This window comes from Genypterus blacodes, unplaced genomic scaffold (assembly GCF_046128005.1).
Source record: "Genypterus blacodes isolate CSIRO-AG114 ecotype Tasmania unplaced genomic scaffold, CSIRO-AGI_Gbla_v1 ptg000241l_1, whole genome shotgun sequence".
In the NCBI taxonomy this organism is placed as follows: Eukaryota; Metazoa; Chordata; class Actinopteri; order Ophidiiformes; family Ophidiidae; genus Genypterus; species Genypterus blacodes.
The window spans coordinates 5,167-71,525 of NW_027467039.1; the positions used below are offsets into that span (position 1 = coordinate 5,167).

A 66,359-nucleotide genomic window follows, 5' to 3' on the forward strand; every position below is an offset into this window, starting at 1 on the left:
ATAAGGTCTGAACGCACAGCACATGGAGCACAACTATTTAAGAGACTGTCGCAGATTGCATCAGCATCTTATTCAACTGCTCCGACCGCCCGAGTGCAAATAATCAAACCGTTTGTTTGTTTGAGCCGCAGCAACGGGAGAGATTATTGGCATTTAAGCAGTCGAACCTTTCATCCTGTGGTTACACGCTGAAGTAGAAAGCCTGGTGTTTGTTTACGCCTCCTCGTGAGACTTCATCTGAGGCGATAGCAACAAAGTTTACACGATGAGCGTTCACGCCACCAAACACACGACAGTGACGCTCATTTTGCCCCAGAATCTTTCAGTTGGAGACGTCAGAAAGAAGTGATCACAGCAGGGAAACAGCAGGGTCGCTCCTCTAACACACACGCTAAAAGATCTCCACTTATATTATCACTGTGTGCAAAAATACAAGAAGAAGAAGTGTTATTGTTGTTATTAGTATTAGCATTAGTAGTAGTGGTACTTGTAATAGTAGTCGTGGTAAATTGAGACTCTCTTCAGGCCCTTAAGGGGTTAATGGCAGCAGGTAAACCCCAGAGCGACGCAGCAGCTCCACAGCTCTGGACTCTGCTTTGATTCTGCTGCATGCAGACGGTTCTGAAGTTATTTATTGTTCCTGGGCCGTGGGCTGTTTGTGCTGCGGTCCAAACCCGCCTTGGCTCCGTCTGCAGCGACGTAACTTCACACCGGAGGCAAGCGGCCCAGAACCATCAGAGCAGACTGCTCACTCCGCTGCTCTATTTTTATCCTCCTGGCAAAAAAAACCCTTAATTCTTTGCATTGGAGCCAATATTTTTAATTGAGTTTTAAACTTTATTTGGTGCACATGTCTCCATTTGATCTCTTTATGATTGAATTATGATGAAATCTGCGATGTGGACATTTGATCTCAAGCTTTTAAATGAAGAATTCAGTGTAGATGAAGGAGAAACGCTGCCTGAAGCTGCTTCCTGCTCGTTCCCACTGCAGTCATTGATCCCTGCCTTTATAAGATACAAACTCCTGTGTGTGCCTGAGCTTTCTTATACTCTTCATCACTTCTCAAGCTCCTTTTGTTCCCTCGTCTATCCTCCATCTGCGTCTCAGAGTCATTAGCCTGTGTGCAGTCATGTGATCTCCAGGAAGTCCTGTTGTAGTCATACATCATTTAGGCTGAAGGCTAAAGGTGACCACGCCTCCTTCATCACCGCCTCCTTCTGTGCACTCTGGACGGACCGGCCCGACAACATGCTACATTATGCATCGCCATGGAGACATCATTTGTCAGACGGATTTCTATTCATCTTCTTTTTATTGATCAATTAATAATGTTTGTCTCTCGTTTAACGACGGCAGCAGACTTCTCCGCTGCTCCTCCTCGTTCAGTCAGACGCACGCCTGGGTCATGAAAGCTGCCAGTTTGTGTGTGTGTGTGTGTGGACGCCGTTTGGTGTCTCTAATAAAGGAAAGGGGATGAAGATATCTGCTTTAATTCCCTTGAAAGGATCTCAGCTCATTAGATGCGCTGTAGAAAGTCACTAAGTGGAATGTGGTGACCTTTGTATGAGAGGCAAGGTTCCAAACGTTTGGACAGTGTGCGTTGTCTCCATTTATAAGTCAAGTTAACTCTGGCGCTTCTTTTTTGGGGGGGGTTTGACCCTCAGACTCAGACTGGAGCTTCAGGCTGCCAAGAGAAAAGGTCAATCTGTTAAAACTCTGATTTGTTCCAAGTGTAATGAAACAAGTTGAGGTATATATTGTTTACATCTATCTTGTGCTCACAGCAGCATTTGGCACTGAACAGTACTGGAGAAGTGTGTGTTCCTTTTCTTTCACCTTCTCTGCAGTGAAGCCACAAACACACCGCGAGCTTCCTCTTCCCCTTTGCGGCGACTTTCCCATCGGTCCAATATCGCCTCCTGACCTCGCATGGTTAAGTTTAGTTCTGCTTCCCCTGGCAGGCTAATGTCTCTCAGCTGATATCTGGGGACTTTTTTCAGATGCTTTAGAATAAGTGCTGGAAGGGGGATTCTGTTTTTCAGTCGCATAGCTGAAGATAATATGGCAGATTGAGTCTAAGGGTGGGAGCCAAGCAGCAGTCAGGCTGCTCACCATCCTGCCAGCAGCCTAATATTAGCTGAGCACACGGACGTCTTTAGTGGCAGTCAGAATACTGGCTGGGCTCACTTTGTCCCTTCCCGAGCCTCATCCTGATGGCTTCACTGCTGACTGCTGTGTGGTTGGAGCGTCTGCAGAGAGGGGATCAGCTGTGGAGCTTTGAGTGAAACCAGGAGGGCCAATATGAAGACGAAGCATTATTTAACCTGTGTGAAGTTATACATCACATAATACATGAAGTTGCTGAGGAAACTGGAGCCAAGGATCATCTGAGTGATGCAGTTTGCAGTGTGTGTGCTGTGCTGCCCTCACCTGGTGCTGCAGATGAATCATTCCCTCAGGATCTAAAAGACTCTGCAGGGAAACAGGGTTATTATTATAAAGTTACATTTCTTACATTTCTCCTTCTATCAACATGTTTTGTCCCATTATTATTTTTATTATTATTATTATCTGAATCTTCTCTATGGTAACTCTCTCTCTCTCTCTCTCTCTCTCTCTCTCTCTCTCTCTCTCTCTCTCTCTCTCTCTCTCTCTCTCTCTCTCACTCTCACACACACACACCATCATTCCTCCCCTCCTGCGTCGGTGCCAAGCTGACTTCCCTTTCCTCTGCCTTACTTCCTATCCGTCTCATTTCTGTTCTGGCCTCTGGCAGGCTCTAACTCCTTCCTGTGTTTCACATGGATGTGATCACACCCCGCTGAAGAGTCCGGACCCAACTCCACTAAATATAGCACCTGAGTAATGAGACTAAGGGGCTAATGTGATGTTACAGATGTGATGGTTCAGAGCTGGAGAGGCAGCGGCTGATAAGGAACTGGGTTGGGGAATTTTATGGGATTTAGCCGGATTATTCTTGTTATGTGGAAACAACAACAATGCCCAGAACGGATCAGAACCGTTTATAAATAACCCTCCAATTTGTCACAGTGCCTTTAAATCACTCTCAAGATCAAGATCACCATGGCGATGGATCAGATTCTTAACCGTACATCCAGATGTGTCCTTCAGAACAGTCTGGGTCCCTCTGGAGATTCACCGAGCAACCACAGCCTGCAGCCTAATGAGATTGATGTTGAGCTGCTTCACACTCACTCGAGGTAAGTGCAACTCCCTGTTTCACCAGAAGGGGGCAGCCGCCATCCCTACATCAGAAGAGAGGCCGCTGTGTAACACCGTGTTGAGTTTACACGCGAGTGGCCACACAGCAGCAGTGTAAGTAAATATAAGGGCTAAGCTGTTTACATGCACCTTGTTGTGTTTGAAGCTTTGTCACCATGAATAAACATCTCATGAAACAACACATATCACAATGAGGAACCAGCAGCCAGCCAGCCTGCCGACGAGCTGCTGCTGCTGCTGCTGCTGCTGCTGCTGCTGCGGCTGCTGCTGCTGAGGCTGCTGCTGCGCGGCTGCTGTGACCTCCATGTTGAAGTGAGACACTAATCTGAACCTGGTTTCTCATAAATTATGGATGGATGAAAGAGTCGGTAAGGGAATATGTTCAGTGTTTGCTTTGAGCTCCTTTGACCTCCATTTCTAAACTCCACACAGCACGTTCAGTCAGAGAAGAGCTACGCCTCTGCGCTGTTTGGGTTAGAACGGCAGCAGCATCTTTTCATGCCCGCTGTACAAGTCAGCATCTGTGTGTGTGTGTGTGTGTGTGTGTGTGTGTGTGTGTGTGTGTGTGTGTGTGTGTGTGTGTGTGTGTGTGCAAAATACACACTTGCACATGCTTGTTCATTCTGTGTGCAGAGCATGGAATAGCCATTTGTTTCTATCAACGTCTGTGTGTGTGTGTGTGTGTGTGTGTGTGTGTGTGTTGCATCGGTCATGGGAATAATTACTGTCAAGACCCACTGGGTTAGAATCACAGCAGGGTTAGTTTGTTGTCCCAGCAAATGGATTGCCATGGGAAAACAAAGACGATCTCACACACACACACACACACACACACACACACACACACACACACACACACACACACACACACAGAGGGATAATTCGGGCGAGGGGGTCCTTGGCATTAGAGCAGACTGTTGAACCAAAGCGCCCATGATTCAGTCATCACACTTATTTGGACAGCCATCTTGCAGGGACACAGCAGACGGGCGGAGACGTCTGTGCATGGACACACACACACACACACACACACACACACACACACACACACCCGAGAGCTTCGAGAGGAGAAAAGCAGAACAAATAAAGTCAAACTCCACGGGCCGCCAGAGACGCAGGGCTGACTGATGACTGTTTTCTTTCTGCTAATCCTTAAATCTCCTGTAATCTGGATGAGATGCAGAGAGAACACGTTGCCTGATTTAGGACGGCAGGGTCTATGTTGGGACCTGAAGGGATTGCTGGATGATCAGGCAGCATAAGTGGCCAGAGGCAGAGATGGAGGGAGGGGGCAGGAGGGAGCAGGAGGCACTTTAGGAAAGATAAAGTTTACTAGTTTCTGCAACAGGAAGAGTGGAGGTCCAGTGCATCCGGATGTTTTGACTGAGAAGCAAAGAGAAGCAGGCGAACCCCCGTCTGGACCGACACACACACACACAGCAGGGTGAGACTTTGGCACGGGCGAGACTCGGACTGTTTATCTGATTTCTTCTTCTTCTTCTCTAGCTTGGCACCAATGGTTGCAGGTAACCATGAGTAGATCTTGTATTGAATATAGATTATAGGTGTGTAAGCGTTTCTTAGCGACTTGTGTGTGAGACGGATTAGACAGCACAACAGATGCTGACTGTCTCTGTCCGGCCTCCTGTTGCTCCCGGCACCATATGGCCTGTCTCAACCCACAACCCTCCTACTATACGTCCATTCACTGTTACAGGCTGATACAGGGGAATCATCTCTACTCTCTCTAATCGACTGAGCCCTTGAGCAATGTTAGCTAGTTAGTTGAGATGAGTTGATGTTTATATCCGTGCTGACTTGACTTCATTTCTTCCAAGATGCGGTTGGGATGCAGCCGACGTGTCTCCGAGCTGTGAGTCGTAGCAGAAGGAGGTCCCATGGCGGCTGTAGACCATGACCCCAACCTGGGCTCCGGCCCCCATGAGGACTCAGAGATCCTCCTCAACGATTCTGAGTCGGGCAGCTTGCTCTCTGACGACTCGGTGCTTCCTGATTATGAGAGGAGCGAGGAGTACAAGGAGCCGGCTAAATCCCTGTACGAGGCCTGTGTGAGGAACGACCCCACCTCCCTGCGGCGGATCCTGGACCGGGGAGTCGCCAAGGAAGAAGCCAACGAGCTCAACGTCAATGGCAAGGTGAGATGTGTGTCACGTTCACCTGTACAGACGTGGAAAAGTGACGTGCTGTGACGTATCTGATCTTCTGAAAGTCTTTGTTTCTACGTTGTTCCTCCTCAGAATGGCTTGATGTTGGCTGTCAGCAAAGGCTTTGTAGACATCGTCACCACGCTGCACGTATGTCCGCTACTAGACATCAATCACCAGGACAACGATGGCAACACGGCCCTCATGATCGCCGCTCAGGCCGGTAGGTTGGCTCACAGCTACACAGCTACACACCTAACCCCATCAAGCCTTTAATATTAACCCTTCCTTCTCCCAAATACAGGTTTCAACTACATTCTGAGCTACATCCTGAACTACTATCCTGGCGTGGACACGGAGGTCAGGGATCCACGAGGCTTTACAGCCCTCATCAAGGCCGGACTGCAGGGCAGAGAGCACTGTGTGTCTGCACTACTCCTGCATGGTGAGAGGCAACACACACACACACACACACATGCGCACAGGTTTAAATAGCCTAAACTACAACATCTGATCTGTGAGATAATCTGCTCTTCCTCTGGACTTTAGGGATTATCTGTGTGTAAACTTCACTGGGACACAATTAGAGCGGCTCCATAAATATGCCACTCAACTTCCACCCACTTATGTCAGACACACTTTGACAACATTTGTCCCTGATCTGCTTTTATTTACTGGATCAATCTGAAGCACGTGTGGGCTGTAAATGTAAATGTTCCTTATTCTATTTGTTTTACAGTCTTGATTATTGAATAAGTGCCTTGTCACAGCGTTTCCAGCGGACACAGTGAATGTTTCTAACCAAAGACAGCATTAGAACAGAGCGTCTCTTTCCTCTGCCTCGCCTGATTTACTTTATTGTTTGACTCTAACTGTCCATAAAGGTTCTCACTCATCCGTCTCATTGGACGGTTAGCAACAGTAGTTACAGGCAACTGGAATCTGTGTAGAGTCTTGAGGGAACCATCTCCTCCTGTCCCATGGTTCCCTCTCTGCTTTGTGTCTCCGTAATATAACATCCAAACAATACAAACCTGTTCCGTTATCCTCTTTCCGTGTGCAGGTGCAGATGTAAATGCGATGGATCTGGTTCAAGGGAGAGGTTTAAAGGATTGGGTGCTGAGGACAGGAGGGTACGGGACTCTGCAGACCCTGCGGCGGTTGGAATCTCGTCCCGTTGCCGAGCAGTTCTGTGAACGCTACATTCCTGAGTGGCCTGAGCTGAAGCATCTGGTGATGAAGGCCACGGCCCCAAAATCTGCCTGTCAGAAGCTGAGAGAAAAGTTTTCTTTCCGATTGCCCCATGACCCTGAGGACAATGGGGTGTTGGACCACATGGTGCGGATCACCACCAGTGTTCACAGCCCCCTGATAGCCACCGCCTGCCGCCCGCTCTGCCCCACAAGCCCCCCAGAGATCGGCAAGCGGCGCTTTGCTCTTCCAGAACTCTTGGCCAGGCACAGCAGCAAGGAGCTGGAGGAGAGTTCGGTGTCACACAGTAACGGATCCATCACCTCATCTTCTCCTTCTGCTCTGTCTGTGACCTCCGTCTCTCTCGCCCCCTGCTGCCAGCGCAGGGAGAGCTCGGCCTCGGGTAGCAGGAGGAGCTTACTGCCTCGCAGCGTGTCGCAGAGGAACAGCATCTTCCCCTCAGGATGTATTCCAAAGATTGAAGTGACCAAATCTACAGAGCCCACTCCAAAGAAAGAGAAGACGAAGAAGAAGAAGAAGAAGCAAAATGGCTACCTGGAGCCTCCCATCTGGAAGTACAAGGAGGCCAGACTGGAGAAGAAGAAAGAGAAGAAGGAACTGGAAAAGGAGAAGGAGAAAGTGAAGGCGGGCAAAGGTCAACCTTCATCAAGCAAAAAATGAGACGGTGCTGTTCTAAGAGGAATCTGCCGTGCTTGAAGGAGGTATGGAAGGGAGCCGACGGCAGCTCAGACACTTTGGTTTGGGACGAACACCTGAAACTGGAACTTCTTGAATTTCATTTTGTCTCTCTCTCTGATGGACAGAGCTCATTGTGGCCACACCTTTGGGCCGATGTGATGACATAATGTAGATACTTATCATTTAGTTATGATCCATTTGGTTGAACGAGTAGACAAACCCGTACTTTACATGCCTTTTTATCTTTATAATATATATATATATTTGAATTTCTAACCTCAGAACATTGTGAATGTGACACATGAAGGGAAACACAAACACCTTCTTCTTCTACAAATTGTTTCCAGTCCACCATTTGTTTATAAGGATCAAATGAAGTAACTCAGGGATGTTTAATGGTTAATCTTTAAATGAAGCTTCAGTCTATAGGGAAGAAGACAGGACACACATTTAAACATATATGAATAGGAAACATTTTGTTTATTACTTATATTCTGCCACTAAAACCCTTAATTTGGCAATAAAGGACAGAATGTAAATGTAATGTTTCCAGTTTCCCTCTTTATACCTCCAACCTTCTGAGCATAAACTCAAATTAACTGGAAGATAACCAAACCACTGTAATGATTGTGTGTGTGGTTGTGTACAGGCTTGGTCGCCTCATAGTGATTGATGGTTAAACAACTTTTACATGACCATATTCCTCTTTCAAGTAGTGTGAGAAAAGTTTTATTTATAATGCAAATCATACATTCTCAGAGGAACTACCAGCTTCTGCCGCCTTGTTGGTGAATTTAAAACCCAGAACATTCTCACGGTGTGTTTTCAGTGTTTTAGCCTCACTTCCTCTTCACAGGGGGGGAACTTGATTCAGAGTCAGCTGTCAGATGAATTCCTCAATAGAGGTCAATAAAGGAACACAGCAGCCTCAGACAGTGAACGCATCGTATGCATATGAAGCCCAGCGGGACAGATTTGACAGATTTGTCAGATTTGACAGATTTGACAGATTGTGTTTGTGAGAATGAGGTAATGTCTCAGCCGTCACACTGTGAAGACACACACCTACCACGCTTCCTCATCTGAAATTAGGACTCGGTCAGATTAGTGCAACAAGAGGCAAACTCACTAATCCAGGCTTTGCTTTGGAATCATGAAGACACAAACACACACAACTAATAAAGAGAAAACACAGAGGGAAACTCTTTGAAGCCCCGATTACCCTGAAAGAAAAATAACAGACAGATAAAATGGAAAAGAACAACAAATTGCTCTCTTTTCTACAAGACAGCTGATGTGAGCGCTCCCAGCTGTGTGTGTGTGTGTGTGTGTGTGTGTGTGTGCAGCCACAGGCCAAGAGAGGAGAGATTACAGAGCCTGAGAACAAGGAGGCGGATTTATATTACAGACATGAAGACCTCTCACTCACACACACACACACACACACACACACACACACACACACACACACACTGGATTCTCTGTCTTGATGTTTCTTGTTTCTCTTACCAGGACAACTTTGTGCAGTTTCTGGTCCCTAAACGCATCATGAGTCCATTCTATCACGCGTGTTGTTTGAATGAGTTTCAGTCTGAACTTGTTACACTCAGGAGGATCGGCAGGGCTAATTGATAGGTGGGCTAAATGTAATTACGTCATACGGAGGGGCTTTGAAGCGCACATTCCTGACACCATTCCACAGGGGAAAGAGGAAAATGAGGGTTTAGCAGGGAACAGGAAAACCGCTATGAGAACACATTCCTGCCAGAGCAGCCTGTGCGTGCGGGACAATAAGGGGTGGGACAAGAACTCACAACTATTTACAAATCTGTAATCTCGCCTTTAGATCGGGAACATGGACCGCGACGCGAGCCGTGGATACTTCACGGAACACGGCGGAGACGCGAGGTGAGGGCGAGGGAGGGGGGGGGTGTTTCTAAAGAAGCGGAAGAATCCTGGTCCGGGTCCAAACCGACTGAGGGAGGGTTTGACGGTTTATCAGCGCAGATTTGCACCGAGATGAGATAGAACCCCTCCGCCCGGGACTAGACCGCTGGATCGCGTACGGGTTTAGGCGCTTTGACGCGATTCTAGAAGGACTCGGTTGGATTTTGAGGGTTTAAAGTTTGATGTCGTAACAGTCAAAACTGTTACGACGAACTTTTCCACAGATCGGCATCGACGCAGGAGAAAGGAGGAGGAGGAGGAGGAGGATGTGAACTCTTCTTCTCTGGGATGAAACATCTGTAAACGGAGCGACGTGAACCAACCGAGCAGCTTTCACCGTCCGGGAATGGAGCCGTTCATGTTCTTCTTGTAGTTTTAAGCGTTTGTTGACTTTGATCTTCCCTGTTTTGCTGTAAGAAGACGAAGAAGAGGAAGAAGAAGAAGAAACAGTGTGATATGGGATACGTGCGGCGCGCGCATCTGTCAACTTAACGAGGCGAGCGGGAATCAGGTAATGGCGTCAAAGTCACTCCTTCTCTTTATGACACAGAAACATCAGGCTGCTGTGGGGTAAGGGCTGCTTTAACAATGACTGACTGAACTTTGGACCTTTAACATCCCGCTACACACACACACACACACCCACACACGCACACACACTGGTTCCAGATGTGGATCAACAGGTGTGTGTGTGTGCGGTGTCTCCACCTGAACAGAACGTTATAGTTTATTCATGTTTATGATGTAACGTTTCATAAAGCTACATTTAACCCTTTAGACGCTGCTTTTGTCTTCACACACAGCAGCCATGTTCCATTTAAGTGCATAGAAGAAGAAAGGTCATGTAATCAGCTGTTACTTCTTAACTTTGATCAAAAACAGAGGTTGAATTTCGACCCATTATGTGTTTCTCCTGCTTACTGGTTCTACTCTCTCTCTCTCACACACACACACAAACACACACACACACACACATACATACTCAGACAGTCCCTTTGCCTCCTTGTGTGTCATGATGGAGGTCACATGGCCTCTCTGTGCCCCTGTGTGTCCCTTAACTCTCCCCCTCCCCCAGGTGGGTCTGCTACCCGACCAGCCGCCCCCTCGCCCCGCACAGTTCCACCTCCTCAGAAGCCAAAAAACCCAAATTGTGTGCGAGCCTGAAGTTACTTTCTTTGTCAGGCCGAGGCGGTGAAGCGTCTGGCTGCGGCCCTGCTGTGTGTGTGTGTGTGTGTACGTGTGTCAGCATGCAGGCGGTAAGTCCAGCATAAACCTCAGCTAAGCCCGGCTTTGTCTGCGCACTGACGATACGATCAGTCATTCCAGTTTCTGTCTTTAACCCCAGACAGTCACAACAATCAGTGGATTACAGAATCAAGGCGCTCGCTGCAGAAAAAGAGGGAATGTGAGACACACACACACACACATGGTGGAGTCATTCACAGCAGCTCCACTGGAGAGTCAGAGTGATAGGAGTGTGTTTCTGTGCTGAGGCCCAGTGGAGGGGCGGCAGGAGGCCAAACATGCCCCCGAACATCCAGCACGGCCCGTACACTCACCCAGATGGAATGAGAGATCTGCCTCCCCGAGTCGAAGCTGGGCAGATGAGAGGAAGAGATGACAATGGATCTCTCCCCCCCCCCCTCCTCTTGGGTCAGAAGGGTGCAGCGTTAAACAGAATGGAGACAAACAGGAGAGAGGAAGTGAACTGGAGTCTGCGATGGGGGGAGCAGATTACAGCTCTCTGTCTGTGTCAGGACCGTGCGGGGGCGACGGTTTGTGCTCCTCTGCTGAGATGAAGGTAATTCTGTAGGGTGGAGTCGTGTTTATGTTGTTCCCGCCGCTCGACCCACACACGTTAACCACCGCTGACATGGAGGCCACACAACATAGGAAATGCTCTCTGCTGAAACACGGGCTTGTGGTTGTGAGCGAGTTGGAGCTCAGAGCTGAGGGTTTGAACCCCAGGACAGTGAAAGTTTGAGAACCACGTGTTTAAAACAAAAAAGCAAAAACAGAAATGACGCCAGACGGAGCTCAGATTAAGTTTCCAGCGTTGATTTGTCACCTTGATTAACGCAGGAAACACCTCAGAGAGCACGTTATCAGCTCTACAGGCTCTGCAGCGGTGGAAGAAGGAGTCACGGCTTACAAACAGATCCTCTCCTCAGATTTCACCAGCAGAACAATCAGGTATAAGAATCAAAGGAGATCTACTCAAAGCGTTGTGTCGTCGTTTTGGAGGATTTTTCACGTTTTTTATTGAAGAGAGAAAGGGAAGAAGTGAGGAAACAAGCACACGTGGAAGGAAAGAAGAGAGCCGCCGTGACATATTTATGTTCGAGCCTCCCCTGGTGCCTCTCGGGTGACGTCTCACATACCTTGTGACAATGAAACGACACCGCCGTTTCCTGTTATTTGTTCTTTTATACATCTGGCCGCACGTATAAACGCAAATGGAGGATTTCCGTCATTTTGTGCTGACTTGTTAGTTCCTCAGCCAGATGTGCGGGTTTGAATGGGTCAGACGACGTGGTTGTGAAAGAGGTGCGGGGGCGGAGGAAGATCTCTGTAAGCGCACACACACACACAACCTCCAGCTTCAATCATATGGGGATGCTTTTTTAGCTTTGTTTGCTTTGTTTCTGTTGCTTTTTAATCGATTCAGGAGGCAGATTGGGTTACGAGCATCTTGCAGTGTTTCTCTCTCTCTCTCTTGGTGTGTGTGTGTGTGTGTGTGTGTGTGTGTCCTTTAATTACCCCTAATTTGTGCTTCACTATTTTCAAGCAGCAGAGAGGAAGATAAACCCGCCCCTGCTCTCAATCTGTCGGCTCAGAATGGAACAGGAATGAGAGAGGCTCCGTCTGAAACAAGTTCATTCTGCCGGCTGAGTCTCTGTGGCCTTCTTGGAAAACACGTTTGACACACTTGGCATCTAAAATGTGTTGTTAGGTGACGTTTGGAGACATTCTAGCCTCTTTCTTACTGCATCTCTGTGCCAGCCAGGCCTAGAAACCTTCTCACAGTCCTATTTGGAATTGTGGAACATGTGAGGTCATGGTAAAGTTATGAAACGTGTCAGAGAAAGGTCACAAAGCAGGAAGAGTGGGGATTCTATTTGATTTACTATAAGTTATTCTGTTCATGAGTGTTAAACCAGAACAAACACCTGTGAACCTGCTTCGTCTTACAGAAGATCAATAAGAGAAATGTCGTCTGTTGGATCTGTAACTCCACGTATCTCCATGGTGACAGTTTGGTCTTCCTGCCGGTTCCAATCAGAGTGAGTTGTTGTCAGCTTTGATCTCAGAGCTGTGGAGCCTCACCTGTGTGTCAGGTTACAGCATGGAGCTTTGACTCCAGCAGCCACAGGGGCCCAGTCCTCTATCTCAGCGCTCCGGCTCGCGTGACCCTCTGCAGCTCGGCCCCAAACAATGAAGCAGACCCGAGTCTGGCCGCTCAGCCGGGCGGGGCCGCTCAATGGCAGGAAGCAAAGCCATCAATATTTACTCTCCAAGCAGAGCGGCGGAGGAGTCGACAGCCCGGGAGCCTGAATGGCCTCCGCGCACACACACACACATTCACACACACACACACACACACTCTGAGTGCTGTTACTGCCTCCTTTCCCTAAGCCCCCTTTTCCCACCCACAGCAATTACAAAGGCAGACAGGCTGGGCCCAGGCTGTGTTGTTTTTGACCTCATAGCTTCCTCAGCCGGAGCCCTCTGCCCACTGCTGAGGCCATTTTGACTTTGAAGGGGGCTGAGATGGAAATGATACCACCACACTGCTGGTGTGTTTCATAAGTTATGGGCTGAGATGTTGACAGAGAAGGTTAAAGGTCAGAGAAGTGGCATAAAGTGTTGTAGTTGAATGTTTTGTCTTTGTGTTCCAGAGATGGGAGGCTCTGCTCTGCTCACTGTAGTGCTGGTCGGGGCCTTTATGTGGAATTCTGCCATCCACGCAGGTGAGTGACACACACACACACACACACACACACACACACACACACACACACACACACATAATCACACAGCGTGGGGGGGATAGATGCCGTCACTTATAGGTCAGTGAGACAGAATGTGACTACAGGTGTGTTAGTCTCTGAACTGTGTGTTGTAGAGACACACACACACACACACACACACACACTTAACCACACAGCCTCTATGTCCTCACTCATCTCTGTGATCTCGTCACAGGTGCCAGGAAATGTAGTTAACGCTTCTCTTTCTGTCACACGTATGATTTCCTCTCACTGAGCTGAGCGGCATCTCTTCTCTTCATCACTTCATCAAACGACACACGTTTCACCTTTTCCCACACTGTCTGCTGTGTATTGCCTCGTGCTCCAGGCTCTGATGGCGACGCTGACGATGGGAAGCTGCTGTGTACGTGTCAGAATCTGAAAGGCACGTGTCAGAACGGGACGTGCCGAGGAGACGTGTGCTTCTACACCTGGGTGCACGGACACGAGGAGAGAGGTTGCTTCCCCATGGTGAACTATCGGGAGCAGTGTCTCACCTCCTTCCCGCGCTTCTACGTCCACTGCTGCAGAGAAAACCACTGCAACGCCTTCACCACTCCTCCTCCAGATATCGGTCAGTACCTTAAAGCCACGACTTCACTCCAGCTTAGTACTGAGACTCCTAATATGGTGCTAGTCAGTGTCAACAGCTTTGCACTGCTTTGAATTGATTCAGGCTTCACTCTGGGTCCCTCTGGTGGCCAAGAACAGCAATTGAATGTTGTTGGAATTTTTTAAGAAGCTTTGATATTTATATGTTTTTTATAATTTTTGTGTGTGTGTGTGTGTGTGTGTGTGTGTGTGTGTGTGTGTGTGTGTGTGTGTGTGTGTTATCCAGATGGAAAGGTTGAGCCTGGCACTAACCTGGTACTGTGGGTCACTCTGCCTCTGCTGCTGCTGTTGATGGTGGCGAGTGTGTGCGGCCTGGTGCTGCTGCTGCGTTTGAGACGCACACACTGCAGGCTGGGGAACGTGGAGGACCAAGATGTCACCATACTGAAGGTCCCCAGTGGAGATGATCCCACATACGGCGTAAGAGTCTTTAAATCCCATGTTTGAAGTAGGACAGATTATTAAAGAGTTCTTCTGAAGTCTCTTTCTCTGTTGATGTCTCTGTATCTGTTTCTGTAGGACATCTTTGATGAGTTCTGTACATCAGGGAGTGGGACAGGGCTGCCCTATCTTGTCCAAAGGACTATGGCCAGACAGATTTCCCTTATCGAGTGTGTTGGTCAGTCTCCTTCACTTCAGTCTCCCTGCTGTTCCCTCTTTACCTCATAAGCTCTGTATCTGATGTCTAACGCTCGTGTTGCTCCGTCCACAGGTAAAGGGAGATATGGTGAAGTGTGGAAGGGAACATGGATGGGCGAGAGTGTGGCAGTCAAGATCTTCTCCTCTAGGGATGAACAGTCGTGGTTCAGAGAGACAGAGATATACAACACAGTGCAGCTCCGCCATGACAACATACTGGGTGAGGATCAAGATCTGCTGTCCACTCAGCTTAGCAGCAGAGATGGAGACAGGAACTCACATCTTCTCCTCCTCCTTTAGGTTTCATCGCCTCTGACATGACATCCAAGAACTCCAGCACCCAGCTGTGGCTGGTCACCCACTTCCACGAGCTGGGGTCCCTGTATGACTTCCTGCAGTACAGCAGCATGGAGCCTGAGAGCTGTCTGAGGATGTGCCTGTCTGTGGCCTGCGGTCTGGTCCACCTGCACACCGAGATCGTCAGCTCCCAGGGCAAACCAGCCATCGCTCACCGAGACCTGAAGAGCAGAAACATCCTGATGAAGCGGAACGGGCAGTGCTGCATCGCCGACCTGGGTGAGGATCTGAGGGAGTGATGGGTTCAGGTTTAGAGATTCCTTTGTTTCTGAATCGTATTGATATTAACAATGAATGTGTTTGGACAAATGAGTCTTTTAAGCTCTCTGAACTCTCACGTCTCATGTCTCCTCTCTGTTCACAGGTCTGGCAGTGACACACTCCCTGTCCAATGATTATCTAGATGTGGGCAACAACCCTCGCGTAGGCACCAAGCGCTACATGGCTCCCGAGGTTCTGGAGGAGAGCATCCGTGTGGACGTGTTTGAGTCCTACAAGCAGACTGATATATGGGCTCTGGGTCTGGTCTTCTGGGAAATCAGCCGCAGGACCGTCGTCAACGGTGAGCAGGGGATCAGACCTCGTGATGGTCGGGCCTCCGCAGCTCCACCTCCAGACAGATTTGGAGATTTATAGTATAAGTCTATTGATCCGGTGTATCAAATTGTACCTCGTCAGGTCTCGGGGAAAGAAAATGTTACACGGAGTAATATCTTGATGTATTAGGCCTCCACTCAGCCACATCCTGTCCAGAATGCATTCTCCCCCTGTCATGTCTGTCTGGTTCTGTATGTAGGAGGCAGTTAGTCCCATGTCTCTCAGCACTCCAGTGTTTTCCCAGTCTGTGTCTGTCTCTCCTATCCTCTCTCCCGATTAGCGCTGCAGTAATTATAAACAGTCTTATCTGGTGTCAGCACTCGCTCCTACATAGTCCAGAAGCCTGTACACACAAATTGTAAGATGCGAGCACTCGGTTGTGAACTAGCACCCGACAGATACGCATACACATCTGTAACTCTGTGTGTGTGTGTGTGTGTGTGTGTCGTACAAACACACACACACATGATCAGCAGGCCTTGCAAGAACTCAATTCCTGCGTAGTCGACAGGGAGTTGGTATCTTTGCTTGCTGTCTTATTCAGTCAAACATACTTAACGGAACTCCCACTTCTTCCTATCTGGACTGCAGTCTGAGCTATTTGAGTCCTTGTATGAAGAGAAGTTTATGCTGTGAATACATAAAAGGAGATAAAGCAGCAGGGGTCGGAGGTTATCTTGATGATACAGCACAGTCTGAGTTGTACAATATTCAGCATTGAGTGCACCCTTGAAGCCCACAATGCAAGGTCTCTGTTGTGTCGCTTTAAGAGTTTCTTCTTCTGTTGCTTTAGAGGGAAAAGCAGCATACAGAGTTATACTTGTGTTGCTTTGTTGCAGGGATTGTGGAAGAGTACCGTCCTCCCTTCTTTGACCTGGTGCCCTCAGACCCCAGCTTTGAGGAGATGAAGAAGGTGGTGTGTGTGGACCAGCAGAGGCCCAGTATACATAACAGGCTCCACTCCCACTCGGTAGGCCATCTGATCCTCACACACACACACAAACGCAGTAACACACACACACACACACACATGCTTTTCCAGCGGTGTGTTCAAAAGCTTGGAACACAAATTCACATTTTTGTCATAAATGTGCAGACAAGCAAACACACAGTGGTTAATGCTGTGCTCACATACACACACACACACACACACACACAGTTGTAGGTAACTGCTGAGTGCTCTGACAGAGAGGAACACTAACACTCACATTTCATTTGCTTGTGATGGCTGGCCGGTGCTTTATATTTGCCTCTGTGTGCCCAGATCCCGTCAGCCATTGTGAAGATCATGAAGGAATGTTGGTTCCAGAACCCGTCGGCTCGCCTCACAGCCCTACGGGTGAGGAAGACTCTCTCCAAACTGGACCACGACAGTGATTTCAGCATTGCCAAACTCAAAAGTGATGTGTAGCTCAGACGCTGGGCTCACACATGGACACGGGACTCACACACCTTTCATACGGCACTATCTTCTTATTATTAGCATATTTTAAGTGAGTGATTTGCTCAGTTACTACAGTATATCAAACCCAAACTCATTTCTTCTCTCATATTTTTGGTGCCTTAAAACAAAAGGGAAGGTATTTTTGTGTATTTTTGTTTTCCTCCACATTCCTCCATTGGAGTGTGATGTCACAGTGAAATGTCCATATTCTTTTTTTCTCATACAGCATCGTCGTGCAGCGTTACTCATCTGCTTATTTAGAAGAGGGGGAGGAGCCTGTCGTATTGGGCTTTGTTTAATGGGAAATGTATTTATGGGTTTTCTTATAATGTGTGAATCCGCAGAGGATGATTAACAGCCCCTGACAGCCGAGGGACTCTGGTTGTCTCTCACTACAAATGCAGAAAACATAAGCAATAACACATGAGACCAAAGCAACATAGTTCTGTTCTGAGAAGGTTTAACTTTTATAAACTGAGCATTTATCCTCCACACTTTGACACAATGAGGTGTTAAGTTGTACATATTTTCACAACACTGATGTTGTTATCCTATTTTAGCAATGGATTTATTGTAAATATGTTTTTAATTCAACAGGGTATTATTTTATTATATTCAGCAACGAGCAACTTATTTTCTATGTACGTGTTTATGGTGCAACTTTATATGAATTCATTCTCACATTTCTGTACGTCACAAAATTACCATTAATGTGCTCATTTAAGGAATTCACAACCATTAAAAAGTCAATAATTGATGGAATATTGTATATTTTGAATAAAGGAATGTATTTTTCAAACGTTCACTCCATTGTTACCACGGATATGTGCAGTCCCCTCGTTGACCAGTAGAGGTCATTAGATAATCGATAACAGGGATCCATTCAGCTGCAGAACTTAACCTTAGAGATAATAACAACATATTTATATATTTATGTATAAATTCTTGATGATTTAAAGGGAATTTCATCATTTTTAAAATCATTTCACTAAATTTTATATGAATATTGTCCAGGCAGTAACGTGTCCAGCTCAGGCACACAGCAGGGGAAGGTGGAGTAACGGCTGGTGTCACAGAATCGATCCTCCCTTTCATCCAAAAAGCTCTGTAGACAGGACAGGGAAATGTATTACATGTTTCAAAACTCACGCTTCTGTTATCAGATTTAACCAAAGCAACTGTAATGTCAGGGAATTTGTGGGGGGATTTTTCTCAAATGATCATTATTTTATGACACTCTTCTCTAAATAAATCTGAATCTTCCTCTTTAAATGAATCATGAGTTGAGGCTCAGGGAGAATTTGGTGAAAGTGACGCACGTTAGAAACAAGCCTGCATGTTCCAGATGTAACATGTTAGACTAACTAACAAAGAAATCCAAACATATCCAACTAGAATTCAAACCAACACATGATGTTGTTTTTGTCAATAAACATATTACACTCAAGAAATTAATCTTGTAATTTGTGTACAATCCTTTTAATATCTACATTCCAATCCTTTCTCTATCTGTCTTGTGTTTTTCCTTATCCCTTTGTGTTTGTGCACTGTCTACTGTGTACTGTGTGTGTGTGTGTAGCTGTTGAACAAACTCCAGTGAGATAATACTCCCTCAAAGCCCGAGTGTGTCTGGTCAGTCAGATGAAGGGCTGGTTATTTTTAACACTGCAGGGGGGGTTGTTGGCGTATCGGAGGCCAAACTCCCTGTCTGAGTGCAGCGCCCCATCTCACGTCTCCCTCTGTTTCCCTGCTTGGCCAATTCTTATTCACAGTGGGGTCGTTCCAAATGGCTCTGTGGAGACCCAGGGAGTTATTCGGCAGACAAACCGTGCGCTGGAGAAATGTGGAGATAAATTGGACAGGGCGGATAATGACAGATATAAAGCCGGTGTGGAGACTGTGCAGACACAATTAGGCTGGAGGATAGATCAGTAAGAGTACTAGCAAGAGGACAGGTGATAAAAGCAGCCACAGATAAAGTCCCAAATGTACCTTGTCACAGGCTTGTCTCACTACTCTCTGAGCTACATTCAGTGACAGCTGGACGGGTTCCTGGGCTACACAGTGGAGGGAATTGGGAATCTGGGTCTCCGAGCTGGAGAGGAGGCTCTGAATGGATGTGGACTAAAACACTGTTTGTGTTTCTGTTACGTTAATGATTAGTTACACGTTGGCTCTTTAGTGCTTGGGATTTAAAATGCAAGAAATAGGAATATATTTAGCCAGAGTGTTTTTGTAGACTCAAGGCACATACAGCAGCTGATTAGCATCGTCACGTCAACAAGCAACAGCCGTAACTTCAACACAACGTTTATTTAAATAATTGATCAGTTAATGAAATGGATGAGTAGAAATGAGCAATATAGTTTTTTGAGCTCCAAGTCCAACTGGAGCCACAATAATCTGCTAGAAGCCTGGAATTCCTTGCTGTGACCCTAATACCTTCTATCCTAAATAAGAGGAGAGACTCAGTAGTCGGTGACAGTTTTCTTCTTCATCCTGTGCATCAGAGGCTTATGTGCCTTCAGATGTCTGCTCAAACTGGAGTCATGAGTGTGGAGACAAACCTCAGCTCAGTCAGTCCTGTAGCCACAAACGTTAAAGAAACATTAACAACAACAACAACAACATGACTACTCTACTCAATAAATATATAATTTAAATAACTGCATGCTCATGGTCATGTTAAATACTTTCTTCAATAAAAATATGCATTAAAACATTTAGTTAATCAAAGCTCCGTCCATGTTTGTAAATGTAGACAGTTCCTAAATGGCATCTTTCTCCAATATGATGATGCTTTCTGAATGGAGGATTGTAAATGCGTCCAACTTTTTATTTACCAACACACAGGGGACATGCAGCAGCAGCCCTCCCCTTTAACACACGCACACACACTCTCACATACACACACACGCTGCGCACACACACACACTCTCACACTCACACACACCCCTTTAAACGCGTCACTCCGGGCTGCTGGCGGCTGCTGGCTGGCTCATAGCGGCTCTGTGGTGCGTGCGGTCCGGCTGTGGCGCTCCAGGTTTGGCGGTGTTGACAACAAAACGACACACTTCGGTTCGCTTTTCACCCCGAGGAGAGATGGGAATTCAGAAGAAATGGCTTTAAGACACGTCGCCATAACGCTGCTCGCCCTGTGCGGCTTCGCAGATGTCGGTAGCGGTAAGTTGGACCCGCTCACCTCTCCGGCTTTTGTCTCCGATGTGTTTTCCCGGACTGGGCATCGCCTGTTGTCGCTTATCGTCATGGCGCTCGGTGTCTACCGGGAGGGGGATTCGGCTAACCTAACCTTACCTAGCTAGCGTTAACCGCAATTCTCCACCGCGAGGACAATAACAAAAACTCCGGCCGGTGGTTTTGTGAGTTTGTTTGCCAAATAGTGTGTGTTGTTGTCAGCGGACGACGGAGCGGTGTGAAGTAGATAAGCCACAACAACATGGAGGGGCTTGTTTGTCTCCGACGCGCCTGCTAATGCTCGCTAGCTAGCCGAACAACTAATTAAAGTTGATTTTTGCTGTAATATAGCTTCTTTTGTCTCATAAAATGATGAAATGGAGTCTTTGTTTTGAGATACATGTGCGCACAGACTGATGGAATAATAATAATAACCTCCTACCCGCTGTTGATATTGAAGTTATCTCTCTTTATACTAAATATTTACCAAACAAGCCCCGTGTCGGTTTATCGCGGTGTTTTGTGCGGGGACGCTTGTGTCTTTATGTGGTTAAATGTGTTTAATGGCGCCGTGTGCAGCGTCGTTACGCGGTACAAAGAGGGAGAGAGAGAGAGAGAGAGAGAGCAGGCCTGGAACCTACTTAGCGCATGAAATGTGTTTGTGACGGTAAACAGGCAGCGGCGGCTCCGGCTCCTTCGCCAAGTCCGTCTGTGCCGCGCAGTGGCCTCCAGCACGGCGGAGACAACAGCCGAGCATTCAGCCATCACAGACACAAGGCCCGGGTCAAGTCTGGGTCCATTGTGATGGAGATGTGGCAGGAGGAAGAGGAGGAGGAGGAGGGGGTCCTTTCAGGCTGAGCCCCCCCACTCCCCCTCGCCCAGCTCTGCTGCTGGAGCAGCTGATGCTCTCACAGCTGGACCCATGTGGGGTCCTGGTCTTGTCCTTGTATACCTCTTGTTTCTTCTCCATCTGTGAACATCTCACCCTCTCTCGCCTGTAGGTTCACATCCTCAGCTCCTTTTCTCCTCCTGTACTCTCCACCTGCCATTCAAACCAAAGTAGGAAATGGCCAGGGGTCAAAGGGCACGCCGCTCCTAATGTCTACGTACAACCAAAACCACAAACAAGGAAGTTAAATGCTTCTGTTTGCCTCCACAAACTCTTAATTTTAACGGCTTACTGATTATTAACAAACCTGATATGAACCTCGTTTGAAATTACACTCTAAAGGACATGATGAGCTTTCCTGTGTGGTCTCCTAATGTTAATCATATGCCCATATATGGACTTGCAGTATCTTCTTCATGTGTTGCTCAAAGTTTTTGATGTGGAAAATAAACATCCCAGTCTGATTTCCTGTTCAAAGGGACCAAAGTCTCCCCTGCATAGTTTGTAAGCTCTCTGCCTTTTAGATCAATGACTTCGTGTTCTGTCCAGTTAAGTTCTCAGATTTTGGTCAGTGAGGGGGAAAAAAATAGTCCAATTAAAAATAGATTGTTTAACTCCCTGACTCAAAAAACCCCACAAAATTCTGGCCTACAGAAATAACGTCGGTGCCAGCAGATTCCAGAGTTCCTCCCCCGCTTAGTTAAGATAAGGGAGCAGAACGCCGAGGCCGCCCGGTTCATGTCAGGACTGCTGAGGAAACCATCGCACCTGAGTGTCCAGTTTGCTTGACTGGGTTACTCTAACATTAACATAGGAGTGTGAGGGCGCAGAGGGGGGTTGGGGGTGACTGTGGGGCCCCAGCATGCGGGGGTGGGGTGATGGGTTTGTCCAGCTGGTGGGAGGCTGTTGTCCAAAAGGGGGCCCACAAGTCAGTCTGGAGCCCTGCGTCGTTCACACCGTATGACAAATGATATCATAGCAGGAACCAGACAAACCTGAACGCAGTGTAGCCGGAGCAGATTCCACGCCTGTGGTGAGCTGAGCGTCCCGGGGCTTTGTGACACCGCCGCCTTTACTCACCCGGTTGATGACTCCGTCATGTAGTGTTGACTTGTTTAGGAATCGTTGGTGTTGTGGCCATAACGCGCCTGTGTGTGTGTGTGACGCGGTCGATCTGGGCGCTCAGAACACAGGAGCAATGTGATACAGGCACCGTCAAACCACAGCGCCAAGAGGCAGGGTGCGTCCCTCTGTCTGTCTCTCTCCCACCTTCGTCTTCCTCCATCTCTCTTATAGAAAAGACTTGTGTGCATTATCAGGGTTTAATCTGCACTTTGTTATCTGCGGTTGTACTTCTCCTTCCACTTGCTGGCTGTCACCGTGGCACCGTGGTGAGGAAAGCTTCAGCGTGGCCCGTGTGTGTATGCGTGTGTGTGTTGCTTTGGCAGACGACGAAGCCCCTTTCGCTTGGCTTGATCTCCGGCTATCACCTGAACTCCGGTCTCTCTTTTGGTTGTTGTTCAACACACTGTCACCAAAGCTGGCAGAGTTTGTCGTTCCCTGAAGTGTCCGTGTAAATCAGAGCCAGGCTGAGTGGAACAACAACAAAAAGAAGCCTCTGCTCCTGGAGCTTTTTCAGCGAGTTAAGTGCTCGGTGTGACTACTGTTGCTGTTTGGTGTCAGATTTGATGGGAGAGTTGAGGTGGAAGAAGCACAAGCGAAACATATTGGAGCGTGTGTACACCTGCCCATTAGATCACAGGCAGGGGAATGTACAGGGAGAGCTTGGAAGTTATTGGGTTCAAAGGTGTGTGTGTGTGTGTGTGTGTGTGTGTGTGTGTGTGTGTGTGTGTGTGTGTGTGTGTGTGTGTGTGTGTGTGTGTGTGTGTGTGTGTGTGTGTGTGTGTGTGTGTGTGTGTGTGTGTGTGTGTGTGTGTGTGTGTGTGTGTGTGTGTGTGTGTGTGTGTGTGTGTGTGTGTGTGTGTGTGTGTGTGTGTGTGTGTGTGTGTGTGTGTGTGTGTGTGTGTGTGTGTGTGTGTGTGTGTGTGTGTGTGTGTGTGTGTGCGCGTGTGCGCGCGCGCGCAGTGGTTGTATTTCCGGCTGGTATGAGATTTTCTTTTTTTGTGATTGTGCAGCCGCTGTTGAGGCGTGTTTGAGGTTTGATGTTGTTCGGCTGTTGGATCCCTGCAGCTAAAATCTGATCGAGCACACACACACATGTCCACAGCTAGACAGACATTCATGTTACTGCTTCATTACCAAGACCATATGCTGCTTAGAGCTCCAGTCAGGGTCAGGTCGGGTCTGGGTGGTCAGTCAGTCGAGCCCCCCCCCCCCACCACAGACACACACACACACACACACACATAATGACCAGTGTGGTTAATGACCTCCGTTAGCCCGGAGGCTCTGGGCCCTAATTGTAGCAGCAGACTGTGTAGCCTCTCTCTGACCCAGCCGGCACCGCCATTACTGATGGTTGACCACAAGGGATTCCTCCCTACCACAGGACTCGCCAGTCCCACCGTTGCCGGGCCCCCTCTGTGTTTACACAGCGTTTCTCTCTCTCCCCTCACCCCCTCACGGTCGGGGAAGGGAAGGGAGCGCCTGCTTTGTTTTCTTTCCTCATGTCAAAGGCTTGTGCCACCATTTAAACATAACTCAGGAGCAGCCAGTTGTTATTGTCACACTACACCCAGACAGTTCTCGTGGCGATGTGAGTTCATGTCTAAACGCCTGAACCCGACACCCAACCTCCATTACGCACACACACACGCACGTCTTTGTAGAGGTGTTTGATTTGTTGTTCTTTAAACGGCTGTAGGAATGTGGATTAGACCTGCTCTGCCTCCTAATTTCGTGCAGGAAGGTGTGTAGCCGACTCATCTCAACCACGGCGGTGACGCGCCTGATGGGGTGGCGTGAGACCGGCTCGGGTAGCTCGTCGCTGGAGGCGTTCAGTATTGGGGGGCTCTTGTATCTCTCTTATCTGATGGTTTCCTCTGGTATAGCTCCGACTCTTCCCCGTGTTGAGGCATTTCTCAGGGCTCTATGGTGACATTACCTTAAACTGAAGCTGCGTGTGCCTGGGAGACGCACAAAGGGACCATGGGCATAGAATATCATATAATAGGCACAGAATGAGAACTCATTTATGTGATAAACGTCCATATACAATGTTCCTCTTGTGTATGGAGCGTAATAGGATTTCAGCGGTTGTACAGTCGAGTCCTGTGTCTCTCTCTCTCTCTCTCTCTCTCTCACGCCGCTAAGCTACGTCTACAGAGGATTAGAGATGTGGAAATGCGGACAAACTCTTGTGTTATGATAACCAGAAGAGGCATATGTGATATCATAACAGCAGCCCACATACGTCTGGACGCACAGGCGTAGGTTTGGGTGTGGAGCTGCGTTTCTGTCACATTGTTGATTGCAGCCATAATAAAATTAAGTCACAATAAAGCAGTCATACATTTAGTGAAAGGAGAAGCTTGTAAGAGCTGACAGGGCTATAATACTGAGTTATCGCCACCACTGTGCCGGAGCCACGACAGAGTTTGTTAACAATTGTAGGAGAAACAGGAACTGGAGGAAGAAGAAGAGGAGGAGGAGGAGGTGGTAAAGTTTCTTCAGAGTGTTGGTTTGTTTCTGCTGGAGTCACGTGGCAGCAGAGTCTTCATCTTACAGGCCTCTAAACGCTCACCAGGTGAGGAACCAGGCAGCAGAATCAAGTCCAATGTGAGCCCGAGCTTCCACTAGTATGCCTTTTGAAGACAGACAAGCAGGCAGGCAGGCAGGCAGTCAGGCAGTGAGACAGACAGACAGGACGCGGTGTAGCCTGGAGGCTGGCGGTTGGTGGAGATGTGTAGAAGCAGCCTCGGCCCCAGAGACTTCACTTTAGAATCAGATCAGTAATCTGACCCTGAGATGCAGACAAAGGTAATGACTTTCCTCCTTCCCCTAGCATTGATTAGGACACAGCCATGGAGTGTGTGTGTGAGCGTGTGTGTGTGTGTACGTGCCAGTGTGTGTTGCACTCGCACTGTCTGGTGGCGTCTGCTTGTCTTGATCAGCTCTCAGTCTGGTATCTGTATGGATCTAATTTCAGCCGGTGCATTTTGGTAATGGTGCTCCGCTCCCCCGCACAGACACGCACACACACACACACGCACATGCTTGAGTGTTTCTGTCTGGGCCTCGTAGCCCCGGAAACCCACCGCGGTCGCCGTGCGCGCGCAGACTCCGGCTCTTTCCGCTGACGTTATCGTCTTATCTACCCACGGGAGCTTTACCTGTGTTGTGACAGCGTGTGCAGCGTGGGAGTGGAACAACACACGCTTACACACACACACACACTTACAAACAGGACCATCAAGGTGCTTGTGTCATGTTTGGGCTCAGACTGTCCTGTGGTTTCCAGGCCGGTCCAGGTTAAAGCAGCTCTGGTTATGGCAACAATGTTTCATTAATCTCTTCCTCAGCACCGCTTCCTGTCTCAACACGAACGGAATGATAGGAACTCCGCACACACACACGCACACACACACGGGAGGCTTGAACGCAGAGTTGTCGTCTTTGCCCAATCTGCTCCCCTCTCTCCCCTCTCTCTCTCTCTCTCTCTCTGCCCTGTCCTGTTATTTACACCTCCCCTAAGTCAGAGTCTAGACTTTGCTTTAATGACGGCCGCAGCTGGTCATTGTGGGCGGGGCCTGGGCCGCAGCTGGGGGGCTCTTTATGTCCTCGCTCGTTGCCCCCTCCGCCCTCTCTGCGCTCCTTTCATTGTCCCGCCCAATTTTTTTTTTTGTGTGAGACCAACCAACCCCCCACCCCGTCTGGCCCATCGCCCCTCACCCCTCCTCCCCTTAGAAACAGCAGGGTCGTTACCGTTCTCCCCTCCCCCCTCCCCCTCCCCCTGCCTGCTGAAGTCCACTCCCCCACACCACTCTGCTCTTTGTTCACTCAGGGGCCGGTCCGATCCCTCCTCATGTCGTCTTAATCTGCACACAAAGGCCCAGTGTAAGACCACCAATTATGTGGCTTCAAGAGCGAGAGTTCACGCTAAAAAACCACTCACACACACACACACTAACGCACACACACGGACAGACCCACAGCTCTCCTCACATCTAAGTGTGTGTAGGGCTGATTGTAGTGTGTCTTTGTCACACTTGTGCTGTGAACCCACTGAGATATGCAGAGTAAAACACCAGAGGGTGACGGGTCGCTGTTCTCTGCTGCCCTCACTCACACACACACACACACACACACACCAGGCGTTCCTTTCCATTTCAGCCTCTCGTCGATGTTGTGCCTCCAAAGCACGCCGGCCTCTGCGCGGTCCCCCGTCTGTGTGGACCCGGAGGTCTAACCAGAGGGTGAGACGGGTCGTAAAGGAAACACAAGACCACAAACCAGAGACCACAAAACCTCTATGGCCGGCTGGAGCAGGGTGTGTGTGTGTGTGTGTGTGTGTGTGTGTGTGTGTGTGTGTGTGTGTGTGTGTGTGTGTGTGTGTGTGTGTGTGTGTGTGTGTGTGTGTGTGTGTGTGTGTGTGTGTGTGTGTGTGTGTGTGTGTGTGTGTGTGTGTGTGTGTGTGTGTGTGTGTGTGTGTGTGTGTGTGTGTGTGTGTGTGTGTGTGTGTGTGTGTGTGTGTGTGTGTGTCTCCAGCCATGTTTGGTTTCCTTCCTTCTGTCTGCACGTCTGTGTACCATCTGTCTTACCACACACACACACACACGTATATATTCTCTGATAACACCACTCTGTGTTCTTGCCGTGTCCTTATCAGGTAACGGGCGTTAATTTATTGCGTTGTGTCTGCGTCGTGTGTGTGTGTGTGTGTGTGTCCTTTTATGTCCTCCAGCAATCAGTTCTCTTCAATTCTACCCAACAACAATTGGTGCTGCTTGCTGTCTGGACCGACTCACTCACTGAAGATTGATTTATTTAGTTTGGGTTGAGAAACGGCCGGCTTACAAATGAGAGGGAGGAGGAGGAGGAGGAGGAGGAGGAGGAGGAGGAGACTGAATGAGGAGATCTGGTCTCTCTCTTGGCCTCCTCTCTCGCTCTCTCTGGTCTATCTCTTCTCTCTCTCTCTCTCTCTCGCTCTCTCTCTCTCTCTCTCTCTCTCTCTCTGGTCTCTCTGGTCTCTCTCTCTCTCTCTCTGGTCTCTCCTGGTCTCTCTGGTCTCTGTCTCTCTCTGGTCTCTCTCTCTTTGGTCTCTCTCTCTCTCTCTGGTCTCTCTGGTCTCTGTCTCTCACTGGTCTCTCTCTCTGTCTCTCTCTGTCTCTCTCCTGGTCTCCCCTGGTCTCTCCTGGTCTCTCCCTGGTCTCTCTCTTCCTCTCTCTGGTCTCTCTGGTCTCTCTCTGCCTCTCTTGGTCTCTCCTGGTCTCTCTGTCTCTCTCTTTGTCCTCCTCCTCTGTTGCTTGGTAGAGCTGATGTGGCGCTCTGCTTGTTTTTCTCTCTGCCGCTCTGTAATCTGCAGGAAATTCCATCTGCATGTGAAGTGAAGTGAAATTTGGACGCGTTCCACCAGGAGTTCCTGCCACTTTCCCGCTCACCTCCAGGAGAGCTAGACACACTCACACACACACACACACTCACACTCACATCCCCCCACACACACATATTATACTGGTGAGAAACATCAATAAATCACTACATATTCCAGTTACCACCCCAAAAACACACACACACACACACACACACACACACACACACACACACACACACACACCGCCCCCACGCAGAATCTGAACTCTGGATGTGTGTGTGTGGAAAGCCTTCCTGTGACACAGGGCTCTGCGGTGTAGGACGCTCAGATGTTGCATGCAGATGTTGCAATCGGCACATCTGTCAGTTTGATGAGTAACTTCTTCCCAAACCTGAGCTAAAGCCTGATGGGAGACCTGTGGTGACCTGCACACCACCTCCTCCTCCTCCCCCTCCTGCAGGGCCAGGCTTCATCTGGACACCTAAACCCTCAGGAAAGGACTTGAGGGCTTAGTGGACGTGTCCCCCTGTCCTCTCTGCTCAGGGTTAGACGATGTTAGGAAGGTGCAGAACTCCTTTTCCTTCTTGGTTCCTCTTCTGTATCAGATTGAGTTGTTGCTTGTCGTTGTCTTCCCCTAAGTCCGTCCTGATTGATCTTGCCTGACCCTTGGCCTTTGTTCGGCCTGAAGCCTCTCCGGCCTCGTGTGTGTGTGTGTGTGTGTGTGTGTGTCCCTGTTATCAGTCAGGCCCTTTGTCATTTCCCTCTGACCGGCCGGGGGTCCAGCTGAGCTCTGGCGTCAGCGTTTCTCTGCTCGTCTCTTGGGAAATCTGCTCCCTGTCCCTCTGGTGGCTCCGCTCTGCACAGCAGTGACCTGAGCGCTGAATGAGAAGCACACGGGCTCATGACTCAAAATCACATTTGGGCTCTAGATCTAATCAGTCAGTCATTTCCTTCCTTTGTGTTTCTTAACTCGCTCTGCTTCAGTCTCAGATTTAGATGTGGCAGATTTGTGCCTCTAACCTGGTTTGAGTGTGTGTGTGTGTGTAGAGACGTGGAGCAGTAGTTTGTTTCGGGGCAGTGGGAGTTCCATTGTGTCGGCTTTAATAGCTCCCTGTGCACGACGGTGCTGCGTTTAATAAAACTCCCGCCTCATTAGCTTAAACAGAGGCAGGTCTCTGTGTCACACTGAGGAAGACGGAGGAGAGGAATGAAGCAGAATGCTGCATGGGGGATTTGGCAGCGTCTCTCTCTCTCTCTCTCTCTCTCTCTCCCTCCCTCCCTCCCTCCCTCCCCTGGTTGGGTTTCACTCCGCCCGTCCCACCGGGCCGGTCCATCTCCACCCAGTGTGTTTGGGTTCATCTGCAGTGGAGGATCTGATTTCAGGGCCGCCAGGTCCGTCTGGCTGCGGCTGCTGAACTCTAAGCTCCCTGTCTGTGCGCCACACACACACACACATACACACACATGCCCGCCGCTCAGTGGGACACTCTGAACCTGTGATGTTAGCTCGCCCCCTGGTGGAGGAACAGAGAAGCATGTTTGAATGGGAAGAGATAGAAGAAGAGGATTTATTTGTGAATTGGGTTTCTTTGTTACAGGATGGGTCGGTCTGATGTGTGTGTGTGTGTGTGTGTTTCTAACTCCCCCTCTGTCTCCCCCCCCCCCTCAGCTCTTCGTTGTAACTGCACAAACTGTGAGAAGACGGGCTACGAGTGTGAGACAGATGGAGCCTGCATGGCCTCAACCTTCTTCAACCAGGGAAAGGAGCAACACGTACGCATCTGTATCAACCGGGACAACCTGGTGCCGCCCGGTCAGCCCTTCTACTGCCTGAGCGCCCCCCGCCTGCTCAACACACACTGCTGCTATGTGGATTACTGCAACAGTATTGATCTGAAGGTCCCAGGTGAGACTCTCATCTTTCATCTGCACAAAGTCTGCCTGAGTAAATCTGTCCGCTCTGAAGTAACCTCCTCCCTTCTGTTGTTGTTGTTGTTGTTCTCAGTCTTGGCGAAGGGGGGACCCTGGCAGGGCTCGGGGGGCGCCTGGGGGCCGGTGGAGCTGGTGGCGGTCATCGCGGGGCCGGTCTTCCTGCTGTGTGTGCTGCTGGTGGTGGGCGTGTTCCTGTTCCAGTACCACCAGAGAGCTTACAGCCACAGACAGAGGCTGGAGGTGGAGGACCCCTCCTGTGAACATCTGTACCTGGCCAAGGACAAGACCCTGCAGGACCTCATCTACGACATGTCCACCTCTGGATCAGGCTCGGGTCAGTACAGCACGTTTAAAGATCTCATCCTGTTCAGAAGCAAACATCAGAGAGGTCGGGTTTCAGCGCTCGGTGGAAGAGATTCTGACATCCAACCCACAACTGTAGAATTAATTTAGAGGAAGCTCAGGCTAACGTTGCTGTGTTCTCTCTCTGCTGCCCCCTGCAGGCCTGCCCCTGTTTGTGCAGCGGACCGTGGCCAGGACCATCGTGCTGCAGGAGATCATAGGTAAAGGTCGCTTTGGGGAGGTGTGGCGAGGGAAGTGGAGGGGCGGAGACGTGGCGGTGAAGATCTTCTCCTCCAGAGAGGAGCGCTCCTGGTTCCGTGAGGCAGAGATCTACCAGACCATCATGCTGCGACACGAGAACATCCTGGGCTTCATCGCCGCAGATAATAAAGGTGAGGAAGCTCTGAGGTTAGAGGTCACAGGGCGTTCATGCTGCTCAGACCTGGGCTCTGTCCTGACTGACCTGACCTGTCTCCCTGCTCTGTCCTGACCGACCCTACCTGTCTCCCTGCTCTGTCCTGACTGACCCTACCTGTCTCCTTGCTCTGTCCTGACTGACCTGACCTGTCTCCCTGCTCTGTCCTGACTGACCTGACCCGTCTCCTTGCTCTGTCCTGACTGACCTGACCTGTCTCCCTGCTCTGTCCTGACCGACCTGACCTGTCTCCCTGCTCTGTCCTGACTGACCCTACCTGTCTCCCTGCTCTGTCCTGACTGACCTGACCTGTCTCCCTGCTCTGTCCTGACTGACCTGACCCGTCTCCCTGCTCTGTCCTGACTGACCTGACCTGTCTCCCTGCTCTGTCCTGACTGACCCGACCTGTCTCCCTGCTCTGTCCTGACTGACCCGACCTGTCTCCCTGCTCTGTCCTGACCTGTCTCCCTGCTCTGTCCTGACTGACCTGACCTGTCTCCCTGCACTGTCCTGACCTGTCTCCCTGCTCTGTCCTGACTGACCTGACCTGTCTTCCTGCTCTGTCCTGACCTGTCTCCCTGCTCTGTCAGATAACGGCACCTGGACTCAGCTGTGGTTGGTGTCAGATTACCACGAGCACGGCTCTCTGTTCGACTACCTGAACCGCTACTCCGTCACCATCGAGGGGATGATCAAGCTGGCTCTGTCTGCTGCCAGCGGCCTGGCTCACCTTCACATGGAGATCCTGGGCACTCAGGGTGAGTCCAGGCGCTCCGGGCCCAAACGGCTCGCCATCAATAAATGAGAGAACGCCCCCGCCGGGCTGCCGATGCGTGTCTGACGAGGCGTTCCTCTGCCGTCCTTCCTGCAGGTAAACCAGGCATCGCTCACCGTGACCTCAAGTCCAAAAACATCCTGGTGAAGAAGAACGGCATGTGTGCCATCGCCGACCTGGGCCTGGCTGTGAGGCACGAGTCCATCACCGACACCATCGACATCGCTCCCAACCAACGCGTCGGCACCAAGAGGTGAGCTCACACACACACACACACACACGCACACTCAGCCGTCCATCTGCATGATTAAGCTCTGAAGAAGAAACCTAATTATGGGTGTCTGTGGTTTTTAACTTCCTCCTCTGACTTCACAAGCGATGAATAACAACCTATGACCTCATCTTTTCATCGTCATAGCCACAATTGAGGCGTTTCCAGAGTCTAAACTTGTAGAATGTGAATGTTTCAGATGAAGTGCAGGCTCTGCTCTTCATCTTTTGTTCTGCTTGGTCTCTCTTGTCTTGTATGAGAGGAGTGTGGGAGGAGTGTTACACCACCGAGCAGTGTCTCAGAAAAATGTCACGTTATGTTCTGACTCATCACCGCGCTACTCTCTCTCTCCCTCTCTCTCTCTCCCTCTCTCCCTCTCTGTGTGTGTGTGTGTGTGTGTCACAGGTATATGGCTCCAGAAGTCCTGGATGAAACCATCAACATGAAACACTTTGACTCCTTTAAGTGTGCAGACATCTACGCCCTGGGCCTGGTTTACTGGGAGATCGCACGCCGCTGCAACACGGGAGGTAAAAACAACGCTACGCTCTCACACCAGACTGATCTCCTCTAAACTGTGAACTGAGCATCACCCCTCCCTCCCCCCTCCCTCCCTGTGTGCTGCAGGCATCCACGAGGAGTACCAGCTGCCCTACTACGACCTGGTGCCCTCTGACCCCTCCATAGAGGAGATGAGGAAGGTGGTGTGTGACCAGAAGCTGAGGCCCAACGTGCCCAACTGGTGGCAGAGCTACGAGGTAACGTCATCAGAACAGAGACTCCAGAGCTTCACCTCTTGCTTGTGTCAGTGTGTTGTTATTGTGTAGCCCTAACCCTGCTCTCCTGCGCCCCCTGCAGTCTCTGCGTGTGATGGGTAAGATCATGAGGGAGTGCTGGTACGCCAACGGAGCGGCCCGGCTGACGGCTCTGCGCATCAAGAAGACTCTGTCCCAGCTCAGCGTGGAGGAGGACGTCAAGATGTGAGCCACCAGGGCGGGCCGGGAGGAGGAGGAGGGGGAGGCGGAGCCCGGCGCTGCGGACACGCGACCCAGACCCACACACACACTCCCATAGGAAAGGAGAACACTCCAGACGGACTTGCAAGTGGAAGAACCCTGCCAGTTTTAAAGCCACACTCCAAGTTGTGACAAAGGCCTACCTCACCTTTTTAGCCAAAACTACTGAGACTCACCCCCCATCCAACTCTCTCTCTTCTCCTCTCTCTCTCTCTTCCTCTCCCCCTCTTCCTCGTGTCTCCCCCTCCTCTCCACGGGCCACATCACTACAGCATCACCACTGTTGATAGCATCACACTCCACCTTCATCGTGTCCTCCTTCACTCCCCATGGCAGGAATCCTCACTCTGTACAGCGACGGGGGAGCTTTTTCTTTTTCTCCCTGACCTCTCTGGAATCGCTCGCCCGCCCCGTGCTGCGCCGGCGGCCCGACCTCGCCCCGGAAGACTCCAGCGCGTCGCTCCGGGGGGGCGGAGGCTCGGTTCATTTAGACAAGAATATCCTTCAACCACGCATTCTGTTCGCCATGCAGCATCACCTTCTGTCTCTGCGTGCGCTTGTCTATGTGTGTGTGAATATGTGTGGGTGTGTGTATATGTGTGTGTGTGTGACGAGGGGAAGGCGTCTCCGGACTGCAAGCATGATTTTCAAAGAGACCACAGGCTCGCCCACGCCCCCTGTAGGCCATTAGATGAAACCTCATTTTGTTTTTTCTCTTTGGAGATGGAGCATGAACACACACACACACACACACACACTGTCCCCACTTTGAGGAGCCTGCGATCAGACCCTGCTGGCCCCATCGTAGCGTCTCCTGATTCGTTCCTTCAGAAATGTGGCAGGGAAAAAAAAAATGTTTTGGGATGAATTTAATTTCTTGATTTATTTCTTTATTTATTTGTTGATAGTCTAATTTCCTATTATGATGAACACACTGTGAGAATGACATGTGACGAGCCAGTGTCTGACTTTATATACACACACATATATACGTGTGTGTGTGTGTGTGTGTGTGTGTGTGTGTGTGTAGATATAAAAAGAACGATCAATGTTGCGGTTGTAGGTTTAGTTTGGGGCGATAGAGTCCTGGGCGGCTGTACGGCCGTGACCTCACCTGGTGACCTCACCTGGTGACCTCACCTGGTGACCTCACCTGGTGACCTCACCTGGTGACCTCACCTGGTGACGGTTGAACACACGGCGCACACTCAGCTAATAAGAGGCGAATGAAACCGCAACGACGACACAACAGTTTCAGATATATTTTTGTGTTTTTGTGTAAAGACAATACGAGTGTTTTCTTTTGACCTTGAGCATTAGACACTACTGATTATTATGGGTACATGTGATTTGTATATAAACAAGGATTTCCTGTTACGCCACAAGCAGCAGTTTGATAGTTTTTGAACGGTGACTTTGCTTGAATGGTACTTTGCAAACTGTCTGTCGGCACGGTTACTAAAGGCCCGGGTGTTGCTTCACCACACACACACTTCTGATGTCTCCGCCGGCTGCGATCGGTCCAAACACCCCTCACTAATATGCGTCTGGGCCGCTTCGCATCCAGGCAGGCGGCATCAGAAATGGAAGGGTTAAACTTGAAGGCCCTGTGGCTAAGAACTCTAAGATCTCTGGAGTGGCTGCGTTTATCTCCAGCCTCTACAGTGTGAAGTACACCGGCGCTGTAACCGTGCCAGGAAGTGGACCGCTGTCACCTGCTGGATTTAGTTCACTTCCTCCTCCTCCTCCTCCTCCTCTTCTTCCTCACAACAATTTGGTGGTACTACTGATCCCAGTTCATCTGCTGCAACTTCTGTATTGTTGTTTTTGTTTTGAAATCATTGTTGGATTTGCTTGAGTTCTGGTCTGAGCCGGAGCAGAAGTGTGTGTCCATGTCCTCCACACTGGAATATTTAGGAGCGTGGTGTAAAACCTCCCATTCAAATGTTGCCAATGGTTATTTATTCAGAAGTCAAAGTGAAATAGTGACAGTTTATACGTGTGGATTAGAGGAAAGTCGTGTTTTTAGATGTTGAAATGCGGTGCAGCGTTCTGAAACCTTAAACACTCACAAGTCCGCGATCATGAAAGTATTAAACGCCACCTGCGTCGTCACCGGGCTCTGCACTGTCGGAACCGCACGGACGCTGAATCCTGACTCCATGTGTCTGTCTGCATGCTGTCTCACACACTGGGTCCTCTGCACTGAGGCGATGATTTACCACAGACGGGTGGGAATCTCGTCTTTACCTCCGTCTGCCTGTTGTTTCTTTCCTTTTTGTTTGGGTAGCAGAATGTGTGTGTGTGTGCGCGCGTGTGTGTGTACCCCCAGAAATGTTGCTGCTACTGTTACATGGGTAGATGTCGAGCACTGCGGAGCGGACGCTGGGAGGGAACGGGAGACTGCTGTCAGTTGAACCAAAATTGTCAAAACATTTGTCCATGTTTGGTTTGTTGCCATGGGTGATTTACCATCACATGTCCTCTTCACTATACTTCAAGATTTCAAAAATCATGTCATGCAAATCTTTTCAGAATTAGTTCAAGTTCAAGTGTACATAGGTGATATACAATAAATACCTTTTTTCTTAACTGTGCTTCACTCTCATTATTCACACTGTGAAAACGCTTTAATTTGATTTGTAGGTCTGGAAAGAGCTTGGAACCGCCTGGAATGAAATTGTAGTAGTGGTTTTTAATATGAAAATATTGAAAACTGCAGGTTGGATGTTAAAGTCTGAAATTTTCGCTCTCTCACTCCTTCCTTGTCTTAGATGTGGGCTTAAAGATTTCTCTAGTTTTACAAAACGATGACCGCGGGGTCAACCTGTTTCCCCATGTTGGATTCATGTGAATGTGTTTAAATACACTTAAATTTGTAGGGAAAACTTGGCTTAAAATTGTTTTTTTTGAAATACTTTTTTTTTAAACATTTTTGTCTTTTCAACCATAAATTTCGCGGACCCCCTGCAGTACCTCTGCGGCCCCCCTAGGGGTCGCTGACCCCCTGTTGAAGACCTGATTTAGAGTCTGTAAGGCCTTGAGCCTGCAGTCTTTACTACCATAAGAAGATGTAGAGCACAAGTGATGAAGTGAGGAAGATGCTTTATTTAATATGATTGAACTGTGAGTGACAAACAAGATAAACAAATATCTTAACATTTTACACGGTTGGCATGAAATAACTAAAATCTCTCACCAGCATAAGGTATTTAAAGTTAAATTAAAGCAGAATATAGAAAACTCATATCTACAGACAAATGACATCGTAGGGAAAACCACTAATGTTGCTTTATTAACACCCAGTACCTCCACATGTGTGTTCAAAACAATGCTACCCTGATTAAGGTCAATCAAATGTCATGCAAACAATCAAATCAATCACATTGAAGCAGTTTGTTAGTAGCGGCTGTAGGGGTCATAGGTCGGCTCACTGGCAAGCTGAGGGAGAGCACATGGATATGTTAATAGTACTGATGTTTATAATGTGTGTGTGTGTGTGTGTGTGTGTGTGTGTGTTCGTGTGTGTTCATCACATGGTACATTATAACTTACCGCTATGGCCGCCCTGATGCCCTGAAGCTGGAAGAAGACCTTTGCTCCTTCCTCTGGACACACAGCCCTGATGTCATCCTTGCTCATCCCCAGCAGGAGGTTCCCGCTCAGCACCCCCAGGCTGCTCACAGTGCTGCACGGAGGACGACCACAGACCAACAAGGTGTCACAACACTACACAACAAGTGATTAACCACAAACATGCGATCAGCACAGATCTGCTCACATCTTGGATAAACCTTTGTACTCCAGCCAGGCTCTGACTTCTGCAGGAGAGGAGGTCGTGTCCAGAGATGCTGGGCTGCGCATCTCCTGCTGTCAGGTAAAGAAAACCACGCGTCAGAGAGGAAATGGGACACTGGCATCTCAACCGTGTGTGTGTGTGTCAGTTCACCTGTGGCCCGCCTCGCCCGCCTGGCCCGCCTGGCCCGCCTGGCCCGCCTGGCCCGCCTGGCCCGCCGCTGTTCATGGGCTCCAGAACATGCTGAGGAACGTGTCCCTCCTCACCGAGGCTGTTGCAAACAAGGCACCATTTCTTGGATTTCTGCAACACCTGGAAGAAAATGGATCAGCATATCTGACACATATGAATACTGATGATCTTCTGTATTAAGAAGTTGTATTATAAAAGCTTACAGGTCATTTTGAGCACATGACTATCGTGTGTGTGTGTGTGTGTGTGTGTGTGTGTGTGTGTGTGTGTGTGTGTGTGTGTGTGTGTGTGTGTGTGTGTGTGTGTGTGTGTGTGTGTTATCTCACCTGGACCACTTCGCCCTTCATGACGCTCAGCTCTTGGGCGTTCCTGGCCATGAGGTCATAAATGACTCTCATGTAAACGGGCGACTCGCTGGGGCTGAAGTGGGGACGGATTCATAAAGAAATGTTTACCACAAGAACAATCAAAAGCCTGAACCTGTGCTCACTGCATTGTGGGTAAACTGCGACACTTACCGTGGCGGTGGCGGTTGCGGCGACGACCACGGACCGATGCTGATGGGCTGTAAGGGGCAAAGACAGAGGGATTAAAGTGAATGAATACACAGAGCTTTATTTGTGAGTCTTTCTAGCTTTGGAAACAAATATAAACCACACTCGTAGCTGTGGTTTGAGTTTTTCCTCCCTCAGACCTTAAACTCCATCATTACTACTGATCCATGGGCACCACAGAGTCGACTGATGGGAGCCATGGATACTGGGTGTGTGCACAAACAACGGACGTGTCACTGACTGTTCTTCTACCTCCTCGGGCTGCCGCTGCTGTTGTGGGGGGGCGGGGGGCTGCCAGCCGTCGTAGAACTCTGGGAAGTACGGCGGGACGTCACTGGGCCATTTGGACCTACAGGGACAGGACAGAAGACTACTATGACCTGCGATGCGTTCACTGTACTAGAGTTGTATTAGAACTGACGATCAAACTGAAGATGGACGGTAGTTTGAGATCAGACGCTCCTCTGCACACACATGACCTCACACGTGATGTCATCGCTCCATAATCTCTGACCTGTTAGTAAGTAAGTCAACCAACGGACCCCCTCCACCCTGAGCCAGGGTGCGGCAGAGGAGATAAGTCCTGACAAAGGCCTCTCTAAGTGCTGCACACTAGGAGAGCGGACTGAGGAGGACACGCTACCTGGGGATGTTCCAGCTGTCTCCCAGAAACGCCCAGAGCGCGTTCTCCTCTGGATTTGTGGCTTTGTCCAGCAGGAACATGGCCGAATTGGTCAGCAGGGGCGCGATCACAGCAGGGGGCAAGTCTGCAGGGTAATGAGGGACAATCTGGGGAGGAATGGAGTTTGTGTGTTTAATGTCAGAACAATTGGCTGCACCGTGTGAAGAGAGGAATAGATCTCAGCGCTCACCGCCGCTAAGATGTTGAAGAAGATGTGGACATAGTCTGGAGCACTGGGGTCGATCAGATTCCCCTCCAGTTCGGCCTGAATGAGGAGAGAGGACACTTAGAGTGCTTAAATCGTTACCTCACCAAGGAAGTTCACCCAAAACAACCACAGGAACAACAAGAGGAAGGAGGAATATTTACCAGGAGGTTGAAGCCGTATTTGATCTTCTGGAGACAGGAGCTGTACTCCAGCTGGTCTGGCAGATTGACAGCTGCAGCCACAGAGGAGAAACCAGCACAATGTTTAACACTTATCCAACTAAATCATACAAAATCTCTACATCTGTGGAATCATCTGTGAAATTTACCAGATTGATTTCCTGTCTTCTTCTTCTTCTTCTTCTTCTTCTTTTCTTTGGTCCCAGTTGGGTTTGATGGATTCGGCATTCTGTTCACAAAGATCTCCAAATCCACTAAAATGTGATTTAAAATCTCCTGAAAGACGACCACAGGGTTAGACATGATGAAAGTCTCAACCGTGAAGCAGTTCATGCTCACAGACGCTTATGATGACTGATATTACTCACTATAAATATCTGGCATCAACATGTGAAGCTTCAGACTCACCGTGTTCCTCTCAGCTGCTGCTACTTCAAGATCCTCTGGTTGGTTCTGTAATCCGTTAAACTCCAGCTGGTACGTGTCTGGTGGTGGAGTGTAAGCATGTGGGAGAGGCAGGATGTCTGCAGGACACAAGAAGAACAAGATGTTTGGACACACATGTGGTTTTGGTTGTAATCCAGGAGAATGAGATGTATTGATCAGGAAGGATCCCTCAGTCCAGATGTGTTGACCTGAGCCACACCTGGATCTCGGCCGGTCCATGGCGGTGCCTGGTAGACGGGCGGCAGCTGTTCTCTCAGCACCGGACGAGGAACAGACGGCAGGAAACCTCCTGAGGTCTGCTGGCCGATGATGTTCGCCAGATTGATCCTAAGAACAACAACAACAAAGGTGGTTTATGAGAAGAGAGGACGCAGAGGCTGAACTCCATGCTGAACTGGACTCAGTCTGTCAGTCTGGACCTCATGTCAGGCGGCTCTCTGCGTGGCTCCACCTCACTTCCTCTGTTCTGGATGGCTTTCTCCAGGTCGCTGCTGATGACGTCGGCCTGAAACAGAGCAGCAAAAACATTCCTAACTGGTTGTGAGTGAGGTCAGAGGTCACTGAGGTTCCTGTTGGAAGGCGACTCACCCCGGTCTCCTCACACTGGAACATGTAGACCTGCGGGGGCCGTCTGTTGCCTTCCTGCACAGTCACGGTCAGCAGAGAGTTGTAAGCACAGCTGTCCAACACAGCTTTGGTCTGCTGGATGCAATTCAGAGGCAGCGACTCCAGCTCTGACTTCACACACACACACACACACACACACACACAGAGAAAAGCATCACAAGCTGAACAACACTCTCACATTAGATGAAATTTGCTTTTAAGGCCTAAATCCTTAGTTTCTCTCCTGGAACTCCCCCCCAACCTTTGTCTCGATGTCACTGAGCATCAGATATCCTCCCTGGACCTCCATGATCATCTCCTGAGGCCACAGGCGGCCTTTAGTATCGACCCTCTTGAGTTTGGCCAAGCAGTCGTCCAGGTTCCTCACCTCCTGGCCGTCCAGCTCGCAGGTGAAGAGGTGCTGAGGAGTCACAGGAGGAGAGCAGGACTTTCTGAATCATGTCTCTGATCCGTCCCGGTGCAGACAGACAGGTCACTGATGCACTTACCTCCACTCTGAAGTGAAAGCTGTCAGATTGTCTGTTCAGAGTCTCAGAGTACTCCTTCCTCTGCACTGATGGAGAGGAACATTACATTATTAGCTGATTAAACTCAGACATGTTGGGTCGTACCACTCAGACAGGAGGGTTGTGTGTGTGTGACCTACGGTATATGGACCTGCCGCTGGGCCGGGACACGGCGTTCCTCTGCAGGGGGGCTCTGCGGTCATCCTGTTGGAGCGCTGGCCTCTGGGGAGCGAGGTCCTCCGGAGTGAAACCCCTGGAACATCATAAAGCTTAACTTAGAGAGGCCCGAGGCAGCGCGGGCGTGAAATCAACAACATCACGGTCATCAGCAGAGTGATTTACAGATAAGCTGGAGTTACAGCACAGCCACAGAGTTTTATTATGAGGGTGTGAACGGAGGGAGGGATCGGATTCACAGTGGAAAAACAGCGACCGCTGAGGCTGAGAGCGACGTCATACTGACCTCGGGGAGTAAGAGAAGGGTGCGGGGTTTGCATACATTATTGGTTCAGTCGGGCTTTACAGGGAGAACGCTGAAGTCTGATTGGTCAAGATTCCGATCCACACCACCCTGTGAACAAACACACTGAAAATAGCACAAAGCACTTACACACACACACACACACCTGTGGATATAAATCAAGTGGACGTTTGTGAACTTTTGGGAAGCAGAAAAACAAACGGAAAGACAAAAATTAGCATTTAAAAGTATTAAAGTGAACAGAAGTCGGTCCTCACTGAGAGCTGGGCTGTGGTCTGTAAAGGTTCAAATGATTAATTCTGTCATCAAACCTCACTGAGCTTATCCACTCTGCTGTAGGTGTAGTCTCAGTCTAGTTGTAGTCAATTTCAGAGTTCAGTTGTGGCAAATCAGTTTCTCTCATTTCAAATGTTAAAGAAGCTTTAAACCGTCTCATTTCTTCTGGATTGAAACCAAGGAAACACATTTCCCAGTCCGTCACGCTGCCACGACCCGAGTGTTAGATTATAAATCACAGCCAGTAATCCAAACACATGCATTAAGTTTATTAATCCAGTTTTACCTTGTCGGTCTCAGCTCTGCTCCATTATTTAGCAGATATTCTTGTCGTAGAAGGAAACCCGTGTTCCATCCACAGCTCAGACAAAACGTCCCTGACTTCCTGCTTACAAGCTCTAGGACCAAAGTACAACCATCATCCGTGACAGTGTGACGTTCAAAGGGCCGGACCGGCAGGCATCAGGATCAGAGCTCAAGATAGCAGGCAGCAACGCTTTGGGCCTTTAATGAGTCCAAAGGTTTGGAAACATCTCGCAATACCTCCTTCCAGTGGGACAAAGGTCTAACAACCCGTCAAGAAACCTGTTATACTCATGACTGTGACTCCATGATGACTGTAAACAGCTGATCAGAGCTAAATATTATCTTTGAAATGAAAGAAAACAGATTGAGCAGTGTGTGAATCAGAAAGGATTTATTTGAGCATCAGCTGTAAATACTGTACACACCCAGAACACACACACACACAGAGACAAGCTGTGAGGGGAAATAAGTTTATTCTGTAAAGAAAAGCGGGCGAGGACAGAAGAAGACGTCTTCTCTGAAGACTGGACAGTTTTACAATGTGGCTTTGGCCTGAGCCGCCTTCGCCATACCCTTCAGGTCTGTGATGCACTTAGCAATGCTCTCCTTCTCCTGCAAGACAAGAGACATGAACATGATCAGGTCAGAGGGAGGAGTCAGCAGCAGAAACAATCACATTATGTCAAAATGAAGAATTATATTTACTCATGCATGAATATTTGATTGAACTTTCCAAAGAACATCTCCACTTTGATGTTTTTAGACTTTCAGATCAATTGAAGGATAACATGGTTGAATAACATAGGCTGAGAACCATCTGGTATTTTAATAAAGTTAATAAAATATTTTAAAACGTTGATATTATCTCAAAATTGCTCACTATTTAACTAAAACTAGGGAAGTGACACTTTGCAGACACAGAACAGTGAAGTCTTACTGCTGCTGCTGTGTGACACTGAATTCACAGCATAATGTCGCCATCTAGTGGACAAATCCCTACATCACACAAATGCACTTGAGCACAACAACACAACACAACCCCAGCAGCTGTGGCATCAGAGGGCTTTGATCTGAGTGGAAGAGGAGGAGGAGGAGCACCGACCTGCTGGGGCGTGATGCTGCCCACCACGTTCTTCTCCACCCAGTTGACCATGTGCTCCTGCTCCATGCGGCGGTGGAGGTGCTGCAGGGCGATCTGGTAGTCCAGGCGCCTCTTCACCTCGTGGGTCGCCATGTGTTGCCTCTCTCTGTAGTTGGTCTCCAGGATCATGGCCACGTTGTTCTGACAGAGAGAGAAAGTGTGTGAGAGTGTGTGAGAGTGTGTGTGTTAGTACCACTAGTAATATGACTGCACAGAGGTTTGATGTCTGAAATCACAGAGCCGACTGAGGACTCAATGTTCTGCAGGTTGTGTGAGTTGTAAGGGAGCTGCTGCCGCTTCTTCTTCTTACCTTCTTGGCGTCAAACAGAGCCGCTCTCGCCCCGACCCTCCACTGCTCCAGCTTCTCGTTCTCGATGGCCTGATTGAGGTTGGCGATGGCCGCCTCCTTAACCGCCTGGACCTTGGCCACTTTCTCCTGCAAGAACACACAGAGTGAGGGAGTGAAGGAGGGAAGGTGAAGCTGTGACACACTACCATCCTTCTATAAATGATATCTTAACTCATACCACACAGACAGGCATCAAATCAAAGTGTACCTCGTTCAGTTTGTCTGCAAACTCGGCCACACTGGGGCCGTACATCTTCACTCCCATGACGATGATGGAGGCTAAGCAGGCAGCGTACATGGTCTCGTAGTTGATGACGTAGATTTCCTTAGACAGGGCGTAGGTGGTGAGGCCCGTTAAGAGCATGTAGGGGCCTGGAGAGGAAGAGAGGCAGGAAGGAGGAGACACGGAAACACTTTAAGGATAAGAATCAATACAAAATAGACAGACGAGCGAGTGAAACCCACAGGAACACTCAGATACTGCAGCTCCAGAAGGGATTGGGATTATTGATCAAAATCATCTTGTACTTTAACTTTGAAAGGTTGAGCTGCTGCTGATGGGCCTGGAAGTGTCACATGATTCATGTTATGATGCCATCATCATCATACCATCATCTTACATCAGTGTTTCGTTAAAGCCTACTGACCTGTGACTCCAGTTTTGGGGTACAGCAGCTGGAAAAGCTCTTCAGGGACGAAGCCCAGACGGACTTTGCCTCCTGTCTCGGGCAGGGCGGGCACGGGGGCCAGACTCTGGGACGACGTGTGAAGGGAGCGGGACGCCTGGACGAGGCTGAGAGGGAAGACAGAAGTCAGGACGGCAAGCATTCAAGGAGCAAATCCTAATAATAACAATGTTTATGTGAGAAAAGGTACAAACTCCTCCAAGGGGGCACTTACCCAGCTCCGAGGGGGCCACTGCCCTTCAGCGCACCGGCTGCAAACAGAGACAGAAAACATTCAACCAAACACATGGAGACGAGACAAGCGTTCACTTTAGGACTATAGGGAATTCAAATTTATAGATAACAATTAGTAACGCTTCGATAAAGCGTTATTTTGGTTTACAATGTGAAGTTTAAAATCTCAATGCCAACTGTCAAAAGGTGACATTTGCAGGGACGCAGCTAACTACATTAGCTTCGGTTTGCTAAACTCAGCCGATATAAGCGGCGTTCGGCATTCAACTAATCAAGGAGTGAGACCGCGTCAAAGCACTTATAAAGAACAGTTTGTTGACATTATTGTTTAAAGCTTTCTGCATAAACCTCGCCACAATTTCCAGAGTTACTAGCGTTCAGAAGCCACATTAGTTAGCATGTAGCTCATTCAAAGTGCGGCCTCCACTTTACCCTTCAGCTCCACATTCGACCTAAACTAGGTTTTGTGCAGCCTGACAGTTCCGTTAAGTCGGAGTTTAGCCGCTTGGTCATTGCGGTTAGAGCTGAATTCGTCCATACCTGAGACGTAGACGAGTCTGGACAGCATGTTTGGAAGATGAAGCGCTACACCGGGCACCTTGTTTCAGACTCTTCGTGCCCTTAGTTTCTGCAAAGAGCCACAACGATGGCGGACACGCGAGATGTCCTCTTCAAGAAACAACGCGAGATTTGACTGTTTCTCGTTTGGGGTTGTTGTGACAGGATGCGTCCGCTAGATGCCGCTACACGCTCAGATACGACACGTCGCTGCTCGTGCGGGTGGATTCGGATTAATTGCTGTAATAAAGGCGTTAATGGAGTGAATACGCGTCATATCTACATTCACTGTTTGAGACTAATCAATTTTTAAAAAAAGCGTTCGGCGTCATTAATCAAAACTGACGCTGAAGAGGATAAAGTACGAGCTTGAGTCAGTGTGTGTGTGTGGGCTGTGGGTGCTGAGTACAGACAGCTACACTAAGTCATTAATCCAGTTTAATGAGATATGAGACTGCCGCAGCCACAAATGCTGTGCATCTCACTCTCACTTTGTCTTCTGCCTCAGTGTGTGTCTCTGTTCATCTGTCTGTCTGTGTCTGTGTGTCTATCTCTCTCTCTGTCTGTCACTTTCCATAGACCCTTTCTGTCTGCCTGTCTCTCTCCTGTCTTTTCTGTCTCAGTCTATCTGTTTTTGTCTCTCATTCCATCATCTGTCTCTCTGTCTGTCTGTCTGTCTCCCCGGTCTCATGGTGTGTCTTATCCCCGGCTGCAGGGGGACTTGTCCTGCTCTGTGTGTAATCTTGGGGCCCAGCCGTGTATGGCGTCGGCCTGATGTGAGTGGCTGCTGAGATAGAGGAACATATGACGCTGTGGTTCTCTTGGCTTCCTGTAAAATTATGCTCAACAGAATCAGCTACATGTGAAGCCGCCGCTTGTACTTTTTCAGCAGAATGAGAAAATGAATGAGCTCTCAGCCGCTGGAGGAAACGACTCCACCTTGAATCGAGTAACTTAGCAGGTAAGAAAGTAAACTCACTGCTTTTCTGCTTATTAAGCTCCATTCTGTCCACGCATGATTGTGCACAGTTTTCCCTCCACAGATCCACAGATCATCAGGCCTGTTGGGGCTCTGATAGCATTGCAACTGCTGTATGGATGTTCAAGTAATTCTCTTTCAAAACAGAAGCGTAACTTCTGCAACTTCCACTATTAGAGCTACAAATTCTACAGTTATTATAAGACTACTAGTGCCTGTAATGTCGCTATCACTGTCTCTTTGAGAGTCTACTGCTGTAGCTGCTACTGCAAAGGAACCACATAGAGCCGAACAGAACAACTAAATGCCAAACGTAAAGTTAAAACTTCATGTTTTACTGCTCTGACATGCTGGAAACAGGATCAGTAACAGGATATCAGGGCGTGAATTAACACAAAATGAGTTTTGTGAATGAATGACAAATATGCACCAGCAGATAAAGAAACTCACTTACAGACATATTTAACTTGTAGATGAACCTGGAAATTAGATTTTCAGGTAAGAATGACTTCATTTCCATCTTGTTCATTTCTACATGTTCGATATTTCTAATCGGTTCTCTGACCTTGTGCCCTCGTAGACTGGAGGCCCACAGAAGGAGGAGCCGCCATGGACGCCCTGTCCCTCAGCGGACTACAGCTCAGCCCGGTGAGACATTTTGAGGACATAATAAACATCAGAGCGGAGAGACACGAACACATGCGAGGACGCAACAACGTGACGTCATGCCGCAGCCCCACCAGAGAGATGGACAGCAAACTGATGAAGAGGGAGCTGAAGGAGCGGAGACATCTGGAGTTCCTGAGGAGGAGAACAGTGAGCCCAGAGCGCTGCGACATGAACGTGAAGCCAGTCAAGGTTACAAACAGCTCTTCAAGGAAAAACACATTTGCAGTGAGACAAAACAGTTCAAGCACCAAGTCAGAGACGCTGCTTACAAACATGCTTCATACTTCTGTCACTAACGGACACCTGGGGGTGAGATTCACACCAAAAAGCAACATGAATGATGAAGCAAACACCAATAAATGGGTAAAGATCCACCTCCATCCATCAAAAACAGATCTACACAATCTAATTCTACAATCTTCTGCACTGGTCCTTCATCTTCTGCCTCCCTTCCTGTCTGCAGGCTTCACTGTGGTCAGATCAGGTCACAGTCAGCACCATAAAGGAATCAAACCAGCTGGAGAGGAGCAACAACGGTACAACAACAACAACAAATTCATCTTTCTGTTTAAATTCTGGTTCAAATTCCCTTCAGTTGGTTGTAATTCTGCCTTTCTCTATCAAAGCTCAAAGGACGAGCGTGAGAACGTTCAGTCGCTCAGTCGGAAAGAGTCACCACAGTCAAAACGTCCAGGCTGAGACGACGCAAACGCAGAGGAAGACACAGAGAGACGCCAGCGTGCAGACTGAGTGAGTCCAAACTCATCAGCCTCTTCAATTCAATACTAAATAACATCTGTGTCTTTATTACTATAAAATCAAAGTTTCCTTCCATGCAGGTGCGGCTTTGTGACCGTCAGAGAGTCGGTGAGTCTCAGATCGGCTCAAGCTGGATATTTAATATATATTTATATATGGTTTTTCATGTAATTGAGTACTAAATCATCTGTCTCATCTCAAACTAAAGGAGATTCAGCGGCTGGCTGAGTATTTAAAGGTGAAGCAACGATTCCTTAACCTCTGCAATTAGTTTGTTTCATTTACTTGATGATTTAAATGATCTGCATGCACTGACTCTACTCTATGTTGTGTTCTCTGTCAGGAGGCTCTGTGGAGGGAGGAGGTGGTGAAGCAGAAGCTGCTGGTCCTGCAGGAGAGCACGTCCACCCTCACACACTCGTCGCACAGCATCCTGACAGTGAGTCTGTCCCCCCGCTGCCTCGGACGGTTGAGACTGTTCTACTTATAATCCTTCATTTCTGTTCCAGTGTCATGAGTGGAAAGTGTTTGAGTCTGTTGGTCTGTGTGTGTGTGTGTGTGTGTGTGTGTGTGTGTGTGTGTGTGTGTGTGTGTGTGTGTGTGTGTTTGCGTGTGCGCACGTCTGTGGTTTGCTGCTTCCTGTCTATTCTGCAAGGAAGACTGTCAGCTGTCGCTCTCATACAGGAAGGGCGTGGCTCTCATCTAGGTGCAATCTGTCCTTATTAGCTTCTGCTTTAGCTGCTTTATTACGATTGAAGAGGAAACAAGAGTGTTTCCTTTTTTAGCAGGGTGTCAGATTTGAACGTTTGTAGATCTTGAAGGTTCAGAACTTTACTTACTTTATGCTTTCCATCCAAACTGTCTCCTCCTGCAGGTATGTTACCCTGAGCATACTGGCCTTTTAGAGTCAAACACAGCGTCTGTCTGGTTGCTGCAGGTTCAGAGAGCTCAGGCCCTGCAGGAACACGCCGTCACACATTGTGGCGTGTCAACCTGTGCCTTTTCCTCTTGAAGGCTGCGGTGCGATCAGTCACACATTTCCTTTGTAAACCCACACAGGCTCGCTGCAGTGAGGACCTGCTGAGAAACAAGATCAAGGCTCTGGAGGCGCAGCTGCTCGTCTGCCAGCAGGTAAGAACTGCAGCCGTCTGTAGCTTTGGCTTCCGGGTGACTTTAATATTGCAGAGTTAAACTCTTTTATCCCCACTTCTGTTCCTCTTGTATTCATTAATTCTACCCTCTTTCTACTCCCGGTATGACACTTTGTGCTTTCTCCTGCTGTGTGTTCATGTAACTTTGATCTCTCTCTGAGGTTTAATCTGTAATTGCTGTATGTTGTGACCTACTGAAGGTCAATCAAGTGTCTGTCTGTCTGTCTGTCATATGCAGTCACAGTGTATTCTGTACCTTCCTGTTAGCATGTGTAGGTTTAATCATGTAGGATGTTGTGCTCTGCTAGAAGTTTCCCAAGGATGGAGTGAAGAGACTGGTGCTACAGATGGAGAAGCAGAAACTGTTATACGAGGAGAAAGCTCTGGTCTCCCTGCAGAGAGCCACGCAGGAGAAGACTGAGGCCCTCAGCAAGGCCGAGACCCTGCAGGTGAAACCCTCAAGCTTGACACAAACATCCTCACATCTTCTCTGGTGATCGTAGACACGGATTGTTCTGTATGAGTTACAGTCTACAGCTGGAATGCGAGACCTGGTGTTTCATGTTTGCCCACAGGAAGCACTGATCACAGCAAAGGCAGAGGCGCTGAGGTGGCAGAGTGTGTATGAGGAGCTGAAGCTGAGCTGTGGACAGCTGAGGGAGAGTCACAACCTCCATCATGAACAGCTGCAGCAGCTGCACAGCCAACTGGAGGTACTGAGATAAGACAGTGTGTGTGTGTGTGTGTGTATGTGTGTGGGAGGCTGTTGTGTTTGGATCCGAGTGGTTCTGAAATGTGTGTGTGTGTCCTGTGCAGTGGTCCAAGGCCAGAGAGGCCGAGCTGAGGGAGGACGTGGTGTCACTGAAAGGAGAGAAGAAGGAGCTGGAGTTCAACATGTATCTGCTGGAGGAGGACAACCTGAGTCTGAGAGAAGAGGGCCAGCAGCTCAGAGGTCAGGAGGCTTTGAGTCTGTGACCTTTAAAACAACATGTGAGTCTGAGCTGGGAGGCTTCAGTGTGAGTTGTGTTTCCTAGATGGCAGCACTGAGATGCAGGACTTCATGGCGCAGGCGAGTCTGAAGTCAGAGGAAGCAGAGCGGCGGCAGACTGCGAAGAGGAGCGCAGAGGCGGAGGAGCAGCTTCGTCTCACTCAGGACAAACTCAGGCTGAAGGAGAGCGAGGTAGAGGAGGAGACACGCCTTCACCTTCACCTTTAGATTTACAGCTGCAGACGCTTTATTAGGTACACTGACACAAGCAAACACCATCAGACCTGCAAGAGAACAGGTTTGTGTGAGGCTTTTCATACATTTTATTGTAATTCTTTAGCCGTATAAGTAGAAGAAGAAGAAGAAGAAGAAGAAGAGGAGGCTTACCTAATAAAGTGGCCACAGAGTGCATGTCCCATAAACACGGAAGATATATTTGCAAGTGATTCAAAATGCAGTAAAATAATGGTGTGGGTGTGTGTGTTTGTGTGTGTGTGTGTGTGTGTGTGTGTGTCCAGTGTGAGGAGCTGCAGACAGAGCTTCATGTCATGGAGCAGGAGTGTCAGTCCAGTCAGGCCCGGCTGACGCAGTGCAGGGACGAGCTCCGGCAGCTCAGCCACCGCCGCAGGACGCAAGTGAGCAGAGTGTGTGTGTGTGTGTGTGTTTATAAGGGAATGTGAGACAGAAAGAGACCTTACTGTCCTTACTAATGCTTACTAATCCTTACCAAATGTCCTCATCTGTCCTCACATTGTAACAATTACAGCTCATCATGCATTTGTAATAATACAGATTATGATCCTGTTCCCCCCTCTCTCTCTTTCTCTCTTTCTCTCTCTCTCTCTCTCTCTCTCTCTCTCTCTCTCTCTCTGTATAGACGCTGTGCGGCTCCTGCTGGAGGGTGTGTGTGTTCTTCGCTCTTCTCCTGGCCGTGGTTGGTGTTGCCATGTTGTGGCTTTGGCATCCGCCTTTCAGGGAGCAAATGGAGGATCTGTACAGCGACATAGAGACGCGTGTGGAAGATTATCTGATGGAAATGCATCACTCGGCCTGTTTCAGACCAATATGATGCAAATACCACGCAGGGACCAAGTGTCCTGTTGCTTAGGAAGACATTTCAACATTTAGTTTATTCGTATTTTTGCATTCTAAATGAATCTTGAATTTAATGTTGTTTAGACTTCGAACAAAAACTGTTTGTGTGTGTGTGTGTTGAGCCAGTGTGTGTCTTTGTACTGTACATGTGTGCAAATGCAAGTAAACAAGTGAAAATGCACCTGGAGATGTGTGTTTGATTAAACAAATGAACACATGCAAATAAGTCTGAGAAGATGAGATGGAGGTGGTGATGTGTTCAGGTCAGTGTGTGTGTGTGTGTGTGTGTGACTCAGAAGGAAAGAAGGAAACAGCTCAACTGTTATCAGCACAAAGAGTTTCTAACTAATAAATCAGTCATTTTTGCTTTTATTATCGTAGTGCAATCATGTAGACGTGGGAGCAGCCGACCAATCAGAGCACAGCAGCAGTTTCGGGAGAGTGACCTTAAAAAGTCAGCCTGTTTTTACTCAGTTTGCTCAGTAGTGGTGCAGATTTTGAATCATTACTCCATTCATCAGTAATTCTTCATCATCCTCATCATCAAAGTACAATGAAGTATTTTTCTGAGGTAATAATCACCACTGTGTCTGATTTGGTTGGTTGATCCTAATGAACCTGAGTCACATGATGATGTCACTGCATGGATCCAGCAGCAGCACTGATTCTGTTCTAAATAAACGTTCTTGAAGCGGGCAGACGTGACACACGGTTCAGCCTCTATTGTCCCGCCGCCACCCAAACGTTACAGAGACAAAAGCCCGCTGACAGCTGATCTCTCTCTGAGTGCCGCACAGCCATTGTCCTCTATGTTGACTGCTTTGAACCGTTCCAGATCAAACTCCATTCTCAGCGAGCACTGACGCAGCAGATCCACCTTTTACCTGCATGTTCCCCCAAACGCACCACAGGCCACTAAAAGAGATGGAGCTCCGCTGGACTGGGGTCAAACACGCTGTGGCGCCGAAGGTAAGAGGGTCAGCAGGTGCAAACGGAGGAAGAGCTGTCAGGAGAGGTGGATCTCAGCAAAGTTGTCTGTGACTCTCCTCCAGGGCGAAAGGTGAGGATGAGAGCTGCACTCCTGCTGTGTGCCGTCTGGTTCTGTCTGCTGAACGTCGCACCTGCGCTGAAAATCTGCGCTTTCAACGTTCAGAGCTTTGGTGAAGCAAAGGCCAACAACAAGAAGGTCATGGGGATCCTACTACAGGTATGAAGCCGTGTGTGTGTCTGTGTGTGTGTGTGGAGACGTTGACCGGAGGCAGGGGCAGACAGAGAACCCTTATTTATAATATTTCTCCATTTGTTTCATCCCCAAGATTCTCTCCCGGTGCGACTTGTGTCTTATCCAGGAGGTCCGAGACTCTAAAGGAGAAGCCGTCCAGACTTTGGTCAAAGATCTCAATAGGTAGACGTTCTTGTTTGGGGAGAAATACATGAAGAGACCAAACACAGGACTGATATGAACTGAAACCGTCTTTACACGTTTACAGGTTTGACAAATCCAACACATACGTGTACGTGGAGAGCAAGAGGCTGGGGAGGAAGACGTACAAGGAGCAGTACGTCTACGTCTACAGGTGAGGCCCAGCAGACACCAGGTGCTACTGTAGAGATGAAGCATCCAGGTGCCATCACTCCTTTGCCTCTTTCTGTCCAGAGACGACATGCTGAAGGTCAGAGAGCAGTACCAGTACCCCAAGGTGGAGGGGGGCGGGGCCAACGACACAGACGTCTTCTCCAGAGAGCCGTTCATCATCCGCTTCCACTCGCCCACCACCTGTAAGAGGACGTCTGCTGCCTTTAGGGGCCTTTTAGGAACAGAAAGAATGAAGTGAGGAGTTTAAGATCCGTCCCTTTGTTTCCTCTCCAGTGGTGAAGGACTTTGTCTTGGTCGGCCAGCACACGTCTCCCAAAACAGCCATGAAGGAGATGGATGAGCTTTACGCCGTCTTCAAAGGGATCTACAAAAAGTGGAAGACAGAAGTGGGTGAATGACATCACTCTTATCTGTATCTTAGTTCCACTGCTTGGCCCGCATGTCGGTTTTCTCTTCCTCGTGTGATGAAATGTTATGAGTGATTTCTGACTCTGTACTTCCTCTCTGCTTGGCTCAGAACGTGGTGATATTAGGAGACCTCAACGCCGACTGCAGCTACGTCACCATCAAAGGCTGGAAGGCCGTCCGGCTGAGGAACGACCCCAAGTTCCGCTGGTTGATCGGAGACGAGCAGGACACTACAGTCCGTGAGAGGACACACTGTGCGTACGACAGGTCGGTGGACTTACGAGCTTTTCTCAGATTCACACCACTGAAGACATGAAGAAGCTCAAAGTTCACAGCTCCTCCATCATCTCCTCCATCTTCATCCCAAACAGGATCGTCATCCACGGACGTGAGATCATGTCCAGCATCGTTCCAGGTTCTGCACAGCCGTTCAACTTTAAGGAGAAGTTCCATCTGACTGAGGAGGAGGTGAAGCTGCCGCCTGCTGGCTCACACACACGCGTAAGGTCTGAGTATGAAGGTGAAACACTGACGCTCTCCTCTCTGTCTGACGCTCCTCAGGCTCTGGAGGTGAGCGATCATTATCCAGTGGAAGTTGATCTGAAGCCAAACCATCGTTACCTCTTCCGCCATGAGCTGTAGACACTGAAGAGGACCAGACAGCGGACCAGGATCTGAGCATTTTACAAGTAGATGAACTGGATTTCATTATGATATTCAGAAATGGATCATTGACTTTTATATTTACTTTTAAAACGACTCGCCTCATTTTAAACACCAATAAACTTCAGTTGTTTCAGCATGAAGGAGCTGAGTGTGTGTGTGTGTGTGTGCGTGCGTGCGTGCGTGCGTGCGTGCGTGCGTGTGTGTGTGTGTGTTTGGCTGCTGTCGGCGTTGTGCATCTGACATCTAAACCACATCAAAGCTGACATCTTGTCACAATCGGCTGAAGGTGAGTTCCTGCTCCGACAAAACACAACAAGAAATTCCTTCTTAAATGTGCACTTTGCTGCTTCTGCTTCAACAAAATCCTCTGTATATATTTCAGCAGTTTCCTTATATTTTGTAGACCTTTTTCCTGGTGTAAGCAGATCTAGTTCACCTGTTAGATTCATGCAGCTTTTGTTTGACAGGAAGTCGCGGCAGCGACAGACATTCTTTGTGCTCTCTTCCTCTCAGAGCAGAAAATATCTCCATTATTAACTACTGCTTTGTCTTTTATGCTTTGAAAGATGGAACAAAGCCTTGCCGATCTGCTGACTGGAGCCTTTACAGGTAAGAAAGACGTCTCCTCCTCTACTTACAGGCATTAAAGTGGCTTATTATTTAGTGGCTTAACAAAGGATATTATATGTTATTATTATTTATTATTATGCTGATGCTGTTACAGAAACGTCTCTCCCCTCATTCCCTGAGGGAGATTTGGACTTTGAGAGGTTAAGTTTTGATGCAAAGTGTGATGAAGACGAGATGGGAAGCAGCTCTCAGGAGGAAGAGACTCTGCACCAGGAAGCCACAGGTCCAAACACGGTCACGTACGAGGCTGAAAGCGGCGAGGAAGACGCGCTCAGGGCCGAGGACAGAGTCACCGACGCAGAGGAGACACAAGAGGAGGCTTACGAAGGCTCAGATGGAGGTGATGAAGAGGAAGGCTCTGTCTCTGGGGGTTCTGACGAGGATGAGGAAGATGATACGGGAGCAGGAGGTGAGGTTGATAACCAGCGACACCCTCTGGTCCTGCAGAGTGAGGAGATCCCTCAAGTTAGAGATGAGGAGGAAGGTGAGAGTGAAGGTGAGGCAGAGGAGATGTCGGTGATGGAGGGTGAAGAGGAGGAGAGGGAAGAAAGGCAAGAGGACGACGACGAGTGTGAGGATGTGAAAACTGAAGAAGAAGATGAAGAAGAAGAAGAAGAAGAAGAAGAAGAAGAAGAAGAAGAAGAAGAAGAAGAAGATTCAATCACCCAGTGCTTTTCTGAGGAGGATGAAGGACCAAACAGAGACGAGTCTGTTAAAGACGTCCTTGAATTTCCCAAGATACCCATGGAAAACCTCCAGGATCTGGTGGCCGAGGTGGAGAGTGAGGAATACGACACCAAGATGAAAGACTTCTCCGGTGAGGAGCACCAGGAGGCAGGAGAGAGCTTTGCAGATTATCCATCAGACTTTTCTTCCGGTGAATTTATGGAGGACGGAGGGAAGAATGGAGACGCAGACGGGACTCTGGACTCCTGCATGGGAGGAGCAAGGAAACCTGACCAGGAGGCAGATGGAGTCAGAGGGGCGGAAGACGAGGAGAGGATGGCTGACCTGCACAACAATAAAGCTCATATAGTCCAGGAGATACTGGGTGTGGGAATGGGTGAAGAAGAAGAGGAAGGTGAGACAGATGAGAGTGGTTCCTACAGCTCCAGCGGAGATGACATCCAAAGGAGGAGCGATGAGGAGGAATTCTTGGATGGTGTGTATCTGCAGGATGGTGAAGACACCAAACAGCTCCATGATGCTGACGTGTTTTCTGATGATCATAACTACATAAACACTCCTGACACTGAGGCCCCAGCAGCTTTCAGCCTCTTCTGGGACACCGACGTCTCGACAGCTGAGGCCACTTTTCTCACTGAAGACGCCGAGACTTCACCATCAGATGTGACAGGTGACATCATCAGAGGCGCGGGACCTTCAAACCAGGGATCGGTGGATGACAGCTTCTTCTTCAGTGCCGATCTGGAGACGTACGAGATCTCAGAGCTGGGACAGCTGGGGGACGACGAGTATGAAGAGGACAGGAACTGGGAGACGGAGCAGGAGCGGATCGACGCCTTCTACAGGTTCTACAATGACAGTGATGAGAATGGAAGAGAAGGTAAGTGACACAGAACAGAACAGAATCAGTTCATCAAGTTCTCATCTATTCAGTCAATATTGTCTCTGGTTTTATAGGGAGGAACATTAAAGTCCAGTTCTGTACAGACCCGCTGTCTCGAGTGATCCACTATGACACAGACAGGTACGTGGATATGTCAGCAACCAGCAACCTCACATGTGATCAAACACTGACCAAAACCTGTGTTTGTGTGTGTGTTTGCTTCCTGTCTCAGTAGTGACAGAGATTCACTCAACAGTTCCACAGACGAGGACGAGGACGAGGACGAGGAAGAGGACGAGATGGAGGAAGAGGACCTGAGCACTGCAGAGACGCCAGAGACTCGGTCAGATCAGAGCGCGTGGACACACACAAGCGTTGTGCCAGAGCCTGCAGAGGTATGGGTTTGCTTATCGTGATGTCATTTATAAAAACATCTTCCAAATACTTCATGTCCCTAAAATCAAAACAATATCTTAAAATGACACACTGCCACAGGGTGTCACTGTTTGTCCTTTGCCTTTATTTGGCTGTTCAGTCTGACTAAAGCTCCAGTAACTAAGACACATTTATTTCAATTAGCGATCCGTCGTTTTCAATGAATCACTGAGTCAACACAGATAATGCTGCTGCCATTGCCCTTGACCAAGGCACTAAGGAGTTGATCCCCTGGGTGCTGCACCGTGGCTGCCCAGTAGTAACAGTTAAGATTGATTACATACAGAGGAAACGTTTCATTGGACTTAAACAATGAAAATAAAGAGAACATTGACAAATAACGGGATTCATTTTAGACGTATAAGAAAATTAGTTGGACTATATTTGACTATGTCCTTTTTTGATTCTGATGTTTTCCAGATTCTGATGTTGGAGCCAGAAAGCCTGAAGATGGACCTGGCTCCTGAGCCCTCAATCACAGAGCTTCAGCTTCCAGAGGTCACAGCGGCGCTGTGCGACACACAGCTCTGCACCAGAACACACAAGGTGAACACGGCTGTGCTGCACACAGATCACTTTCATGTTTTGGCCTTTAAATGACAGCTGGAGCAGAGACCTTAACACCCCGTGCCTTTGTCCCTGCAGTGTGTGCGCTTGCTGAAGCTGATTGCCACTGTGGCTCTGCTGGTACTGATGGGGCTGCTGATGTTCTGGTTGACCTCAGATCAGCTGGACTGGCTCAGGCAGGATTTCTCCTTTTAGGGGCAACTGATAGTTGACAAGAAAATATAAAATGATATAAGCATTAATTTGTAAATTAAACCAGCAGCTATGCAAGGACTTGTTTATCTTAAATATGAGTGTATTTTTTTTAAATAAAGTTTGATTCCTCTTTAATCTGATGCTGTTTTGTCTAAATAGTTGATAAGTAAAGTTAGTCTGTTGTAAATAATTGTATAAAAGTACTGCACTTCATTCTTTACTGTAAGTAGTAGTGCAAGTAGTAATCGTATAGTAGTAAAAGTAGCAATAAGATTGGTAGAAGTAGTAGAAGTTGCAACAAGCACCAGTCGTCCATTAGCCTCTAATGTAATTGCCTCCAAACCTGCCAGGGATATTATTCAGGCACAGATGTTAATGACCTCATGAATGATATCACGGCTTTAAATTACATCATGAATGAAAGTACAAGATTAACTATTTGCATCATGCCGAAGATGAACGAACCGTCACTGTTGGCGAGCCGCAATGCAAAAGGGCCAGAGAGCCAACAGATCTCCACCACAGACAGGTAACAATTACCTCATGTTAACACTCCTACAGGTCCAACATGAGCAGAACAACATTCAAATTCCCAAACCTGTTTGCAACAGGCCAAAGAAGAAGAAGCGACCATCAGGCTGGCATTCACAGCAACCATTAACAAAGGTCAGGGGTCAAGAAAATGAGCGAGTCGCCGTCTACCTTTCTCAGCCTGTGTTTACAATGTTGGAAACACAAAGAGTAATTCTAGTGGCAATAGTTGTTGTTGAAGTAAATGTTGTAATAATGTGAATAGTAATGGTATCGTAGCCTGTAAAAGTAGTGGTAGTAGCAGTATGTAGTGGGGATAGTTGTTGTAGTAGTTGTTGTCGTTCTTACTGTATCCTATTAGTGTCGCTGTTGTGCGCGCGGAAAGAAACCAGGCCGAATAAAACAACAAGAAGAAGGAGAAGCAGAGAAACGGAAGCGGAAATTATTTACAAAGCACACTCTCGTCACGAATGTTTTGTAAATCTAGCTTTACAGAAGCGGGCGGAGTTTTCCTGCATACACCCACAAGGAAACACCGCCCCGCAGACGGGCCACCGTGCTGCCCCGTGTATCAAAACATTCTGCGGCTGTTAAACTTGTCTGTTTTAGCAACTGAAAGTCCAGGCGCTTCGGTTTTTCTGACAGACAGAAGATAAAACGAAAGCTACACATACATCTAAGCGGAGAACATCATGCCAACGCTGAGCATCTTGTCCAGGCAGGAGATCTGCGACCTGCTGAATGAATATGGGATCAAACACGGCCCCGTGGTGGGTGAGTGGATCCATTTGGAGTCATTTTGCGCCCATTTTTGAATCGGCGTCCAGTCAGCGAAGTCAAGAGGCCTTCACGGTCTTCACTGTAAGGCTGGAGCTCTGGCTTTCACCATGTCTGCCTTCAGTGTTCTTATGTTGTGTTGTGTTCTTACGGTCAGACACCACCAGAGCTCTCTATGAGTCGAAGCTGAGGGAGGCCATGGCGAGAGGGAAGAAGCCCAAACCGTCACCTGACAAAACCTACTACAGAGAAGAAGGTGAGCTTGGACCGAACACACACATCTGCACCGGGACATGAAGAACACACAGAAGGTCAAAAAAAGAGTCCCAGTCAATCAATCAAACAGCTGTCAAAGTACATTCAATTATATTCATGATTATCTCTATAACTATCTTATCTTTCTAAGGAGACAATGAATTTAAGGCACTTCCTCGGCTAGATTGCCATAATATATTAGAAATAATCAGATATTTAAAATACAAAATAGCAAAAAATACTGACTGATCACAATATAAAAGGAGAGGAAATGTTAAATGTTGTTGTCGTGTTTGTTTTCATTTCAGAGGATGAAGTCACCTATGTTTACAGGGCGCCTGCAAGTGCTGTAAGTACTGTTGTTACCCAGACTGGCTTCTCTGGCATTTCTTTCCATTTGACCTCTGATTGCAGCCAGTGTAAAATAGATAAATACACTGTAAAATAGATATTTAACTGTAAATGTACGTCTGTGTTTCCACATTAGCAGACCAGGAGTGATGTTTTATCAGACAGGTCAGTCCTCACACACATTCAATCACACTATTATTCCAAGTCTCAGCCCTTTTAATAAAACAACTCTCTGTAAATTGATCCATTTGGTGTCTTGTCCGTTCAGGGGGACGTACATGAGGACGAGGCCAGATCAGAGCGAGAGGGAATATGAGCACGAGTAAGTAGTTGTCATGTGAGTTGTTATCTGTCTTTGTGCAGAGTACAAAGACTTTAAAAAACTTTACTTATTTATGTTGCCTTGTACAGGAAATCCTACTCCAGTTACTCAAAGTCCACGCTGGAGCCCAGAGGGAGGGGCTATGCTGATGAGTGAGTGCAGGAATACTGAGTAAACCTAGTTTGTGGGAAAGTTGCATCTACATTAAGGGACATTTTCAAAGTTAGACTATTTGGCGATGCAGCTTTCCTTCATCCAGTATCACATATTAAATGTCTTCGTTATTAATCCTGCTCCTTTTCAGGCCCAACATGTACGACACGCCGCCATCCTATAGAAACGTCTCCTATACGAAGCCCGTGCCCGTCACCACTCCACAGACGGCCAAGTCATCTCGCCTCATCCCCATCTGGCTCCAGATTCTGCTCTTTCTGATTGCAGCAGCTTTTCTCTACTTTGTCTTTTCCGATATGGAGACTACAGCGGAGGCCCCCTTCAAAAACATCGAGTAGTTTCAAAACAAAACAAAACAAAGAAAGCTTTTTGTGTTCGGGGCTGTTGTAATACTTTACTGCTTATTTTAATCTAACGGTGTTTTTCTGATATACCTTTGAGACATTGCTGAGGTTATTGTAGGTAATGCTATATTTTAAGCAATTTTAATAGCAGTTTTCCCTCTTGCTTCTGCTTGATATAAAGTTTCCATCCTTAGGTTCTGTGCCACTGCTAAAGTAGATGTGACTCTAAAGGACCATTTCACTCAAAAAGGTTTAGATTTCAATTTCAAGAACAAATCCCTACAAAAGGTCCTTACTGCAAAAACCTGAGTTCTTCCCTTGAATGTTGTAGCGATCAGTAAATGCATGATTGAGTGTCAAATGTTTGTATTAAATCCTACCAAACCAGTTCATAATAATCAGTGTTGAAAGTTTTTATTTATGGAAAAATACCCAAGAAATGTTAAAGAACAGTGAGATCAGCTGTAAGTGCCTTAGTGTTTGTGTAGGGTCAAGTTTTGGTTTGGGTAGAAACGGTCGAGTTGCTAGAAGGTCATGTTTACACCACGATGCCATCAGCAGCATTCAGAGGCTCGCTTCTGTATGACATCATCCGAAACCTTCACTCCTGTGTTTTGCTGTTGTGGTTGTTCATTTTTTTTGGATTGCTGTTTTATACTTCAAATTAAAGTGCTTGTAAATATAAAGATGAGCCGTTTCAACTCATTCACCAGGAGGAATCACACACTTCAGACTTTCAGACACCTGAGGTTTGACATTTCTTTTTAATACCTGCAGACTGTCAAAGTCAAACTGAGACCAAATCCACAGAACACAGAACCTCTGACACGGCCAGCAGTTTAATCCATGGCACTTTATATATTTACACACTTGGTAAGTAATGTACATATTGCAAATGACACAAGATGCATAGTAGGGAGGCTAAAAATACAAAAACATCCTCTAATCCTTGAAAGGTAATTGATCTGTGGAAGCGGGTACATAGTAAGCTTAGTGGAGCTGTTCATTAGTGTTATCTGCCAATAAATAACTATTAAAAACAATAAAAACTATTTATTTATACAGCCTGTACACAGAGTCCAGAGGAACTCATCACAGTTACCCAGTTAAGTGTTTATCACCAGTCTAAGATAAGTCAGTATCCACTTTGATCAGGAAATATTCCCACCGTCCGTCGGTCTCATGTGGCCGTGTCCATCACACACACACACTGCAGTCTTCCATAGGTCCTGTTCAGTAAAGGGTTGTGCCTGGGCTGGACCGTAGTGAACTGGATCCAGCTGGTTTTATTGGTCTGTTTGCCTTTTGCAAAAGCGTGAATGAGCGACCAAAATTTGGTTCTTTTCAACTCAATTGTCCCCTCGTCCCTGCGCTCTGAATCCACTGAGGAGAGGCTGAGCCAACTGGAGCTCAGGGAAGTCCACTCTGACTGAGGAGAGGAAACAGAAGGCTGCACTGATTAACATGGACACACACACACAAAGACAAGTCAAAGGAAATGTGTTTATTGTCGTGATGTCGTTCCTCACCTGTGCAGATCCTGTTACAACTTGTTTATCGTTAAGGCAACATAAGTATTGTCCACACCTGTAGATGGAATTACATTAGTGACTCAACCTGCTTCCCAAAGTCTCCACATGAAGGTTAGAGACACTGATGCAGGCAGAAAGGAGGCGCTGTGCAGAATAACTTACACGTTCTGGTCTCTCTCTCCAGCTCAGAGGGTTTCTTCTCTTTGTTGCACAGCACTTTGGCCACCACGATGATGATGATGACGGACACGACAAACGTCAGGCCAGACACCAGCCAGCTGATCACCATGGGGCTCAGTATTGGATCTGGGTCTAAAGGGGGGAAAACGCAAACCGAGAGGCACAACTCAGTAACTGGCACCATCCTCCGCCATCCAATTATAGCTCCTAAGACTAAACATAAAGAATCAATACAGGCGCATTATTGCCCCTTCCTGTTTCATTTACCTCTGATGGATATAGGCAGGGGTTGGCTCTCTCTGGAGACAAACGTGCGTCCGCCTAGCTGCACCCGATACAGGCAGTAGTAGTAGCCCTCGTTGGAGGTCTGGGCGCTGGGGAAGGTGAAGGTGACGGCTGGCGTGAGGGCGGGCAGGGACTGGCGCACGGTGCCGTTGGAGCGGATGAGGCGCAGCTGGAAGGAGCCTCCCGGGTACTGCTGCTGCGTGGAGCAGGTGATGTTGAAACCGTGGCCTTTGATGACGGAACCAACCGGGGCCTCGATGGACGTGTTGAACCAGTGCTGAGGAGTGATGAGCTCCACTGAGAGACATTTTAGAGAGCGTTAGAAGGTTTTTACAGACGAGCAGACGTCCCGCACTGTCCATGTGGGGCAGTGAAGGTTAGGACGTCTATCATATTGTCCATCATAACCCAGACTGTTTGGGTTACCCTCACCTTGATTTCAGGGAACCCAGAAGTCCCCTTAATCATCAGCTTATTTTTTTCAAACAATCTAAGAAGAACCAAAAAATCTGGTACCAGGTCCACTCAAGTTCATAGCCGGCAAGTAAACAAACATTAGATCAATCCAGAATGTGAACAAAATATCATTTCACTCATAATGAACTTCTCACAATATCAGTTTTCCCAAACAGAACCACATAAATGGACCTACAGTATCAGTAACAAAAGTACAGTGATGTAATGACATCATAAATCTTGCATGAGGCAGAAGAACCATACACAGAAAAATACAGAATGGCAGGAAAAGCAGATGAATCAAACAAATTCAAGCCAAAGCACATGAAGAGAAATCTGAGTCCAGACAAACCCAAACTCACTGCGTCATTTCAGGTTCAGGCTGAGTTTCTCCACAAAGGCATTGAGCTAAGAGAAAGGCCTTCTGTCGCTGCAGAGGCACCTAGGCTGTGTGTGGTGCAGGTCAGACTCACCCACAGTGATGTTGATGGAGTTGCTGAGTGGGGAGCTGAACAGCTGCGAAGGTGAGCTGCCTTTTATCCTGTACAGACAACTGTAGCTGCCCTGGTGGGACGTCTCCAGGTCGGACAGGGTCAGCTCCACCCTGGTCTGGCTCTGGTCCACCCGCTGGGTCACCAGTGGGGTGGACACGCCGCGCTTGTACAGGTGGAAGTCGCTGAGGTGGTGACTCAGCAGGACACTGCAGCTGAAGCGGACGGCCTCTCCAGGAGAGAACACGGCATGGGGCGACATCAGGGAGAGGGTGGGCATTAAAAGAGTACCTGGAACCAAAAACAAGGCCTGTTCAACCATGGTGCTAAAGATAACACAGACAAACTAGAATGTTACTGTACTGTATTTGTTATTCTGAATGTTTTCATTAAGCAGAAAGAGTCACATCACTCGCTCATCACTCACCTGAGCATTTGACCCCTGCATCGTTGTCATGGGTACAGTGCGGGTTGCCGTGGAGGACAGTAGCGCAGCGCATCAGGCTGGACTCGTGTCCCGAGCACTGGATGTGTCGCAGCCAGATCTCTCCGCTTCCTGCACCAAACGCTGCGCTGTGAAGGGCAGATTCTGCTAAACCACAGCCCAGCTCCAGACAGACCACATCCGCCTCCCGCAGGTCCCAGCCATGATCACACACCGTCCCCCACTGGTTATGGGGGAGAACCTCAACCCTCCCAGAACACTTGTTGTCCCCATTCACAAGTCTGATCCGTACACCATCTGTGGAGGAGAGGAGAAGTTCTCAGAGGCAGAAAGCACAGCTGCTGCTTTAATTAGCTTCACTGTTTACACTGGATTACAGTTACAGCTCTTTACTCACTCTTACTTACCAAAAGCAGAAAGTCTATCCCAAAGAACTAAAAAACAACCTGTGGGGGGGGGGGGGAAATGGAAAATGAAAGGCAAGAATAGATAGCGAACAAGATGTGAGAATGAGTAAAGTCATAGAGTCTCACTTCTCCATGTTGTGAGACGGGTCGTAAACACAACACATGGCGTTATCACTTCTATCTTCCTGCTTACTTATCGTGTGATGGCGCTAACCTTAAGGGCCGTTAATAGCCGGTTATCCCCTCAAACCACCACGACTCCTAAACCTGGTGAGTCCTTCCTGTCGTGACTCCAGAGCTAACTGGTAAACACGCACCGTTAGCCGCCTTAGCTTACCCGTGAATAGGATACGGAGGAGTCCCAGCATGTTTCCCCTCACCCTTCCATCACACGGCCGGGTGGAAGGATGCTCGAGATGCCGCCGACAGCCGCTGAATGCTGCCCGGTGCTCCAAACCATTAGACCCCCTGTGCGCTCCGGAGGCTCGGACCGGCTAACATGGCTAACGGCTACCAGGCTGGATAACAGGCGGAAAGTTAGCTTCGGCTGCTAACCCGGACAGCGCGGCTTCGTCGAGGAGAATTTAGAAATGTTGGCATGTTGACGCGTAATGACTGCTCCCGTCCGCGTGTGTTGAGGAGTCCATAGAAACAACGTGTCCATGAATCAGACGGGATTATGTTACATGCCGTCAGGGCGGCGCACTCACGTCAACGGGGGAGGCGGGGGTGGCTCTCTTCTGCCCGTGGCCGACAGGGGGCAGCATTGTAAACCATTGAGCTTTCCTCCGTGGGAGAGGTCAATGGTCACCCGTACAGGGGCGGAGCTAGGAAACTCAGGCTCAGACAGGGGCAGTTTGAGATAAGTTACTAAGAAATCACCTAAATCATTACAGTTACTAATTAAATTCCTAGTATTGTAGTGAGATAATGTTAGAATTAACCAATTTAAGTTAGTGCACACCTCTTATTCAGTACTATGTTTACGACATGCACCCTTGTACTCCTTTTAGATACAGGAACCAGACGAGGTTGTGCATTAGAGTGAGGGTTTGTGCATGAGAGGCAGTTGACATGTGGTATTTAGACATTTTCGGGGCTTGAAAACCTAACCCTAACTCTAACTGTAACCCATCCCTAACCCTAGCTGTGACCCCAACCCTATGCATAACCCCTGGCAGCCTTGGGGTCAGAGCATCTAAATGAAAATACAAAATTAAAATCCACATCATACCACCAGACAGCCTTATAACACACTGATACACTGAATTGTATTCCAACACTTGGTTGACAACAGGAAGCCTAAGCAGGGGATGTCCGCAAGTGGCTTCTATGCTGACAACGTATATCTTTTGTTTGCTTTGGCCTCTTGAATCAGTCAGGCTGTTGGAGTGGCAAACCTGCATTGGACACTTCTCTTCACCAAAAGGCTGCAGTGTTGTCTATCCAAAGTGCTCTTCAGCAGCAGGGAAAGTGATTGAAGAGCAGCCTGTCCTTTATTTATCAACGCTGAGAATCTGAGCTTCACTGCCACAATAGATTAGTTGTAAATGTTTAACAGCTGAGTCTGTCAAAGCATAACAGGATGAGAGAAAACACTCCCCGCTTGTAATGAATAAAAATGCAACATAAGAGCCACAGAAAGACTTCCTTCCTTCTGCTTTAACCCTGCTCTCGTGCTTGGTGGTAACTGGAGGCCCCGGTCACCACTGGAGACGTGACCAAAGCATCCAAATCATCTGGACAGCAGACACCCCAGTAAAGTAAGCGTTTCACCCTCATGATCTTACAACTCATGCCAGTTTGAATGCTTTGGTCAGGCGCCTTTTTCCTCAGAGGTGACAATGAGAGTAAATCCTCCAAAGGCACAGCTATGCAAGAGAGATGATAAGTTGTCATATGATTTCACATGACTCTTTTCAAGAGGATGTCTTACAACTTTGCTTTCATTTTCTCTTTCTAGACCAGCAAATATCTGAACAGCAGTGTGTTGTCAGGAATCCATGTCACGTCTAGTCAGACACAGAGGTGTTTACAAGTGTCTGGGGGTGTAGGAGGAACAGCGCATAACTGACAACAACATGCATTCTCACTAGTCCATGTGACAGAAAGAGATTAGAAAAGATACCATATAGTGGAATATCATTTAAATCTCAAATCAGTTCCAAAAAAAGATCTCACCAAGCTTAAAAGAAATACTTGAATAAATTTGGGACCTGGGAGTCCCTTCTGAACGGCTTTTCAACAGAGCTGAACAGTGCCTTTGAGGACACGGAAACCTGGAAGACTTGTCAAGTCATGGCTGTGCACAAACCCTGCCCTACCATTGTGTTAGTTTTTTTAACAGAATCATTACTTCGGGGTTAAGGTCCAACACTGTTTGATGTCATTTGTAGATGCATTTTATTGAGCCACTGGTCCAAAAAAAACATCCAAGTTGCCATTGTATTGTAAAAGGTGAACGTCCTTGTTACAAAGATAACATACAGATTAGGCTGTAAATATCAATGAAAAATATGATATGATTTCTGTGATTCATACTTGGAAAAACTAGCACATTTTTTATGAAAGAACAAACAGAAATTCTCAAAATAGTTTGTGGTCATGATATTGCAGACAGAACTAAAGTAGTACCATCTCTCATTTCCTTCCCTTCAAATGAAACCTAACTGCCAGTCTTGTTTGTACATTCAGCATGAATCGGATAAGGAAACAAAAAATTGCCATACAATAACAAAACATAAAATAATTTAGTTAACTTAACACTATTCCTCTGAGCAGATGACCTTTTTTCACGGGTTTGGAGTCTTTATCCATACCGTTGACTCCATAAGTTATTTCAATTAACTTCTACAATAAGCTTTCAATAAACTAATGCATTCAGCTCTTTGGATAACAGTACAACCTGCTTCAATTCCACCATGAAAGTCTCTTTTGCACCAGATAAAAAAAGGTATGTGCTGCATTCTCAATTGTCTCTTGCCCAGTGAGCCTTGGGTATTGCACAGCCTCCACCGTACATCAGGCAAGCCGGATGTCTTCATTTTGAGTCTCCCAGCAGATGGACTATGAGTTCATACGTGGACAGGACGATGGCTGTGTTAGGGATTTGTCTAATGAGCTGTGGAACGAGTCCTCTGTAAAAAGCTGCATAGCCTTCCTCCACCGCTATCAACCTCCCCGTCTGGAAGAAATACTTGTACTTGCTGCCTTCCTCACGCAGTCTGGTCCGAATGACCTCTGTGGAGACAGAGAGAGACCAACGTAAGTCATTTAAAAATACTTGTCCCTGGTGGATAGGTAGCCATGTTGTATGAGACTAACAGTGGCTGGAATAACAGTGTGTGTGTGTTTACCGTGTGGGTAGGCGATGCAGGACGCACATCCCTTTGAAAAACCAGCTGCCATCATGAGGCCCAGGAAGTCGTGTGCCCGCTTCTCCCCATCACTGGTTGCGGAGGTGAAATGGCTATTGGCGAGTTGTTTCTTCAGTGTTTCGTAGATGAGGAAGCAGATCATGGTCTCGGAGATGCCGGCGTACGAGGCGGTCAGGCCCCGATAGAAGCCCCGGATCCCCTCCGTTCTGTAAACATAGCGCGCACACTGCAGTGCGTTCATCTTCTTCTCTCCTCGGGCTCTGAAAGGTCAAACGGGTTGTGGCTCATTAGTCCAAGGATTGCATAATTAATTACTCCAGTTTTGAAATCACTAATTAGTTCCATTATTAGGTTGAACAAACGGCTTCACTGAATGGTTCCAATCTTTTTTAATGAGCTACATTCACAAAGCCCCTAGTTTGCAGTGAAGGACAGGTGCAGGATGGGGTGCAACATTGGGTCCTGTGACTGCACATGATACTACTGCCCTGTACTTGGCAATATAAATATAGACTCATCTGCACGTACAACAGTGCGTCAGCACCGAGTATTTATGGAGCCAGGTCACATGCTCAACCCTCAACACTGCAAAATCCAAGGACGGTGTTGTGCAGACAGAATGCTAAATGTTTCTGCTAAAGGTCACATTAGGGGTAATTTCAAACCTAAATATTTATATTCTTTTTCAAAAACAAAAATACACTAAAATCTGTGTGGGGGTGAATGATGTAATAAAACAAAGAGTGTGCTCACTTTTTTTCAAGTTGCATCCTCGTCTTCACCATCCAGACAGGATTCATCAGAGAGTTGGTAACAAAAGCTGAGGACAGAGGACAGAACAAGGAACTGTCAATACAACAGAGCACTGACACAGGTGTTTCTAATGTTACAGCCCCTCTAATCAGATCTAACATTATTACAGGTCTACCACATCCAGATGCTCACCTGCGACCCCAGCAGAGGACATGTGCACAGGCCCACTGTTAGGGACAAACAGCCCATTGAACAGCTCTTTAGATTTGGAGTATGCAGCAAAGTAAATGGCTCTGAAACACACAAACATAAACTGTTACAACTCGCACCACAACCAACAAGTGTGAAGATTTACAGTGTTCAGCCATTCCTTCGTGTTCTTTCAACATGTGAATGTGTCTCTGTGGCTGCTGTGTGGTTTTGTCCTTCATGTCCTAATGTGGCTCTTTGACACAGTATCCAGAGCAGTCTGCTGGCTACTGTCTGTTCTGT

General features: G+C 48.1%; 9 protein-coding genes across 14 annotated transcripts in view; 5 read left to right on the forward strand and 4 right to left on the reverse strand.

Annotated features, from left to right (window-relative positions):
* Positions 1–5,139: 5,139 nt before the first annotated feature.
* Positions 5,140–7,418, forward strand: LOC143016754 (photoreceptor ankyrin repeat protein-like). Its single transcript, XM_076171230.1, has 4 exons — positions 5,140–5,402; positions 5,505–5,634; positions 5,716–5,856; positions 6,475–7,418. The coding sequence occupies exons 1-4, from the start codon at positions 5,145–5,147 to the stop codon at positions 7,281–7,283; spliced, it is 1,338 nt and encodes a 445-aa protein (XP_076027345.1). The 5' UTR covers positions 5,140–5,144; the 3' UTR covers positions 7,284–7,418.
* A 1,692-nt stretch (positions 7,419–9,110) lies between these two features.
* Positions 9,111–18,016, forward strand: acvrl1 (activin A receptor like type 1). Its single transcript, XM_076171229.1, has 10 exons — positions 9,111–9,759; positions 13,148–13,219; positions 13,608–13,853; positions 14,118–14,311; positions 14,411–14,510; positions 14,604–14,750; positions 14,831–15,106; positions 15,252–15,449; positions 16,324–16,454; positions 16,749–18,016. The coding sequence occupies exons 2-10, from the start codon at positions 13,150–13,152 to the stop codon at positions 16,893–16,895; spliced, it is 1,509 nt and encodes a 502-aa protein (XP_076027344.1). The 5' UTR covers positions 9,111–9,759; positions 13,148–13,149; the 3' UTR covers positions 16,896–18,016.
* Positions 18,017–19,885: 1,869 nt separating this feature from the next.
* Positions 19,886–34,848, forward strand: acvr1ba (activin A receptor type 1Ba). Its single transcript, XM_076171228.1, has 9 exons — positions 19,886–20,111; positions 29,175–29,411; positions 29,511–29,771; positions 29,941–30,171; positions 30,785–30,952; positions 31,066–31,222; positions 31,646–31,770; positions 31,868–31,998; positions 32,099–34,848. The coding sequence occupies exons 1-9, from the start codon at positions 20,048–20,050 to the stop codon at positions 32,222–32,224; spliced, it is 1,500 nt and encodes a 499-aa protein (XP_076027343.1). The 5' UTR covers positions 19,886–20,047; the 3' UTR covers positions 32,225–34,848.
* A 496-nt stretch (positions 34,849–35,344) lies between these two features.
* Positions 35,345–40,589, reverse strand: eps8l3b (EPS8 signaling adaptor L3b). 3 transcript variants are annotated; one of them, XM_076171226.1, is made up of 20 exons: positions 40,491–40,589; positions 39,911–40,018; positions 39,588–39,700; positions 39,430–39,494; positions 39,183–39,341; positions 38,903–39,052; positions 38,734–38,819; positions 38,514–38,641; positions 38,276–38,391; positions 38,017–38,143; positions 37,850–37,920; positions 37,671–37,745; positions 37,442–37,587; positions 37,051–37,147; positions 36,763–36,809; positions 36,571–36,664; positions 36,206–36,364; positions 36,038–36,126; positions 35,812–35,944; positions 35,345–35,697 (listed from the first exon to the last, which is right to left on the reverse strand). In XM_076171226.1, exons 2-20 carry the CDS (start codon positions 39,946–39,948, stop codon positions 35,656–35,658), a joined length of 1,935 nt encoding a protein of 644 aa, XP_076027341.1. In that variant the 5' UTR covers positions 39,949–40,018; positions 40,491–40,589; the 3' UTR covers positions 35,345–35,655. The 3 variants fall into 3 exon arrangements, with proteins under 3 accessions (XP_076027341.1, XP_076027342.1, XP_076027340.1); XM_076171227.1 differs by having other exon boundaries at positions 36,038–36,123; positions 39,911–40,033; XM_076171225.1 differs by having other exon boundaries at positions 39,911–40,033.
* A 377-nt stretch (positions 40,590–40,966) lies between these two features.
* Positions 40,967–43,614, reverse strand: atp5pb (ATP synthase peripheral stalk-membrane subunit b). Its single transcript, XM_076171219.1, has 7 exons — positions 43,461–43,614; positions 42,901–42,937; positions 42,648–42,793; positions 42,209–42,372; positions 41,962–42,087; positions 41,613–41,792; positions 40,967–41,122 (listed from the first exon to the last, which is right to left on the reverse strand). Exons 1-7 carry the CDS (start codon positions 43,486–43,488, stop codon positions 41,045–41,047), a joined length of 759 nt encoding a protein of 252 aa, XP_076027334.1. The 5' UTR covers positions 43,489–43,614; the 3' UTR covers positions 40,967–41,044.
* A 665-nt stretch (positions 43,615–44,279) lies between these two features.
* On the forward strand, positions 44,280–49,300 carry traf3ip3 (TRAF3 interacting protein 3). Its single transcript, XM_076171216.1, has 14 exons — positions 44,280–44,439; positions 45,038–45,489; positions 45,590–45,662; positions 45,753–45,876; positions 45,966–45,993; positions 46,094–46,123; positions 46,229–46,324; positions 46,945–47,016; positions 47,345–47,485; positions 47,612–47,749; positions 47,853–47,988; positions 48,071–48,216; positions 48,543–48,659; positions 48,902–49,300. Exons 2-14 carry the CDS (start codon positions 45,067–45,069, stop codon positions 49,091–49,093), a joined length of 1,716 nt encoding a protein of 571 aa, XP_076027331.1. The 5' UTR covers positions 44,280–44,439; positions 45,038–45,066; the 3' UTR covers positions 49,094–49,300.
* An 877-nt stretch (positions 49,301–50,177) lies between these two features.
* Positions 50,178–55,322, forward strand: dnase1l1l (deoxyribonuclease I-like 1-like). Of its 3 annotated transcripts, XM_076171215.1 has the most exons (9): positions 50,178–50,326; positions 50,436–50,524; positions 50,610–50,696; positions 50,777–50,898; positions 50,990–51,102; positions 51,234–51,391; positions 51,496–51,592; positions 51,686–52,076; positions 52,258–52,350. In XM_076171215.1, the coding sequence occupies exons 1-8, from the start codon at positions 50,186–50,188 to the stop codon at positions 51,764–51,766; spliced, it is 888 nt and encodes a 295-aa protein (XP_076027330.1). In that variant the 5' UTR covers positions 50,178–50,185; the 3' UTR covers positions 51,767–52,076; positions 52,258–52,350. The 3 variants fall into 3 exon arrangements, with proteins under 3 accessions (XP_076027330.1, XP_076027327.1, XP_076027328.1); XM_076171212.1 differs by lacking the exons at positions 50,178–50,326; positions 50,436–50,524; positions 50,610–50,696; ... (3 more) ...; positions 51,496–51,592; positions 52,258–52,350 and adding exons at positions 52,357–52,399; positions 52,515–53,987; positions 54,065–54,131; ... (1 more) ...; positions 54,846–54,971; positions 55,071–55,322 and having other exon boundaries at positions 52,013–52,076; XM_076171213.1 differs by lacking the exons at positions 50,178–50,326; positions 50,436–50,524; positions 50,610–50,696; ... (3 more) ...; positions 51,496–51,592; positions 52,258–52,350 and adding exons at positions 52,357–52,399; positions 52,515–53,987; positions 54,065–54,131; ... (1 more) ...; positions 54,846–54,971; positions 55,071–55,322 and having other exon boundaries at positions 52,013–52,076.
* Positions 55,323–58,515: 3,193 nt separating this feature from the next.
* LOC143016745 (uncharacterized) lies at positions 58,516–62,481 on the reverse strand. 2 transcript variants are annotated; one of them, XM_076171218.1, is made up of 8 exons: positions 62,075–62,481; positions 61,738–61,776; positions 61,313–61,627; positions 60,868–61,176; positions 59,921–60,235; positions 59,636–59,785; positions 59,471–59,528; positions 58,516–59,366 (listed from the first exon to the last, which is right to left on the reverse strand). In XM_076171218.1, exons 1-7 carry the CDS (start codon positions 62,103–62,105, stop codon positions 59,485–59,487), a joined length of 1,203 nt encoding a protein of 400 aa, XP_076027333.1. In that variant the 5' UTR covers positions 62,106–62,481; the 3' UTR covers positions 58,516–59,366; positions 59,471–59,484. The 2 variants fall into 2 exon arrangements, with proteins under 2 accessions (XP_076027333.1, XP_076027332.1); XM_076171217.1 differs by having other exon boundaries at positions 58,516–59,370.
* A 1,829-nt stretch (positions 62,482–64,310) lies between these two features.
* The window catches only part of slc25a33 (solute carrier family 25 member 33), a 6,302-nt gene continuing 4,253 nt past the window's right edge, over positions 64,311–66,359 (reverse strand). Inside the window, exons 4-7 of the mRNA XM_076171220.1 lie at positions 66,060–66,160; positions 65,868–65,934; positions 65,094–65,374; positions 64,311–64,977 (exon numbers count right to left, since the gene is read on the reverse strand). Coding sequence (XP_076027335.1) covers positions 64,778–64,977; positions 65,094–65,374; positions 65,868–65,934; positions 66,060–66,160 — 649 coding nt within the window. The 3' untranslated portion in view covers positions 64,311–64,777. The remainder of the gene's footprint in view (positions 64,978–65,093; positions 65,375–65,867; positions 65,935–66,059; positions 66,161–66,359) is intronic.

Coding starts and splice junctions, on each gene's coding strand:
- LOC143016745 (XM_076171218.1), bottom strand. CDS start 62,105: ATGCTGGGACTCCTCCGTATCCTATTCACGG. Junction 61,777..62,074: donor CCTCCGTATCCTATTCACGG/GTAAGCTAAGGC, acceptor CCCCCCCCACAG/GTTGTTTTTTAGTTCTTTGG. Junction 59,529..59,635: donor GGAGAGAGAGACCAGAACGT/GTAAGTTATTCT, acceptor TTCCATCTACAG/GTGTGGACAATACTTATGTT.
- acvr1ba (XM_076171228.1), top strand. CDS start 20,048: ATGGCTTTAAGACACGTCGCCATAACGCTGCTCGCCCTGTGCGGCTTC. Junction 30,953..31,065: donor GGAGATCCTGGGCACTCAGG/GTGAGTCCAGGC, acceptor TCCTTCCTGCAG/GTAAACCAGGCATCGCTCAC. Junction 31,223..31,645: donor CAACGCGTCGGCACCAAGAG/GTGAGCTCACAC, acceptor TGTGTGTCACAG/GTATATGGCTCCAGAAGTCC.
- traf3ip3 (XM_076171216.1), top strand. CDS start 45,067: ATGGACGCCCTGTCCCTCAGCGGACTACAGCTCAGCCCGGTGAGACAT. Junction 47,989..48,070: donor AGAGGGCCAGCAGCTCAGAG/GTCAGGAGGCTT, acceptor TGTGTTTCCTAG/ATGGCAGCACTGAGATGCAG. Junction 48,660..48,901: donor GCCACCGCCGCAGGACGCAA/GTGAGCAGAGTG, acceptor CTCTCTGTATAG/ACGCTGTGCGGCTCCTGCTG.
- acvrl1 (XM_076171229.1), top strand. CDS start 13,150: ATGGGAGGCTCTGCTCTGCTCACTGTAGTGCTGGTCGGGGCCTTTATG. Junction 14,751..14,830: donor CCGCCATGACAACATACTGG/GTGAGGATCAAG, acceptor CTCCTCCTTTAG/GTTTCATCGCCTCTGACATG. Junction 16,455..16,748: donor ACAGGCTCCACTCCCACTCG/GTAGGCCATCTG, acceptor CTGTGTGCCCAG/ATCCCGTCAGCCATTGTGAA.
- eps8l3b (XM_076171226.1), bottom strand. CDS start 39,948: ATGTATGCAAACCCCGCACCCTTCTCTTACTCCCCGAG. Junction 38,820..38,902: donor TCCAGTGTGAGGAGACCGGG/GTGAGTCGCCTT, acceptor GCTCTGTTTCAG/GCCGACGTCATCAGCAGCGA. Junction 37,746..37,849: donor AATACGGCTTCAACCTCCTG/GTAAATATTCCT, acceptor CTCCTCATTCAG/GCCGAACTGGAGGGGAATCT.
- dnase1l1l (XM_076171212.1), top strand. CDS start 52,357: ATGGAACAAAGCCTTGCCGATCTGCTGACTGGAGCCTTTACAG. Junction 53,988..54,064: donor TGATGAGAATGGAAGAGAAG/GTAAGTGACACA, acceptor CTGGTTTTATAG/GGAGGAACATTAAAGTCCAG. Junction 54,386..54,845: donor TTGTGCCAGAGCCTGCAGAG/GTATGGGTTTGC, acceptor GATGTTTTCCAG/ATTCTGATGTTGGAGCCAGA.
- atp5pb (XM_076171219.1), bottom strand. CDS start 43,488: ATGCTGTCCAGACTCGTCTACGTCTCAG. Junction 42,373..42,647: donor CCCCAAAACTGGAGTCACAG/GTCAGTAGGCTT, acceptor CTTCCTCTCCAG/GCCCCTACATGCTCTTAACG. Junction 41,123..41,612: donor GCAGCATCACGCCCCAGCAG/GTCGGTGCTCCT, acceptor CTTGTCTTGCAG/GAGAAGGAGAGCATTGCTAA.
- LOC143016754 (XM_076171230.1), top strand. CDS start 5,145: ATGGCGGCTGTAGACCATGACCCCAACCTGGGCTCCGGCCCCCATGAG. Junction 5,635..5,715: donor CATGATCGCCGCTCAGGCCG/GTAGGTTGGCTC, acceptor TCCCAAATACAG/GTTTCAACTACATTCTGAGC. Junction 5,857..6,474: donor GTCTGCACTACTCCTGCATG/GTGAGAGGCAAC, acceptor TTCCGTGTGCAG/GTGCAGATGTAAATGCGATG.